At 40.8% G+C, this 72,089-nt stretch overlaps 3 protein-coding genes and 4 long non-coding RNA genes across 11 annotated transcripts in view; 5 read left to right on the top strand and 2 right to left on the bottom strand.

The window, feature by feature from the left end:
• The window catches only part of LOC143516647 (thioredoxin-interacting protein-like), a 2,821-nt gene extending 2,226 nt beyond the window's left edge, over positions 1-595 (top strand). The window contains exon 4 of the mRNA XM_077008379.1: positions 1-595. This exon is cut by the window's left edge and continues 706 nt beyond it. The gene's annotated coding sequence lies outside the window, so the exon portion shown is untranslated.
• A 9,852-nt stretch (positions 596-10,447) lies between these two features.
• On the top strand, positions 10,448-12,838 carry LOC143516648 (G2/M phase-specific E3 ubiquitin-protein ligase-like). Its single transcript, XM_077008381.1, has 6 exons — positions 10,448-10,462; positions 10,713-10,791; positions 10,899-11,113; positions 11,763-12,030; positions 12,241-12,393; positions 12,600-12,838. The coding sequence occupies exons 2-5, from the start codon at positions 10,753-10,755 to the stop codon at positions 12,328-12,330; spliced, it is 612 nt and encodes a 203-aa protein (XP_076864496.1). The 5' UTR covers positions 10,448-10,462; positions 10,713-10,752; the 3' UTR covers positions 12,331-12,393; positions 12,600-12,838.
• A 9,782-nt stretch (positions 12,839-22,620) lies between these two features.
• LOC143516193 (uncharacterized) lies at positions 22,621-31,931 on the top strand. Of its 4 annotated transcripts, none has more exons than XR_013131594.1 (8): positions 22,621-23,018; positions 23,458-23,694; positions 28,622-28,708; positions 28,792-29,045; positions 29,121-29,249; positions 29,347-29,481; positions 29,593-29,716; positions 31,667-31,931. It is a non-coding gene; the product is annotated as an uncharacterized LOC143516193 (long non-coding RNA). The 4 variants fall into 4 exon arrangements; XR_013131597.1 differs by having other exon boundaries at positions 29,121-29,218; XR_013131595.1 differs by lacking the exons at positions 22,621-23,018; positions 23,458-23,694 and adding an exon at positions 24,463-24,483.
• Positions 26,040-28,572, top strand: LOC143516192 (uncharacterized). 2 transcript variants are annotated; one of them, XR_013131592.1, is made up of 5 exons: positions 26,040-26,452; positions 26,746-26,819; positions 27,020-27,090; positions 27,277-27,474; positions 27,988-28,572. It is a non-coding gene; the product is annotated as an uncharacterized LOC143516192 (long non-coding RNA). The 2 variants fall into 2 exon arrangements; XR_013131593.1 differs by having other exon boundaries at positions 26,040-26,245.
• Positions 31,932-39,023: 7,092 nt separating the features above from the next.
• LOC143516649 (thioredoxin-interacting protein-like) lies at positions 39,024-41,901 on the bottom strand. Its single transcript, XM_077008383.1, has 5 exons — positions 41,768-41,901; positions 41,501-41,648; positions 40,912-41,271; positions 40,485-40,793; positions 39,024-40,323 (listed from the first exon to the last, which is right to left on the bottom strand). Exons 1-5 carry the CDS (start codon positions 41,878-41,880, stop codon positions 40,177-40,179), a joined length of 1,077 nt encoding a protein of 358 aa, XP_076864498.1. The 5' UTR covers positions 41,881-41,901; the 3' UTR covers positions 39,024-40,176.
• Positions 41,902-49,513: 7,612 nt separating this feature from the next.
• Positions 49,514-56,191, bottom strand: LOC143516195 (uncharacterized). Its single transcript, XR_013131599.1, has 5 exons — positions 56,017-56,191; positions 55,848-55,976; positions 55,616-55,750; positions 55,378-55,504; positions 49,514-49,974 (listed from the first exon to the last, which is right to left on the bottom strand). It is a non-coding gene; the product is annotated as an uncharacterized LOC143516195 (long non-coding RNA).
• Positions 50,456-53,339, top strand: LOC143516194 (uncharacterized). The gene is made up of 3 exons (XR_013131598.1): positions 50,456-50,994; positions 52,317-52,463; positions 53,034-53,339. It is a non-coding gene; the product is annotated as an uncharacterized LOC143516194 (long non-coding RNA).
• Positions 56,192-72,089: the final 15,898 nt, after the last annotated feature.

Raw genomic sequence — 72,089 nt, forward strand, 5'->3', positions numbered from 1 at the left:
TATCAGGACAGTTGTGCTGCGTTCATTCTTCTTTGGTCAGTGTTTTATTTTGAAGCAGTTTCTTCTTTGATGCACTTTTTTGCGGATGCAGTTTGCTCTGTAATTGTCTACAGGGACTAGATTTCTGTATAAAAATTATTGTTGAGGTTTGTTTTTACGCTTGTCTTCCAGGTTGTGCTTTTGTTTCTTTCCTGTGATGATTATGCAGTAATGTCTCGTGCTGGGGTGGCAGTGATCTAAGACCCTTCCACACCCATCACTTTTTAAACCTCAAATTTGTCAAGGGCTCTACCGATGCACCTGATGGTGTCTGATTGAATGTGGCCTTTATGAGTGGACTAAAGGACGGCCCTGATGCAGAGTGCCAAATGTTGCTGTAGGAGAGCACAGCTGCACGATGCCCTGGCTTAGTTCTGCAAAAATCTGGAGCCTACACTGTGTGGATCAATATTATTGCTGTGTCCAACTCCAACGAATGCATTTCGACACCATAAGAGTTTTTATGGTGCTTTCTGTTCTTGTATTTTGATTTGAATGCAAGAATGACCTGTGACTTTTGCATCTTTTAACAAGTAAGAATTGTGTGTGTATATATAAGGATGTTTTTTGTATCTGCAACCCTATGGGTTATTTTTCAATAAAAGTAAAAAAAAAAAAAATTGTTAGGTTAATTTGAAAAATTTATTATCCTATGTAATAAGTATTCATAGATAAAACATTGCACATTATTGCTGTATTGATCATGCAATGTAAAAAAGCTTGAATGAGGCTACTGTGGAGGAGTGAAATATTTACATTTAATGAACTCAACTGGATAATGAAGCTGAACTGGTTCTAGACCATTTATATTGTCACTGTTACCCATAGCATTATATAAATTGCAGCACTCTTGGACAAGTGGCAAGCAGTTTTTAATATATATATATATATATTGAATTAATATTGCATACACAGTAATCATTACTGGGTTCTGGTTCACTGCAGTACATTGTATTTGCAGAGTAAATTGAATTGATTGAAATTGATGAAAATTGTTTTGCTTTTCAATTGGGTGGCATCTTGTAGTGTATTATCATACATTTGCTAATAATGTTTCAGAATTAAGATGCTACTGTGTGCATACTACTGATGGAGAAATGGATGACAGTAAACTCATATTGTGCATAGCAATGACTATAGTGTATACTTGTGAGGTGTTTCTAATAAATATATAGTATATATATAGCAACTCAAAGAAAACAAATATTTGCTTTAAACAAGAATATTTTTGCTAATGCAATTCATTATTGTTTTAATGCAATATTACTCTGTTAAAAGTCAGTTATTCAAAATGTACTGAATATTAAAGTAGGCCTACATAAAGGTACATAAAATGTACTTCTGAATCAAATGCAGAATCTTACTGTGACGGGCAGGGTGAGCAACAAAAAGGAAGCGATCACGCCAAGTCTCAGGGAAAAAGGATGGTTTAATAGAAAGTGTGCAAACCTAAAACCCGTACTATATCTCCAAATTAAGGATATAATGACCAGCGGTCAACTGGTACAAAGACAAGACATATATAGGCAAACAAACGACCCTCGGGTGAGACGGATCACGGGCTCCGCCCACCTGAGGGACGCACATGACGTCACCAAACAACAACAACAACAGCCGCTGTGGACAGAGGCGGCCGGTAGGGGGCCGCCTCACCGTGACAGACCCCCCCACCAAGCCGCACTCCCCTCCACTGGGTGTGTGGCACACAGCGGCTGCACACAAAACACGAAGGGGCAGGAAGGCAGGGACAGGCATGGACACCTCCTGAGTCCGGGAGCTGAAACACAAAAACATACATTACTCAGCTCGCCTCCCCGGGCGGGACCCTGGACCGACCGGGCCGTTAACAACACAAAACCACGCCCCAGTCGGTCACAGGGCCCTCACGCCCTAACCGGCATTCAGCCGGTAAGCCCACGGGTGTGAGGACGAGGGTCTACGGTTCCTCTCGTCTCTCGTGTGTGTGTGGGTGTGCAGGCTACCTCTCCAAGGCGTAGCTACTTCACCTCCTGGACCTACCTCCTCCCAGAGCTGACCCCTGCCTTCTGCTAGGGGTCACCCCAGCCTCCTGGGGAGCCAACCCCTCTCGAGGCCTCTCATCTCAAGGTGGACTCCTCCACCCAACCCAGGAGCGCCAGAGACCGAGGCCCAGAGCACCCCCGACGCGGGCTAGGGAGCAGCCCCAAGGGCCTCCTGGTCACCCCGGGCAGGAGGGAGGATCTCCATCCCCAGCAGGAGCTTCTCAGACCGGAGCCCCATGGTCCCCAAACATCCGGGGGCCCCAGCCCTCTAGGGAGGGGCTCTTCATGACCGGGCTCCGGTCACCCCACAACACAAGGGGGCTTCTGCCAGGTGGAGACCCTGGTGGAGACAAGGTCCAGGAACACTGCCAAGGAGAAGCACCTGCACAAAGAACACAACCTCACACACACACACACACACACACACACACACACACACACACACACACACACATATACAAACACAAAACACAAACGCGCCTTACCCTATTCAGGGCCTCCCTTGGGAGAGACGCCCTCCGTGCCACACCCCATGGCACGGGACCACAGCCGGTCCCCCCCCAAACACACATTCCGGGGGAGGAGCATGCGTGGAATTACACGCAAACAGTTGACAACACGCTAGGACAAAACGCACACGCAAAGACTAGACAAGCAAACAAAAACGGTGCACAGACAGACAGACGGAACCCATCACATGCGCGCTCGACATAAACACACAGTGACGCGCGCCGCTCAGAGCCGCAGTCGCTCCCCACATTAAACACAAGACACACGGGGAGCGAGGCGACGGTGACGAGCGGCGACCGCGTCACACACAAAACATGTAACATTAAACATAACGAGCACGCACACTGATCCACACATCCGTCGACATGAACACACGTTTTACCCAACACAAAACATGAAGAGCCTTTCCAGGGAAGACGCCCTGGTCCTCGCCGTGCCACAAACACAGACACGGCGGAGCTCTTCAAACAAGCAAACAAACAACAGACACAAAGAGTTTTCCCAGGGCAGACAGCCCTGGTCCACGCCGTGCCACAAACACAACACAAAAGCACGGCGGAACTCTTCACAAAACACCACGCAGACAAACACTTACCACGAGACATGACCACGAACGAAGGAGAAAGAAAAAGAGACTCGGCGGCTTCCGAAGGGTGGCTGGTCATTCTGTGACGGGCAGGGTGAGCAACAAAAAGGAAGCGATCACGCCAAGTCTCAGGGAAAAAGGATGGTTTAATAGAAAGTGTGCAAACCTAAAACCCGTGCTATATCTCCAAATTAAGGATATAATGACCAGCGGTCAACTGGTACATAGACAAGACATATATAGGCAAACAAACGACCCTCAGGTGAGACGGATCACGGGCTCCGCCCACCTGAGGGACGCACATGACGTCACCAAACAACAACAACAGCAGCCGCTGTGGACAGAGGCGGCCGGTAGGGGGCCGCCTCACCGTGACACTTACATTACATGTTCTCGCAGGTTTGTGTGTAAATCTGCTTGTAATAGACATTATACATGCTTGTCAACTTAGACACCAAAAATAAATATAGTGCTCTCTCTGTTAAGTCAAACTGTAACTGTAATCAAGTAATATTATTTTAAAATAATGTATAGGTATTTCTTGTGACTCTCTACCCCTAGTGTTACTCCCTACCCCTAGTGTTACTCTCTACCCCTAGTGTTACTCTCTACCCCTAGTGGTGAGTGTAAATCTGTTTTACTCAGCTCAGTGACAGCTGAGCATTCTATAGAAAAACCTTTAAATTGTCCCTTTGTGAGGAAAAGACATCTTGCTTTGTTTTGTATCATGATAATTCACTTAAAAAGGGGCCATTTATCTAGTTTATTTGATCTAATCCTTAATAGAGTGCAGTATTGAGGTCTTCATTATTAACCAGGAGTGTCAGATAGTATCAGATGTGAGAAATCTGACCAAGCTTAAAACCTAATGACAGCTTACTCAGTTTCACGCAGCCAAGCACATCATTACTGACCGTTTCAAAGACGACATACTCTCATTATCCAAACACCAGTACACAGTACGCCAGTTGTCTACAAACAATTAGGAGAGTAATCATACTGCAGTAAATTATACAGGAGATATATGACTATACTTCTAAGACTGATCTGGTATGTAGTCATAGCTAACTAACCACCTGCCTCACTCACTCTAAGCAAGATGGAGACTCTCCCCAGTGGAGAGCTATTCAAACTCAAACAGGCCTCTGAACTCCAACAACACTGCACTTCTTTTAAGGGTGCCGATATCGTGGACACTTATCTTTGTTCAAACAGTAAATATAACCGCTGACAAAAGCCTTCACGTGTTCAAAGGAAACTGGGATAAAACAAACAGCCATTACACTGAAGACACTGTAATCAGTAGGGACTGAGCCCAAAGGCTTTCAGTAAAGTACAGTGGTACCTCGAGATACGAATTTAATCCGTTCCAGACCCGTGCTCGTATCTCGAACTGCTCGGTTCTGGAAGCAATTTAACAATGAAAAGTATTGTAACTGGTTCCGGTCCTTAAAAAAGTCACAAAACTAGCGTAAATGTGGAAAAAAAGACATGTTCTTTATTAATAAAGGCATGAACCGGTATGGCAGGCCGTTTTAACATATAATGGGCTTCGTCTGATTATCTGTAATTACATTCTGGATATCTAAATATCAGTTTTGACTAGTAACAATTACAATTTGACTATCCGGAATAACAATTCAAGATATCTACATTTGCATTCTACCTAGTAAGAAGAACAATTCAAGATATCTGCAATTTCATAGGATTATGGCAAGCCGTTTTAGCTTTTATTCCTTTTTTCTTGATATCAGGAATTAAATTAATACATGTGAAAATACAATTTCCACTAGTACAAATTTAATTATTGATATCATAAATTAAATTCATTCAAGTAAGAATTCATTTTTCACTAGTAAAAATGTTATTTCTGCAAGTAAATATTTAATTTCTACTAGTAAGAATTTAATTATTACATGTACAAATTATATTTTTGATATCAACAATATAAATTTTACTAGTGAAAATTATATTTTTGATATCAAGAATAGATACACAACCGATGAATTTTCCACAACCGATGAATTTACACACATGGTTTTTCCCCTGTAGTTTCTTCAGCACAGCTACCTCCATCTTGAGGACCTGTTTGGGAAGTAAAAATTTTATTCCTACATGTAAAAATGTAATTTCTACTAGTAAAAATTTAATTATTACATGTTCTAATGTTAATTAGCTTGATTTGCATGTGGATACAAAGGCGGAGCTAGTTAACGTTGCACTTTTCTTAAAGAGACCACATCAAGTATTGTCTAGTTTTCAAAAAAAAAAAAAGTAGAGCTTGCTCCTTTCTTCATGGTGTCATACACACAAGATTACTCCTTACTTTAAGTGTGGGCTTAAACTCTTGTAAATTCAGCCAATTTAGGTTTATCACAGATTATGAGGAGAGTCAGGCTACTTCATAGGGAAATGTAATGGGGGCTTGCGCGCGTGGAGGTTGCCAGACAACTTGCTACAAGTAGAAAAATCAAAAGCTCTGTTATCTTAAGCGTCAAAATGACCCGCCACCACATTTAACTGAAGAGACTGCATATAACCCCTTATTGATCTTTTTTCAGCATGAAGTTTGATTACTTTTCCTACAGTGTCTCAAAGATTGGACAAAGTGAAGAAAACCTTTGTTAATATTTTCATGAAAGCTGTACAACTCCAGGGTACAAAGATTTTTGTAAGGTCATTTTTGACCCACCAGTCTCATATTCAAGTACACACACACACACACACAGTCTTGTGCCAGTTCACATGAGTTCAAAGTTCAGTTCATACTAAGGGCGTACTCACACTAGGCTCTGTGATCCGGGCCCGGGCACGGTTGCCTGCCGAAGCACGGTTCGTTTGGCTAGTGTGAGCGCTCCAACCGTGCCCGGGCCCGGATCAGTTAACCGTGCTCGGGCCCGCTTTGAAGAGGTGGGCCAGGGCACGATTCATGTGGACTCGGGCACGGTTCGCTTCTAGTGTGAGCGCTATCCGTGCCCGGGCCCGCTTGGTGCCTCGTGTGATTGGTTCATTTCGCTGGAACTCAAACATGACATCAGTGATGCGACGCTCACGTTAAACAGTCATAGCGGCAAAGCGATTAGCAGACAATCGTTGTGTTAAATTATCGATAAATCTGTGCTTGCACCGTGTTTCTGCACTCCCAAAACGACTCCAAAAATACAATAAAAAGAGAATCGTGAACTCTATAGTGTTGTGCGAGCGCGCTTTTTTCCAAATAAAGCGGCGTTGTGATGACGTAAGTGTGCTCGGGCCGGGTTGCTGAAGCGAGTGTGAGTGCAGGCCAGCGGGGGAGTGGGGAGGGGGGATAACCGGGCCCCAGCACGGAACGAGCAAACCGTGCCTAGTGTGAGTACGCCCTAATGAAAACGAGCTACAGTGAGTCCCCACATAACGATGGGGTTAGAGACTGAAAAGTCCGTCGTAAAGCAGTTTTCATTGTTAAGCGTGGCCCTAGATTTAGATATACTTTGATCGTAAATACAGTATAGAAAAAACTAACAATGTTCTTGTGCGTGCGTACAGCGTGAGCGTATCATACACAACACTCCGCAACACTCCACTGTGCTACCACTGCTCCTCCACGCACCGCGCAAAATAAAAAAAAGTCATCGTAACTCCGGTCCGTCGTTAACCAGACATGTTGTTAAGCTGGGACTCACTGTAGTTCAGGGGTCGGCAACCTTTGAGACATGGCGTGCCAACTATAACATGTCTAGTCAATGAGTGTGCCACTATGGCGGCGAGTGTAAATTGTTAGCGGAGGGGGGGGGTGTAAATGGACACAAATTAAGTATTATATTATTATATCGCGATCGATCGCCAAGTACGCCAAGTATAAACACCTCTGCCGCTCGCGCACGAGTTGTGCGGAGTCACGCGCTACGGTCACTCGCGAAAGTATAATCCATTAATATAATAATTTATATTAATTTATCATTTTTTTGCTGATGCTGGTCCAGCGTGCTGCGTGCCAGTGATTATGCCTCGGCATGCCAACGGTGGCACGCGTGCCATAGGTTGCCGACCCCTGCTGTAGTTCATATTCATAGTTCATTTTTTAAAGCACTGCAGATCACCCACAATGTAAACCAGTACAAGCCTGTCCACGTCTTGGGAAACAGGCAGCAGATACTTTACAAAATGCTCGGATGAATGGACTTTTGCAGTTGTTGCATCATACTTCTTAATTTCTTGTACTCAAGTCGTGTGTATTCCACAAGACGCCTATAATGCTTCCAAAAAAATGTCATTTTAAATTTTATGCCGATGTGGCCGATGTCCTGACTTGTTTTTTCAGACCAGGTGAGCACATTTTGCATGAAAACATGCACAACACTGCACACTGCAAAATGTAGGATTTGCATTGAACAGGACTGCTCGGCCTGGATATTGAACAATAAAAATGAACTGCTACTAACTGGACTGCCCAATGGAGCATGGGTTCTAATCCATCCCTGGAGTTTTTCCTTGCAACGGTAATTTTTGCTCTTACGACAGGATGTGTGTACATTATTTTAAGACAACATGAGGGCTAAAAAAAAGTATGCTATCATAAATGCATACAATTTTGTAAACATGGAAAGCTTCTATTAAGATACTGAATCCATTGCCATTTTGTCATGAACCACTCATATTAAAGATGGCTGCATACTTGGCAACCTTAGATCTTTGGAGCCACTCCCACAGATCGTGACAATGGGCCACTATTGGATAAGTTTATACACATGCTTCATTAGCTCATTTGTATAGATTTATACTAGTAAAAATGTTATTCTTACATGTATGAATTTAATTCTTGATATCAATGTTATTTTTACATGTAAGATTTCAATTCTTGATATCAAGAAATAAATTCTTACATGTAAAAATAACATTTTTGATATCAAGATAAGAATTCTCACATGTAAAAATTAAATTTTTGATATCAAGAATTACATTGTTGATATCAGAAATAACATTTTTGATATCAACAATGTAATTCTTGATATCAAAAATTTAATTTTTACATGTAAGAATTTAATTTTTACATGTAAGAATTAAATTCATGATATCAAAAATTTTATTCTTGATATCACGAATTGCATTCTTACTAGTAAAAATTCTATTCTGATTTTTCACTAGTAAAAATTAAATTCTTACATGTAAGAATTGCATTCTTACTAGTAGAAATTGAATTCTTACATGTGAAAATTATTTTTGTACATGTAAGAATACAATTCTTACATGTAAGAATTTAATTTATACTAGTAAAAATGATATTCTTACATGTAAAAATGTTTCCCCCATTCAAAATGATTTGGAAAAGTCATGAATTATCACATGTAAAAATTTAATTTTTGATATCAAGAATGTAATTCTTACATGTAAGAATTCAATTTTTACTAGTAAGAATTTAATTTTTACATGTAAGAATTACATTCTTGATATCAAAAATTAAATTTTTACATGTATTAATTTAATTCTTGATATCAAGAAAAATAGGAATAAAAGCTAAAACGGCTTGCCATATTTATTCGTATTTTTCTTGATATCAAGAATGTAATTCTTACATGTAAAAATTTTATTTTTGATATCAGGAAAGGAATTCTTACATGTAAAAATTAAATTCTTACTAGTAAATATTGAATTCTTACATGTAAGAATTACATTCTTGATATCAAAAATAAATTTTTTACATGTGATAATTCATGACTTTTCCAATTCATTTTGAATGGGGGAAACATTTTTACATGTAAGAATAACATTTTTACTAGTATAAATTAAATTCTTACATGTTAAAATTGTATTTTTACATGTACAAAAATAATTTTCACATGTAAGAATTCAATTTCTACTAGTAAGAATGCAATTCTTACATGTAAGAATTAAATTTTTACTAGTGAAAAATCAGAATAGATTTTTTACTAGTAAGAATGTAATTCGTGATATCAAGAATTATATTTTTGATATCATTAATTAAATTCTTACATGTGGGAATTAAATTCTTACATGTAAAAATGTATTTTTTGATATCAGGAATTACATTTCCGATATAAAAATTTTTATTTCTGATATCAACAATGTAATTCTTGATATCAAAAATTGAATTTTTACATGTGAGAATTCTTATCTTGATATCAAAAATGTTATTTTTACATGTGGGAATTTTATTTTTGATATCAAGTATTGAATTCTTACATGTAAGAATAAAATTTTTACTAGTACACGTTTATGCAAATGAGTAAATGAAGCGTCTGTTTTAAACCTATCCAATTGTGGCCTGTTGTCACTGTCTGTGGGAGTGCCTCCAAAGATGCAAGGTTGCCAAGTCTGCATCAATCAATCAATCATCAGTTATTTATATAGCGCCTTACACAACCTGAGTTGACCAAAGCGCTGTACACAATAGAAATCAATAATCAATTTGTATGATCTTAAAGATAACATCTGTGTGCAGTTGGTAATGATACAACTTGCAAATAATTAGATGTTGAAAGCCATCCTAAATACGTGTGTTTTAAGTTTGGCTTTAATTATTGGCAGATCAGTGATGGAACGTAGAACAGTAGGCAAGGCATTCCACACAATAGGACCTGCTACCGCGAAAGACCGATCACCCCACTGCTTACACCTAAAAGCTGTCTTTGATATTTGAATCGTTTATAATAAAAGGGTAATGGTTTCTATATATTAATAAAAGCTTTTCATGTTTATAATATTATATGCATTTATGATAGCGTGTATTCTTTTAGCCTTTTGTCTTAAAGAACTTTTAATTTTTCCACTCAGAGCAGGTTGTCTGGCAACCATGCTCCCACTGCGCTAATGATGGGATGTCGGTAATTAGCCATTTTGCAATATGTCAGGTGGAGGTGAGAATCATTCCAACACAGAGCACTCTACTGATTTTACAAGAGTATATAGAGCTGTTGCGGCAGCAAGAAGACAACTTTCCTCTGGCAGAAACACGGAATCAAATCTGTTGTCTAATGTACGGAGCTCATTTTCCCGACGCCGTCGCAACAGTTCTATGAATCTAGGTAGGTTTGCTAGCTAGTCAGCACAAATCCAGTTATGGCAGCTTACATTAGTTAGCTTTGACAAATCCAGGGGTGGGTTTCCCGAAACGTTCGTAGCGCTAAGTACTTCTTTACCTCGTACGTTTCATACGAGGTTATATTTATAACCCTGAGACCGTTTTACTCACTTCCATTGGAGCTATAAAGGCTATCATTGTTCTTTGTGAACTGACACAAAAACATTGAAATTCCATATAATTGAAAGAGCACTAGGTGTAGTGTTATAACATTCCCACTAAATATCAGTAACTTAATTTCACCTATCTTTGTTTAGAGAGCTCACTGTTTCTAAAGAATTGGGAGAATAGTGGTCATTCACAGATCAGTGTGAGATTTGTCTTCAGCTTATACAGAAGTCCATGTCTTGCTGAATCAAAGTTTAAATGTTTCTGCAAAACTGAAGGTAATGTTTTTTGACGCACCATGTGTGTAAATGGATGTAGAGCTACATATAGCAATATGGGTTTTTGTTTTGTTTCTTTTTTGTACATGCAGTGAGATATTACAAGACAGTGAACCTGATGAGGACACCCAAATGCTGTCGTCTCCAAAACGTCCATATAGTCCATCTAACGTGAGTTGAAAAATGTCGCTGTATCCACAGTGCATGATTGCATGCTAGAAGAAGTTAAACTGAAATTTAAGGTTGCTTCTGTTATGGTTATTTTTTCTTGTTTAAAGGAAGTGGAAAACCTTGCTGATATCATTGGAGAATTCAGGAAGGAAAACATCAGTGAGCATTCTACACTGATAGTTGTGGCAAGAAGGAGGCGAATTCTACACAGTGCCATCACAGCTCTGAACAAGGGCTATTTTGATTGGCACAAATGTCCACGGATTGAATTTGTGGGTGAGATGGCTGATGATTTTGGAGGGCCCACAAGAGAATTCTTCAGGTTGGAGTTACATTACCATTAATTAAGTCTTCTTTTTGTTTTGCACGCGTCATACTGGAAAACTATCATTTAAAAAAGTTATGAATTATCATTTTTAACCATCTAATGTACAGTGACCACCTTTTCATTTATTTCATTCACGGTTATAGTGGCATTAGGAACAAGCAGATAATTTTTCTGGACATATTGCTGAGAAGATTAGATGGAAATGATATCATATGCAAACCCATATGAGCTTGAGAAAAGCTCTGATATATAAAGTGGGGTTAAAAATAAATTAAAAGATGTAAAAAAAAAACAAAGCATCCACCAAAATTGCCCCATCAGAAGGGCAATTGGAAGATTAAACTCTGACCTTTGCCAAAATGAATGCACTTTACGTGCAAGTGTAAGGAAGAAATACATGCAAAACCAGAGAAACTGGTGAATTAGCAATGGTTTATTTTATCATTGTGGAGCATCAGTAGTATTTTAAACATGCCCTCCTAAATGGTGGGGCCAATATTTAGGACCATTAGATAGAAATAATATTCTTTGCCATGTTCTTATTGTTTTACTGGAGATGACCCAGTTGTATGTTTTATTGAGTTAATTTTATGCTGTATTTGAAAAAAATTTTATGCTGTAATTTCCTCTTGTTTCTTGGTAGGCTTTTAATGAAGGACGTGCAGTCTACTTTGGGCATTTTCGAGGGACAGCCAGGCAACCTTTTTTTTTCTTATGATCAGGCAGCCCTAGAAAAGGGAAAGTATTATACTGGTGGGAAGTTGATTGCCTGGTCCCTGTTGCATGGGGGACCAAGCATTAAGGCATTACATCCCAGCCTTTATCAGTTAATGTGTGGTCAGGCTCCAGATCTTGAAGGATTTGATATTGCCAGCTTGCCAGACAAGTCTGTGCAGGACAAGCTTCAACAGGTATTCTGACACTATGCAGTTTTTTTTTTTTTTTGCTTTGTTGTAATTTTTTTAAAGAGGAGATTTTTAACATGTTTTAACAGGGGAGAAAAATAACTATTACTTTAAATATTACTAATTGTTATTCTCATCAAAATATTACAGTATATAGAAATGTAAAGATATAGACAGGAGTTTGTTTCTCTTGTTTGTCTTGTGTTGTCTTCTTAGATTGAAAAATGTAAAACTGAGGAGGACTGGAAAGATCTGCAGGAGAGTCTGGGTGATTGGATTGCAGACTGGAGTGCCAGGGGTATATGAAGCCAAGGTTCTTAATATTCCACAGATCATCTCACAAATTGTGAAACATTTTATCTTTCACAGGTATTATTCCTAGAGCTGTCCCGGATTCAATGTGTTGTGTCTTCTATTTCCATATAATCTGTGCTTTAATAGTAAATAAGATTTGTTGACTAACATCATTGCTTATTGATAACAATGGACAGATCCTTACTAACTGGTGACATCCTTCCATCTAATTATCACTATGCATGATTTTATTTTAATCATTTATTTCATTTATGTTTCAGAACTGCAAACATGGTGGAGCAGTTTAAACAAGGGATCAACTCTTGTGGTAAACTTTGGGAAACTGTGGAGAGATACTGGAAAGCATTTCAGTGCCTGTTTACACATACAGAGGAGCAACTGACAAGAGCAGCCTTCCGATGTCTTTTTGATATCTTTTGGAGTGATGAGGGGGCAAACAACAAGGAAGCGGAAGAGGACACTATATTTGCATGGGAGTGTCTTCTCAACAGTGTGCAAGGTCAAAATCAATTGTCACACAATTGTCATTATGAAATTGATTATGCAGTTATGTACTTTGTCTTAACCTGTAACGTTAATATAATAGATGTGTACTGCTATGTTAAAATAATAAATCAACATGAATCTTATTGTGGAGCCACCTTTAAAACACAGTGCTTACGCCATTAAATCTGAGTCATGGCATTAAAAACATATTCCTGTTTTGGCATTTATGCAATTGTGTGTGTATTTTAACAGAAAAAGAAACTCCCTTCACCTGTGAGGACCTATTGGTGTTTGTCACGGGAGCAGATGCAATACCACCTCTTGGTTTTCCGCAGCGACTTCAAATCCAGTTTTATGACCAGGAGGAAAGAGGAAGTCGTTTTCTTTGTGCTTCAACTTGCTCTATGACACTGTTCCTTCCCCGTGGTGTACAGAATGAAGGGGAGCTACTTGATCTGATGACCAATGCTGTACTTGGATCATTTGGATTTGGAAAGGTTTAGATTATATCTCAAACATGCTTCAGCCGGCTAGAAAAAGAGAGACTGAAATATTTCCATATCAAGTTTCACAGAAATTTCATGTTTGCCATTTTGCAAAAAAAAAAAGTGCTGTCTAAGGATTCAGTATTGAGCCTGTTTTAGATATTTAGGCATTGGATTACTGACACAAGTTGTTGATATAAAGAATATTGGTCTTTTTTTCTTTTATTTTTCACATTTTATTTGACATTTGTTTAGCTTTGGAAGAGTTTCTGTATTGGCATTACAGTTTTTACATTTTTGTCACAATGTACATGTCAGAAGAACAAGAGTTAAGTAAATCTTTATTGTAATTAACATGGCTTCTCTATGTAGTATGATTGAGTTTTCCATTTTTCTTCAATCTGCTTATTGTTTGCTTCCCAACCAGGACTACACATTGTTGCTGTATACACAATATTCTTGTATATGTATAAAAAATTTATATTTTTTATACAGTATTCACATTCTTCAATCAAACTTTTAGTTAAGAGGTCAGAAAGCATTAGGCTGAAAGCATAGTGGTGATCTCTCTACAGCAAGCTACGTATTTGTCTTTTAGGTCTGTAATTCCTGTGAGAACATCCTGAAGAGTCCGTTGTTGTTCTTGATTAAGACCGATGTGTGGTCGACTCACTACTACTGCCTGGTCGAAGACTTCCTCTTCGGCTTCTAACTGCTCCAGCTGCACACCATGATGTGCCAACAGTATTTCCAAGCTGTCCTCACTGTAAGGATTCTCACCAAAGACATTGTTGATTGCAGTGCTGTCTGCTTGCTGGCTGCCAATCATGCCCTCCAGCCACATTTGGTTAGGGGTGTGAGAATGTTCACTGCGCATGTTGTTCCATGCCTTCCTGAAAGTTTCCAATCTCTCTGTAATTTCTGGAAGATACACTATTTGGAGTGAGTATTTATGTATTTCATTGTCTGGTTCCAAAAGGCCTTCATCTTCATAAGAGTAAAACAAGTTGTAATAGTAATGGATGACTTGTGTGAACACATCCCTCCAGAGGCGTTCAATTCGCTGATTGTGAACTGATAGCCCAGTAATGTGGCTCCCTCGTCCTTCCCCATTCAAAAGGTTCATTAACAGTGCTACCATTGTATTTTCACCCCCATGGTCTGATCTGACCCTTGATGGAAGTCCATACCGGCAACTTGCCCTTACAAAGTGAGCTAGAACTGTCAGGGCAGTGTTGTCAGTACTGGCATTCAGGTAGGTGATGACCCGTGAATATCCATCTATACCACCATGTATCACAATACCCCAGCTGTAAAAAAAAAAAGACAGGACCATTTTAATACTAACTCAGATTTATTGTTGGGTTATCAGATGATTAAACCAAATTAATTACTCAGTTATATAAAATGTTACCGTATGAGGCGCATGTATCCATCAATGTGCCATAGACTGTTGGGAAATGGTACATGATAAGTGTGCCTTGCAATAACGTTGCTCCACCTTTGTACGGCTGCTGCTGGATCAATTCTGTTCAGTGTCTCCCGCACTCGATGTCGAGGTACATGTATACTCGCAGCAGAAAGATAGCCCCTCATCATCTACCAAGACGGTTCTCATTAGATCACAGACAAACATTGACTCCTCTGGGGTCGGCAACCTATGGCACGCGTGCCACCGTTGACACGCTGGACCAGCAAAAATATATATAAATGAATATAAATTATTATATTAATGGATTATACTTTCGCGAGTGACAGTAGCACGTGACTCTGCACAACTTGCGCGAACCTGCGCGAGCGGCGGAGGCGTTTATACTTGGCGATCGATCGCGATATAATACTTAATTTGTGTCCATTTACAATTTAAACTCACCGCCATAGTGGCACACTCATTGACTAGACATGTTAAAGTTGGCACTCCATGTTTCAAAGGTTGCCGACCCCTGGTCTAATAGCTCAGTTCCAAAAAAGTACAGCCTACCTCACAACCTGCCCTTGGATGTTGCTGATGGAGCATTCGTACATGCTGTTCAAGATCATTGTCACTGTAAATCTTTGCCTTATCGAAATGCCCAAAGATCTGAGTTTTCTGTAAATGAAAGACGATGAGCAGCCAAGAAGCCGTGCCATTGCTTTTGCCCTAAATCCTTGGTTGAATAAGAGTTCCAGCTGTTCTCTTGACACATCAATTCTAGGTCTACCCCGGGAGCCTGGAATAGCCAGTGCAAACAACACTGAACAAATGGAATGTGCAAAACATAATTACAGAACTAGCTTATAGTTCAAAGATTAAATTTAAACGTAATATTGTAGGCCTACATTGTGCTTAACTGCTGCTTACCAGTGCTGCTACGCTGTGCAGAGTACGAAGCAGTTGGCACATCAGCAGTTATGGAAGACTGTAATGTAGTCAGACTCTCAAACAATTCTGCAAACGTTTCCCCACTCAAATGATTTTCAATACGACGTAGATTAGCAATGAGAGAATCAATAATAGCAACATCGCGCAAGCCTCCATTACTGCCTTGCTGGACGTTTCTATGAATAAGTCTGACTCTCCTCATAATACGTGACAGAACCAAGTCGGCCATTGGCAGAGTTTAACATTAGCCCACACTTAAACTATGAAGTATGAAGCTATAAAAAATAAGCACTGTGCAAGTTGTATAAAAAAAAGAAAGACAATACTTCATGTGGTCTCTTTAAGAAGAGCGCAATGTAAATTAGCTCCGCCTTTGTATCCGCATGCAAATCAAGCTAATTTATATTAGAACATGTAATAATTAAATTTTTACTAGTAGAAATTGAATTTTCACATGTAAAAATTGAATTTTTACTAGTAAGAATAAAATTTTTACTAGTAAGAATTCTATTCTTGATATCAAAAATATAATTTGTACATGTAATAATTAAATTCTTACTAGTAGAAATTAAATTTTTACTAGTAGAAATTTAATTTTTACTAGTGAAAAATGAATTCTTACGTGAAATAATTTAATTTATGATATCAATAATTAAATTTGTACTAGTGGAAATTGTATTTCCACATGTATTAATTTAATTCCCGATATCAAGAAAAAAGGAATAAAAGCTAAAACGGCTTGCCATAAATAAAAGCTAAAACGGCTTTCCATAGTCTAGTCATTACTTACTTTCAAGATATCTGATATTTAATTTGCACTAGTCAAATCTTAGTTTCAGATATCTAAAAATATTTTTAAGATATCTTAAATAATGAGTATGTTTAAGATATCTTTAATTAGAATAATGACTAGTCAGAACAAAAAACGAGATATCTGTAATTGACTTTTTGACTAGTCATAATTTAATTGTAGATATCTTAAATGTACATTTCAGATAGTCAGTAATTATTTGCAGATATCTTGAACTTGAGCCTCCATACAAATCAATGGTGAATATGACGTAATTTATACTAGTCAGAATGTAATTGGAGATATCTCAAATTGACATTTTGCCTAGTTAAAATATAATTAGAGATATCTTAAATTAAATATACAGATATCTGTAATGTAGTTACAGATATCTGGAATGTAAGTGGGGTGAAGCCCATTTTATGATAAAACGGCCTGCCATAGAACCGGTGTCCGAAGTTGGGACATATCGTCAAGCCTTTCGCCGTGTTTGCACTTTTAAAGTTGCCCTTCTGCTTCAGGATAGTGCTAATGGTGGAAGTACTCCGGCCGAACAGACCAGCGAGTTCGGCTACACGAGTGCCTTTCTCATGCAGGTGAATAATCTCCTGCTTAGTTTCTATAGTTATCATTCTCTTCTCACTGGACTTTCCACTACTAGAGCCTTTCTTTGGAGCCATAATGCAAAAAAAAAAAACGTTTGTAGTATTGAAATACTGTACTGTATACACCGTACGTACTGTTACTCGTTGCAAAGCACACGTGCGAATGGCTGTGATGACCGGTTCATGCTCGTATCTCGAGCGTGCACTCGGGTGTCGAACAGAAATTTTGCTCGTCTCGGTGCTCGTATCTTGGATCGCTCGTATATAGAGCAGCTCGTATCTCGAGGTACCACTGTATAAAGGGAATATTTGGTTAAAAGGAAGGCCTTGTGCCCACAGAAACAGACAGAAGAGTCCCTTTAGGACCCTGGCAGGATAGGGCGCCAGGCTGGCTAAGCAGGACAGTCAGAGCAGCAGCACCTGGTCTCTGCACCGGGGAGACATTTAGAGCTTCCTTCCAACAAGGCAGCCGACTGATTGAAAGCCAACACACTGTAAAAAGTGTATTTGAGCAGTAGTTCAAGTAATGTAAATTTTTGAGTGAGTTTTATTCAGTTTCCTAGTGATGGGACATCTGAAGCTAGGCTTCGAAGCGTGTACCGAGTAAAAAGGGGCGTGTCCGATGAAGCCCCGCTTCGGAGCTTGTGTCATATTGAGCAAAATCACGTGATCAGCAACAAACGAGGCCTCGCATTACATCGGCCACGTCATTGCTTCATTTTGCGTATCGCTTTTCTAAATAAAAGCGCTATGAACCCTGTTGCTTCGTGTTGTAGTAGGTGGTTAAATTTAAAATCTGGAACGTTCTAAATTCTTTTTGTTTGATCACGATGTACATCAGATTCACACATCAAAAACAGGCTAAAAACCATTGGAAGAGGCAAACCTTATTTGTAATGTTAAAAACATTTTACATTTGGCAGACGCCCTTATCCAGAGCGACTTACATTTTATCTCATTTTTATATAAGTGAACAATTGAGGGTTAAGGGGCACCTCAGTCATGGCCTCAGGCCTGGGGATCGAACCCACAACCCTCCGATTACAAGCTCAGTTCCCTAACCACTTCCCTTCCCTAACCACCAGGTCATGACTGCCAAACCCGATCTAGAAGCCCCAAGAAGCAATTATTTTTAACACATTCTGTTTTTAAAAAAAATCAGTTTCTAACTCCAAATATTCAGTCACTCAACAATCACTAAATTCCCAACAGTAAAGTACAACATATCTTCATTGTCAAATACGTTCATGACATACAAGAAAACCCAACACAACCACTAATGGTCAAGGATTAGATTGGCTACAAATCATTTTAATAATTAAAACATGACAAATAAGTATGATTTAAATGATTCTCCTGTTACTAAACATGAGTTTGATGGAAACTTTGTGACAATATTGCATTTACACATTTTTGAAAGTATGATCCAACTGAATGACGAGGCTGTTACAGTTTCACCAGCAGATGTCACTAGTGAGTGATGAATGAAGCCTCGAGTAATGAACCTTTTTGCAAAGCAAAGGGTTGGAAAGCTTCATTGCTTCAAGAGGCTTCATTTGCCCATCACTACAGTTTCCTTCTTTAGTGATGGTAGTCTAATTTTGTGGATTGTATCAACTTAAAAATGACACCATGTTACCGCAAACTGCAATTCTCATTTCAGTGGTTGTCGATTAAGTTTCTTTTGTGCGTCTGACATCATAACGTTAACGCCATGACGTCCATGTCATTTCTAGATTTTACCCCCGCCATTTTCTCTACCGTGACTCGAAAAGAAGGTACGTCTAATACAAGACAAAAACTATATTTTTGGATTAATATGTAAAATGATGCACGCCGATTTTTGTTTACATTGTATTGCTTGCGTTTGCGTGAAAACTTGCTCAACCAAACCAGATATCGTTAAGTTAGATGTCGTTAGCCATTTTAAAATTAGCGTAGCTAGCGAAACTGTTTCGAACCATTTAGCTGGTGTTGTGGTGAAAAAATCCTATAGCTTTATATTATATCTATTGATGTATGAACCTTGTAGTAACAATAGTAGGCAAGTAATATTTTATCTGATAAGTAGCTTTTAAATTGCTGTAGTGCTGAGGCATTGCTAACGCAGCCAGTTTTTTTCTATCAAGATCGGCCCACGAACGAGCTAGCTAGTGCGTTATATCTCGACCAGTTTGTAATTAAGCTCAGCAACGGTAGGTTGGTGATAAACGGGTATGTTTACTGCCGTAGCTGAAAGTTGTGTTTTGTAGTTGTGTGGCTGCTTATTAGCACATTGACAGCATTACTGAGCTGGTTAACGCTAAAAGTTTAGCTTGCCACCAGGGTTATGTGGGTGCGCGCGGGTCTCTTCTTCCCGCCCCGGGAAGTGTAGGTTCACAAGTTTGTCGGCCCGCGCAGCTACAACTTGTCTTCTACACCCAGAACACCGCGGCCATAGTTTAGTTATGAAATCAACCGACAACTCCAGGGAAATTAGTTGCATGTCGCTCTCTTGAACGAGCGAAGGAGAGTCTGAATACCAAAGCAAATCAAACGCTGACTCGCACGGCGGTTATTGCTAAGCGTTATCCAGCTCAGTGATGCTGCGCCAGTGTGGTCTGTGTCAACTTAAGTCAGTAGAGACTCTTCTAATAAGAGGTTACCATGTGGGGTAATTAGCTGTGACAGCCGTGAGTAATACTATTTAACTGTACACATGTTAAGCTCAATACTGAATAGACATTTCTCATTCATTTGATATTAATTTTAATGTAATTTAATTTTCTTAAATTAAAAGTCTTCTCATGATCCCCCCCCCAGACGAATCGTGGTTTCAAACAGTGATTCAGTCCTCATTGTTTCACCTAAGGTAAGCTAGGTTATACTCCTATAATAGAGTGCTACACTGCTACAAGGTTGTAATGTGACTGTATATACAAGACGATGTGTTATCAAATGAACAAAATGGTTGGATATACTAATAGAACTAAAAGTGATAAAAGTGCCTGAGCTGAGCAATGAAACGCTGGAAAAACAATTAATTTTATTAACTCAGACTGCTGTAATTCTGTTGGAAATTTACCTGAACTTTTAAATTCAGGTTTACACAGGACATGCATATTGTGCCAACCTGGTTTATATTGAAATCTTTCATAAAGCATGGAGAGAAGAAACTTGTAATGACCAGCAGGCATTTGGGCATATGTCTATTGCTTTAAAAGTATGAACTTGTCCATTTAATGTCTTTTCTGAGAGGGCTAGCTACACTTTGATAAGATGGAACTTTGTTTAAACGACTAAATCTACTTTTCCCTTAAATTATTTATTATAAGATATGCCATAGTACAGCCCAGCTCTTTTTTTTTCCAGCGTTGTGCTGAATGTGGAGATGCAAAACCTGTGGGAGGACGTTTAAAAGACGATATGAGCTGCTCAAGCACTACAGACTGATTCATGGGCATTATAGACGGGGCCATTCCTATCCATGCACATATTTGAATTGTTCATGTACATTCAAGACCTGGAACGCCTTATTGAGCCATTTGACAAGAAATCATCCTGCCCAAAGTACAGCCACCAAAGCCACATTCAAATGTTATGTTTGTGGACATAATGAACTCTCCACAGAAAGGGAATATTTTCAACACATCTTTCAGCATCTTAAAAATAAGGAGACTGTAACATGTGTATTCCAAAACTGTGAATATAAAACCAACATCTATGAGAACTTCAAAAGTCATAAATACAGAAAACACTCTGGCACAGAGAATGTCTTTAAATCTGGAATAAATTCTGTTGTAGAATCTTGTGCCAGTTTTGTCGATGATATTTTAGGTGGGGAAAGTGTAGAGAGCAATGTTGGTTTAGATTCTGCTTTTGATGATGGGGATTCTGAAAACTTGGAGGACATTGAACTTAAAATTGCTTCAGTCCTCCTCAAGTTAGAAAATATATATCTTGTGTCTAATGCAGCTGTAGATGAACTTTTGCAGGAGTTAAACTTTTTGATAGGTCCTCTTACTCTGCCAGCTACTAAAAAGACTATTAGCCAAGTATTACAAGATTGTGGATGCCAGTTTGATCAGTCAGTTGTTGAAAGGCTAGCCAGTGCCCTCTGTGAGACAAACTCTCTTAAAAAGGCAATTGGAGATAAAGGTCCACTTTCCAGTGCATGGAGGAGAAAGGCTTACTATAAGAGGCACTTTAATGTAGTGCAACCAGTGGAATATATACTTGGCGGAAAAAATAATAAGTTGTTCCAATATATTTCAGTTTTGAAGACTTTGCAGCAAGTGCTTGATTGCCAATCAATCTTGGATCAGGCTGTTAATTTGAATACTGCAGATAAACAGCCACAGGGAACTTGTGTGCACACATACAAGTCTTTTTTTGATGGTTCCTTCTTCAAAGAAAATGAACTATTGTCTAAGCAGAAAAGTATTTCATTGATATTATACATTGATGAATTTGAAATATGCAATCCCCTTTGAACATCTAAGAAGAAGCATAAAATTTGTGGTTTGTACTGGATTCTGGGTAATTTGCCACCAGGTTGTAACTCTGCTTTGTCCTCTATCTATTTGGCTGCTTTAATCAAAAGTAATGATCTGAAGATCTATGGGTATGAGAAAGTATTAGAACCTGTAATTAATGATCTTGTTATTTTGGAGCAGTGTGGGATATTTGTAACAAAGTTGGGCAGATCAGTAAAAGGTACGGTTCAGTGTGTGGTCGCTGACAACCTTGGTGCCCACAGTATTGCTGGATATGTTGAGAATTTTACAGGGTCATATGTATGTAGATTTTGCACTGCAAAAAGATCTGAGTTCCAGACAAAAGAAGTCAGAAGTGGAGTCTTTACTTTTGAGAACCAAGCAAATTCATGCAGATCTTTTAAGAAACCTTGAGCAAAATGAATTGCCCAGTTATTATGGTGTGAAATCAAATTGTATTTTGTCAAAGCACCTCTTATATTTTGATGTTACCACTGGATTTCCTCCAGATATAGTACATGATCTTTTTGAAGGAATTGTTCCTTTTGAACTTGCACTTTGTCTCAGTGTATTCATCAAAAAAATATATTTGACGTTATTCACACTGAATGAAGCAGTATCATCTTTCAACTTTAAATGGGCTGACAAATCGAATCGACCTCATCCTGTGGCTCTCAATTTTGCATCCAAAAAAACAGTTGGAGGAAATGCACATGAGAACTGGAGTCTAATCAGGTTTTTGCCTTTGTTGATTGGGCAGAGAATTCCTTGTGAGGAGCCAGCTTGGCAGATCTTAACAGACCTGAAGGACATTGTTGATCTTGTTGTCTGTCCCATTCATACAGAGGACTCCATTGCATATCTTGATTTTAAGATTTCTGAGCACAGAATTCAATTTCAAGAGGTTTTCCCAGACTGTGAGCTTAAACCAAAACACCATTTCTTGGAGCATTATCCGTACTTGATCCGTCAGTTTGGTCCATTAGTTGCCCTATGGACTATGCGTTTTGAAGCAAAGCATAGCTTTTTTAAAAGGGTAGCAAGGAATTTTAGGTGCTTCAAAAATGTGCTCCTCTCTCTTTCACTCTTCACATTGATGTTCTTAACAAGGAAGTCTCAAATGCTCTGAGACAGAAGTATTCAAGTATAGAAACGGTGTGCTTGGCCAAATGCGTGACGTACAATGGACTAAACTACAAATGTGGGATGATCTTGGTCCATGGCTCACTGGGAGGACTTCCAGAGTTTAGTGAAATCATTCAAATGGTGATTTTGCAAGAAAAGTTGATCTTCATTGTGAAGAAGCTTAGTGGATGGTATATTGAACACTACAGAGCTAACGATTTGAAAATATCTCCAGGAAAAGAAGTCAAACTGCTTGAGCCACAAGAACTACTTGATTCATACCCTCTGGCAGACTACAAACTTGGAAGGCTTCGTCTTGTTACACTGAAGAGATATATCCACGTTTAAAGGGTGAGGCCTCCGTTTAGTTAATGGGATTCTAGGGTAAGGCATTATGTCAGGGTGTTATTATTGTTTGTTTGTTTATTTAGTATGTAGGCTGCTGGAATGCAGTCAGCAGAAGCTAATGGAGCAGGAATGTACACTCAGTTGCTATTTTGTTAAGTCTATTTACTAAAGTAAAATGGTAAATTAACCATGTGAATATTAATCTTTTAAATTAAATTAATTGTTGCTACAGTTGCTTAACCCTACAAAGTAATTTGTCTACTCAGTTGCCAGTTTATTAGGTCCACCTAGCTAAAACTAATGTAGTCTATTACCACAGTCCTACATAAATTCTTTCTTAAATTCTTATTCCAGGGCAGTTATAAATTTGACAGTGGTACTTCCAGAGAGGATTTGCCTCACATGTTGAACCTTACTAACTATGCTTCTGCTTTCTTTTCAGACTGTCATGGTTAGTTTGATACCTGCAAGACTGAAGGTGATTTTGGGGGAGGGCAACATAGAAAAATGGACTCTTCCAAATGGCATACCAGAATCATTAGATGACCTTCTCAGCAACATAAAGAATACTTTTGGGTTAAAGATCAATATCAGATTGCAATACATGGACAGAGATTTTGGCAATGACTTCTTCAATCTGAATTCTACTGCTGAACTTCAGGATTTGGGAACAATCAAGGTGATTCACCACCAAACACCTTTGCTCGTTGCTACTGAGAGCACATCATCCAATTCTCTTTCGCTTGAGTCTGATGACTGTGATTCATTGACATCAAATGACACAATTATTCTCTCTTCACCTGAGTCTATATCATCTCGAAAACAACAGTGGCCAAAGTATTTTCCAATTCCCAAATTTTCATATGACACAGAGTTGCAACTAGAGAAGGGAAATTCTGAGTGCCATTTGAGCCACAAAATGTTGACTCTCAGCTCCAGAATCAAGTCTGATATCCTGAATAAACTAGCAGAACAAATTTACCAGTACAAGGCGTACCCAGAAGATGCACATTTCTGCTTAGTTGCAGAAGTATGGAGCTAAAATGCTGCCATAAGTATTTGAATCTGAATTTTGTATATTTGTATTATGTTTACATTACATTTAATAAACTTGAAATATTTAATGGCGTAATTCATACATTTGAATTTTAACAATGCTTTTTTATGTTTTGAACTTGCGAGATGGTGAAATTTGCTGTTGGAAAAAAATACATTTCAATATTACACCTTGCATTTTTCACATGAAAAAAATTCAGATCCTTAAATTCAAATCGCTATAATTCAAAACTCAGAAATACAGATTCAGACCCGCAATGAAACATCCGGGCTTCTCAGGAAAAGTAAACCTTTTAGAGCAATCGAACGCATTGAACCAATCACAGCGCGGCCTCACTCTCGTTCATGTCTGTGGCGGTGAAGTGTTGATCAGTCGCATTTGTGGCAGAGACAACTAATGGAGCACAACGAGGTAAGTGCATCCAAACTTCTTCAGATTCACGTATTCGGCTAATTATTTATAGTTATGGGAAATAATCAACGTGCTACACGGCAAATTTGATGTGTTGCGTTACGTAATGATAAGTCGCTCTGGATAAGAGCGTCTGCTAAATTCCATAAATGTAAATGTAATGCTGGTTGCGTTATAACGGGGGAACTTTAGCTAGTTAGCTAGCTTGTTAGTAGTGGTGAACTAAGAGCTTTGGTTGGTATGAGCTGCTCTCATATCAAGAGTTTGAAGTGTACTGATTAACATTATCGTTTAAGTTTGTGTTTCCCTGACGTAGTAACGTTCATTTGTCAGAATGGTTGTAGCATGGTTGCAGCATGGCGGGAATGCGTAGGATGCAAGAAAGGGTACAAATAATAGTCGTGTTTTCTTTGTGCTTGTAGGGAAATGCAGATGTTATCAGGTCCGCAAGGCACCTGTTGTCCTTGTTGACCTCGCAGTCAGGAAGTGCAGCTGGCCCTAGTCAAGATAATGGCAGGTCTCTTATATATTTAATGTAGTGAGCTAAATATTTTGTACTATGTGCTACAATACAAATAATGTGTTGTGGTCAATTTTGTGAACATCGATGCTTTTTAATGGTTTTATGTCCTTTAGGCAGCAGTTCAGTTCAGGGTGAGAGAGCAGCTGTTCAAACGGAGATGGCCAGGTTTTACTACCTATTTTGATCATGTTCTATTAAGCAAATATGTACTCAATAACAAATTTACCTTTTCATACAGTAATTGTAATTTCCTTACAGGTCCTTCCCTGGGTTTTTTACCAAAGGACGGGGGAAAAAACAATTTTCTGCTGCTACAACTGTCCTCTGCAAACCACCTAAAGTAATGCCATTCATCTTTTACCTCCTACCTCGCCAATATGATCGGACACCTAAGGAACAAGATCAGTTGTTGCACACGCAAGCTGGGTTGGGGCGTAGGACTGCATATATTGATGAAAATGCTACATACAATGAGGTATGTATGTTTGATGTCATTAAAAAAAACAACATAGTCTGTTGAGAATAGTAAGACTGTTTGATACGGTGCCCATCAAAACCCAACACCTAAAATGAATCCTGAAGTAAAATTAATTGTTTTAGTTCTGTTAAGAAAAGTAAATCAGTATAGAGGATAACATTTTCTGCATTTTTGGTGTTTTTTTCTCCTCTACATATCATTTTTAGATATCTGCACAACTAAAGGAACTGTATCCAAAATTAAAGGGACTGACAGGTGGTTGGCTTATCTACAAAGCCTCAGGTACAGGGATGTCTCTGATTATGCTTTACAGCAGGTTTCTTGCAAAATTATACAATTTGGGGAAGTCTGGGTATTCTCTAATGACAAAGTTAATAACAGAGAAAGTGGGGCGGTGGCAGGGGAGGCTGTCGACGGGTTTAAAAAAACTGAGTGTAGGGCGAACGAACCTGGAGCAAACATTTGCTGAATTTGATAAAAAGTGAATTAAATTGAAATAATGTAAAGTTTGGATTTGGCATAGCTTTCTTAAGTTTTTGCTTTGCAGTTGGGTCATGTAAATTTAGTACATTTCACAAGCTTTATTTGTGGGAAGAAACTGTAAGATGTATGGTATATGATAAAAGAGCAGTAACCCATTAAATTGCCAGCAAACACTGCGATCATTACTGTTGTTTTTGTTTTAAAGAGGGTGGGGTACCCGAAAGCTCTCTCTTGTAACACCTGATGATGGTGGATACTGCAGCAAGCTTTTGAAAACTGTAAGTCAGAGTGGTAAAGGAGTTCTGTATATAGCTCCTCTTCAGATGGAACTTGATACCACTCCTCTGCCACCAAACTCAGAAAGCTTCAGTGGCATGTCAAAAAAGAAGTGCCAGAAATGTGGTGTCTTTTACCCGCTTGTCATCCTACCTGCCCATATACAGTCCTGTGAGGTCATCAATCTAGAGGATGAACAGAGTGAAGAAGTAAATGACTTCTTATTCAAACACTGAAAAGTTACATTGATTGTATGGTATTTTGTGGAATAGTTACTTAAATGGGGATGAAAATGTATAAATAAATAAAATTCAGTGGTTGCTTTCTAGACGACATAATATTGAATCTTGCTGTCTCTGCATCATTTTAAAATTAGTGTCTAAATTAAAAGTTATTATTCAATAAATCTGATGTAAATGTAATAACTTAAATGTGTATTTAATAGATGTTGTGCATATACTGTCATGTTGCACTGGAACAATTTGTGTTTTATTTATTTTAGGCAAACTGTCCCATATGTCAGGAGGAAATGCCATTTGATATTCTGGAAATACACGCAAGTTCATGCAAAGAAAGGTAAGAGCCTGTGAAACATTCGTAATCACAGACACTCCGCACTGTTTAGTGACTCTGAAATTTATTTGGGGTTTATATTGATTGGCCCTTTGTGTAAGTTCACAACTATTGGATTTTATGTTGAGTGTGTCGTTGGTGCTGACTTGGCTCCTAAAATGTGACCATAAATTTCACCTGTTATTCATATGTTTGTGTTTAAGGACACCACCTGTAGACAAGGAAGGACCATCTACATCCCACACTTCTTCAGGAACCGTCACCCCACTTGCATGTAATGCTGAACCTTCAAATGCAGCTCAAGAAACACGCATAAATGATTTTGGCATGTGGTATTGTCTACAGATTTCAATATATTACATTTTAAAATTGAGCTGTTCAGAAGCATCATGTATGAGTTACAGTACTGATATTTGATCACAGTTCCAAAAAAAATATCAAAATTTTGTTTGTATATCAGACTGGAAAACTCATCCAGATCCTGAAAGAGCAGCAACCCTTTATAGTAAGGGGATTCTTCACTTACATGAGACTGGGAAGCCTCTTTTCATGAACATGGATTTGAGAATGAGCAAGGAGGATCAAGACAGACAACTCATTGCATTGTACAAGCAGTCAAGTGTGGAATGGGCATGTCCAGTGACATGTAATCTTCAAGGTAACTGTATATACCAGTATAAATTGTGAATGTTCACACAGTGGAGATTTCTAGTCTGACATTGCTGTTTAACAGATTTCTTCTTGAATTGGATACCAACCATATACATTTATTTCTGTTTCACTTATTGGCATCTAGACTAAATAATGCTCAACTGACTCTGAACTCTGTAGAGAAAACATATTTTCCTTCCTTAAAGTGCTTTCAGTGCACCTTCCTGATCATGTTTCAACAGTTATACAGAAATAATTTCTGGTTCATTTGCAGCAAGTGTAGCCATTATCAGTAAATATTCATATCAGTAATTTTTTCATCACCACCTAAATAATTAGCCCATTGTCACGGTGAGTCGGCCCGGACGCCACCAGAGGGCGTCCCAAGCGACCCGCACAAGCACCACCACGCCCCCCATCTCACAACACACACCCTCACATCGCAGGACACTCCCACGCTCCCAATCACCTGTGTTCTAACACCTGTTCCATGTTAGGCTCTCCCTTTATATTCCCACAGGTCGATCCTTCCAGCGCTGCTCATTCTCCTGCCTCAGCGCCTCGCTACATGGGAGAGTTCTGCCACTACTACCCAAGAGCTTTACTTCGGTGTTCACATTTCTGTTGTTACTATTTTTGCCTTTGAGCCTGAGTCTTTTTGTTGTTATTTGATATGGATAATAAACCCGAGCATCCTTTACCTCTGCCTCCCGCTGCCTCTGTCCCAGCGTCACACCCATAGTTAGTTCATTGATCTGATCTAAGAAGTACCATGCTCAGTTATTTATCAATTGAATCTTCAAAATCATGTCTAGCTTGCAAGATTTAGGCTGCAGGTGTTGGGCTAGACGTTTCTGTACCTTTTCAAGTCAAAAATTGTAAAGCATTGTAAAGCCTTTTGTATGAATTCAATGAACAATAGGAAATGTCTAGTCAATGCAGCAAAAATATAGTCTGTAGTATAAGTAATGGTTAATAATTTTAACCCCAATAATTTGAGCCAAGATCTTTATTGTGGATGATATAGAATGACCCTAATTCAATTTCTGATATTGGAGTCCAGCACACCACCTTCAACTTGTTAATTGTTAATTCATTTACACAACTTGTTAATTTCTGTGTTTTTATCTTTTAATTGGTATTTACCATATTAGGAGATGTTGCTGTTGGTGAAGGAGTGACAAGATACTTCTTTTCAGCAATTATTCAAAGGCTTAAAGCTGGCTTCAGTATTAATCTAGGTATAATGATCATTGTTACATATGTGTATTACTTTTTCTTGGAATTAGAAATGTTGACATTCGTGTCCATCTTTCAATTACAGGAAATACCGAAAGGACATGCCTATTTGAAGGTGAACCTGATCATCTGGTCCCTTCATCATCCCAGTTCCTCATTGAGGGTGACATGTTTCTGGTAGCTGGACGGATGCTGGGACACTCGTTCTTACATGGGGGGCCTCTGCTGCCTGGACTCAGCAGAGCAATAGTCCATGTACTCCGAGGAGATTCACCTGAGACAGCAACAGTGCAAATAGAAGATTGTCCTGACCATGATATACGAGAAATCATCAAATTGGTATGTACATCATGTGTTAAATTTTTTTTTCTTTCTATTTTTATTGAAAAAGTTGTTACAGCCATTTATGTCCAGGTTGATGGAGATGATGAACTCAGTGAAGATGAACGCCAGGCTGTCCTTGACCTGTGTCTTTCTTGGGATCTACCTGGCCCAACCAATACAAACAGAAGGTGGCTCTTTAAACGCCTTTTGTCACATGCGGTAACATGCCCTATCTACACATTCCATTTCACTGCAAATTTTAATACATTACATGAAGTTAAGCAGTATTGTATTGTGATTTTTGCCAAATCTGCAGGTAATTGGTAGACGATTACGTCAGTTGAAACAAATTCGGAAAGGACTAAAGGAAACCAAGGTGTGATCACTGTTGATTGAAAGGAAAGATGTGCAGGTTTTTCCAAAGGAAAGTGAATATTCACTTACACCACAGGTATGTTTATGTACATATTTTTAAAGAAAACAATTTTCGATAACACATTTGTGGTGTACATGACCTAGACATATACAAACAGCAGGAATCTTGAGTGCTTTTGTTTTTAAGATATTGCTCCCATACATCCGCTGGCCCACTGAAAGCAGTGCAAATGAAGATGATGATGATGATGACTGTCCACTGGAAAACAAGTGTCGCGTCTCAGGATATTTTCGGCAGTTCATTGAGACTGGTATGTGTTTCTTTCAGTTATTATGGTGATTGCATTACATTTTGCTATTGCCCTGAATGTACTGTATTTCTGCCATTGTCAACATTTTGTACCTTTTGGACTAGGAATAAGCCATGTCTAAATAGAAAATGATATACACAGCGATATACCTGATGATTCTCTATCCATGTTGCTGAAGTTCAGCTTAATGAAAACACACTGGACTGCCTCTGCTAAAAATAAATCTGCCGTAAAAGTAACATTGCCTACATATCAGTGAGTGGCAGTGGTGGACGAAGTACACCAATTATGTACTTGAGTAAAAGTACAGTTACCTTGCATTGAATATTACTCAAGTAAAAGTAAAAGTATTCACCTCAATTTTTTACTTGAGTAGAAGTACAAAAGTATCTGCCTTCAAAAATACTTAAGTACTAAAAGTAAAAGTAAAAATCTTTTTTATCTTAGCGTCACATCAAAACCCCTAGGCCTACTCGATCACCAGGTGAACAGGAAACAGTGCCTTACATTTGCCTAGCAAACACAAAATACACAAAACTAGCCTATATTATCTTCACGACATTAATTTCCAAACTTTATCCATATTAATAATTCACACTAGAAAGGTAGACAAGTGGACAAACTGTTTAATATGAAAACTAAATTCACCACCAAACAGAACAATAATTTCGAACCGGCCACTTCAGTCCTAGCTTGGGGGACTTTTTCTGAGGTTCTACGTTGTCCACCACATGGTGGGACAGGGAAGCTAGAAGCTACTGAACTCATAATATTAAACTTGGCCGATTAATTAATATAATAATAATAATCAGGGTTTCCAACTCTCACACAATGAGCGTGAGACACACGCATTGACTGTCTTTACCAGAGACCGTCTTCACTCGCTCACACGACATACATCCGATTTCTCACACTGAAAAAAAATCTAGTTTATTCATCTCCGATCTACATATATGATTCAATGAGTTACTAGTTCGCTCTGGCGATCGATCGCGATATAATACTTAATTTGTGTTCAGCAATTTACACTCGCCGCCACCCCACCAACATTTTACACACATGCCGCCGCCCCGCCCCCCAACCCTGATAATAATAAATTTTATAATTTTGCTTCGCTCATATTTGCTTGCCTTCGCCTCCCTCATAGGAATGAATTGCGAAGTTCGCTTCGCTTGGCCAAATTCGCGTGTATGTGTCCCCGACTTTAACGTTTGATGTGGGAGTCTCCTGTGTTAAACTGGCGTTTAGCATCTCCACAGATTGCAATTTGGGTACTAGCACACTGCTTTGGATAAAAGCATATATTAAATGTAGTGTATTTCAATGTGATATAATTAACCGGGGTATATAAACCTACTCATCTAATGGCGAACTTACTTCGATGTGTTTTTTCAAGTTTGACGGCGAGTTCATAAATGATGACAGCGATGTGTTCTTCGGAATGCAGAGGAGGAACACGAATCATTTTTCTTTTCGAGGAATTCAAACAATTGAATTGGCTAAATAAGGCCAGGGGTGTTGGGGGAAGACATCTGTTGCAGCCATGTCAGATCCTCAGCCATTTAGCGTACAAATCTTAATCTCTTACTGAGCGCTGATTGGTTATAGTCTGTGACACGGTACACTTTGACCTGTCGGTATTTTATTAAGCGTTGATTTAAAAATGAAAAAGGAACGAGATGTTTCTGTAAATGTAACGAAGTGAAAAGTAAAAATTTTCGCTTTGAAATGTAGTGAAGTAAAAGTATAAAGTCTTACCAAATAAAAGTACTTGAGTAAAGTACAGATACATGGAAATGTTACTTAAGTACAGTAACGAATTACATTTACTTAGTTACTGTCCACCACTGGTGAGTGGCTTGTTTCTTGACTTCACATGAGTTTTATACACTTGCTGACATAAATGCACTCTTTATTATTGTCAATTTGTTGTATGTGTCCCATTTTTAGCATCCAGCTCTCACCTTAAGGAGTTGGTGAAGTTTTGGATAGGATGGGAAGTGCCAGGCGGACACATGGTAGTGGAAATCATCAACGGGCTTCTGCCAAAGTCTTCCACCTGCTTCTGCACATTACGCTTACCAGGTCACTACACCAGTTACAGCCACTTCCAGGAAGACCTGTTGAGCTGTATTTGCACCTCTGATTTTGGTTTTGGAATTATTTAGCTACGTGCAGTAGTTTAGCATAGGCAAGCCTCTTACTGTGTGCTAAGGCTGGGGGGGGGGGGGGGGCAAGTTTGGTGAAATGTATACACCGTGTTTTGAATAATTAAGTTGGTTATACTAAGTACAATTTATTTACTGATAATGGAGACCCCTGTCCCCCAGTATGTTCAATTCAGTAAATATACACTTGCATTAAAATCCTCTAGAAGATGTGTTGATTTTCTAAGTGGAAAAAATGTTCTTTGACCATGGTTACATTTTATCATATATGTAACAGGAAGACTCCGTTACAGAGTGTGCCTGAAAATACAGCCCGGTTTAATTAAGGGCACCGCCCATAGTGAATTAGTGCACATCACGAAGGGTATTTAAACTCTCGTGTGTTCTCGTTAGCTCGGAAGCTGATTGACGGGACGAGAGACGCGCTCGGGTCTGGGTGGCAAGAGTTATTACCCATTCTCACGGAGTTTCTGGGTGGCAAGAGTTATTACCCATCCTCACGGAGTTTCTGGGTGGCAAGAGTTATTACCCATTCTCACGGAGTTGTTGAGTGGCCAGAGCTTTTACCCATTCTCGGAGTTTGAGATTGTTCGGGGCTTTTTAGAAGCTGACTGGGTGTGTTGTGAGCTGCATACGAGCGGTAAGTAGGCTGATGATAATGAAATATATTCCATGTTGTTGGAATCAATTAATTTGATGCATTTGTGCGCGTGCTGTAGGTCGCAGAGGTGGCCAAGTCACGGGCGATCTGAGTCATTCCAGCTATTGCACGGTAGGGCCGAGCTTGAGCGCAGGCAATGTTTTTAAATGATGTTCGTCTTAGTTAAAGTGTGTTCCTTCCTACAGGAGCCATCAGAGTGCGCGTGAGAGCTAGACCACTGTTTTCTCCCCTTTAATTCTCTTTTTAGGAATTGGAGTTTTTTAGTGGCAGACGTGTTTTGTGGAACGTGATTTACTGTTGTGTTTTTATTTTTAGCCCGGCGGTACGGTTGGGGAAAGGTGGGAGCAGAGCGAGTGAGGTGTTGGCGGCACCTACATATTTGGGTTTATTTGCAGTGAATTTGAGTTTATTTGGAGCGTTTTCACGCGAACGTGTGGTGTGGGTTATTTGTGTATTGAGTGGTTTGTTTGCTTTATTCTTTTAGGTGCGCGCCAACCCCCGCTGGTGGAAGTGAGGTAACCTGTGTTAGGTAGCTGCTCCGGAAAGTCTGTGGCTGTACCGCACGGTGCTTCTTTTTAAGAATGTCCGGTGTTTTATATTTTGTATAATAAATGATCTGCATCTCAGTCTCTGCAGTCCAACAATTTTATTTTCGCTGGCAGTAATCTAGCGCGGGTGAAACGTTACTGATTAGTTTCCCTCTAGTTGAGGGTGGCGTAGTCCAAACTATCATAATTGGCGCTGTGTGACGCGGTGAGCGTTACATATATATCCTATATAGACATACAGTTGTGATCAAATTTATTCAACCCCCAATGCTGCGAAGGGTTTTATGAAATTCAGTGCACATTTGTAATTGTGTTCATAATGAAATCTTACAAGGACTTGTTAAAGAACTAAATGCAACTAAGATAGCATCAATTTTTTTTGTCATAAAGTATTAAATGGCCTTTTTGTGATTTCTTCATTGACATAATTATTCAACCCCTTTACGACTACCACTCCTAAGAACAGAGGTTCATTCCAGTGTTTTCCATCAGGTATTGAAAACATCTGTGGATGTCAACGAGCAGCAGTCAAGCATGATAAGCACCAATTAGGCAGATTTAAAAGGACTGTGATACTCAGCTCCTTCTAGACATCTACTGGTGTGTTTCCAAGCATGGTGAAGGCAAGAGAATGGTCCCAGAAGACAAGAGAAGAGGTTATTGCTCTTCACAAGAATGGCAATGGATATAAAAAGATTGCGAAGTTGTTAAATATTCCAAGAGACACTATCGGAAGTATCATTCGCAAGTTCAAGTTAAAGGGCACAGTGGAAACGTTACCTGGTCGTGGCAGAAAGAAGATCCTGACCGCGACTGCTGTGCGCTACCTGAAGCGTAATGTGGAGAAAAATCCCCGCGTGACTGCTAAGGAACTGAAAAAAGACCTGTCAGATGTGGGCACTGAAGTTTCAGCTCAGACAATAAGGCGCGCACTGCATAACGAAGACCTCCATGCCAGAATGCCCAGACGCACCCCCTTGCTGACTCCAAAGAACAAGAAAAGTCGACTGCAGTATGCCAAAAGTCATGTGGACAAGCCACAAAGGTTTTGGAACAGGTTTTGGAAACTAAATTAGAACTGTTTGGGACAATGGACCAGCGCTATGTTTGGAGAAGGAAGAACCAGGCTTATGAACAAAAGAACACCTTGCCTACTGTGAAGCATGGCGGGGGGTCAATTATGCTTTGGGGCTGTTTTGCTTCTAATGGTACAGGAAAGCTTCAACGTGTGCAGGGTACCATGAATTCCCTTCAGTACCAGGAGATCTTGGAGGAAAATGTGATGGAGTCAGTCACAAACCTGCGGCTTGGGAGACGTTGGACCTTCCAACAGGACAATGATCCGAAGCACACATCCAAGTCCACTAGAGCATGGTTGAACATGAAAGGCTGGAACATTCTAGAGTGGCCATCGCAATCACCAGACTTAAATCCAATTGAGAACCTCTGGTGGGACCTAAAGAAGGCAGTTGCAGTGCGCAAGCCTAAGAATGTGACTGAACTGGAGGCTTTTGCCCATGAAGAATGGGCTAAGATACCCATAGGTCGCTGCAAGACACTTGTGTCAAGCTATGCTTCACGCTTGAAAGCTGTCATAACTGGAAAAGGATGTTGTACTAAGTACTAAAAAATAATGTCACTAGGGGGTTGAATAAAACTGATAATGATGTGAGCACAGTAAAGACATTTGTGGTTATTCCATCATAAATATTATGTTATGTTTGTCTAATTTATAAGTGCCTCTTTGATATAATTGTAAATAAGATGACTGAAATGATCAAAATCAATGTCAAACTGGCCAAAACACTTTATTTCAGTGGGGGTTGAATAAATTTGATCACAACTGTACCTAGACATAAAAATATATATATATAACGGCCCACCACTAATTTTTATACTTTTATTAACATGCTGACTGTGCAAACATTGTTACAATTGTGCATGTCTCTGAATGTCTGTTTACATTCTGCAGAGAAGTGTTTCTCTATACTGTAATGCATAAACCCTTTTTTGTAACCATACACCACCTTTCATTTAACAAAATATTGGACACAAGTGACAATTCTAGAAGTACATAAAACCTTTTATTTGTGTTCTATTTGACATTGTGAATTACAAATAAAATTAATGAATACATTTAAGCTTTTATGGGATATCTTTATACTTCCTATAAGGAAACTACTAGTTTTAACAGACATTGATGAAAACTTAAATGTTTAAGGCAATAGTGTCTAACATTTCCAGTCTTTTCCATTTGAAAACAATCCACTGCAGCAGTTTTCTTGCCATCATCCTCCAAAACACATTCATAAACCTCTCACTCAAAGAGTCTGGTAGAACTGCACAGCAGCCATGTAGATGTCAGCACCACGTGACTGTGATGTTGCTCTGGGGTCAATGAGGTCTCTGAGTGCTGTAAACTGCTCTGCTGTAAGTGGACAGCCTGTTGCAGCAACATGAATTCCAGCATTCCTAATGTGAGGTAACCCACTGCTCTCCCAGTCAATGTCCAACGCCTAGATAAAAAAATTAAAAAGCAAAAATCAAGGAAGTGCATTGTATCAACCATAAAAGTTTGAGATTTCTTATGGTACTTGTGGCTTAAACCAGGGGTTCTAAACCCTGGTCCTGGAGTACCTCATGCCCTACATGTTACTGTTTACCCTGCACCCATACCACCAAATACGTTCATTAACAAACCCTCCATTAGGTTAAGGAGGTGTGTTAGAGGAAGAAATACACAAAAATATGCAGGACCGGGTAATCCAGGGTCAGTGTTGAATCAAAAAACTTCCAAGTGGATTAGAGTAAATACAGACATGTGATGGGTAACAACATACCCACCTCCTCATTTTGGGTCTCCTGAACTGGCTGATAAACGTGTCCTATTGCCCACAGTTGGTTTGGAGTCCTGTTGGCTTCTGTTCTTAAGGGGTGATTGTCCCAGCCATCTCGAAAAATGTCTAGGTCATCTTGAAGTCTTGGTACAAAGGTATAATGGCAACAGAAAATGTGTGTTTGGTCTGCCATGTCAAGATGGTTGCCTTCCTCAAGATAGTGGAGGACATCATAGTACACGCTGGTCACTGCAGTCCACACATCTCTCCATAATCTCTCGATACTAAAAAGTAAAAGAACTGCACCTCAGACTTTATCAGAAGACAGTAAGTACCTGCTGTAGTAGCCTCCATTTACAATATGTAATGGTCCTGTTTTGAAATAATTACTTAAAGAAAGCATGTTAGAATTCCTGAATAACATAAAAATTTGGGTTAAGGCAAAAACAGGTAAAAGCATGTAATTTTTAATCAACTAAAAGCATTAATCATGACATTAAGAGCAGGAAAATTATCAAAGCCTACTATGTTACTTGAAAACAAGACTACAGTTTGTGTATCCTTAATCTCAGAGATCTTCACAGGATTAAAGAGAATGTGAGAATGTCTGATACATATTTTGGTTTAAACGCACCGCTGGTTGTGGACACTTTTTCCAGAAATGAAACTGCTCCTCCCAGTACCACAGACTGAACATGAAGCGTGCTATCTGGACATTCTCAACTCCCTGATCCCCCCTTACTCTAGAATGTTGCAGAATATATAAAAATAAAAAATATGTGAATGGCACAATTATTAACTTAATGGTACATATTTGCTACTAAGCAAAGCACTAGCAATGGCAAGGTCATGGCTGAAACAATTCTGAAAAAAATGTAATTAAAAGAGCATTTAAAAAATATGTAAAATATTACAATATGCTCAACATTTATTGAAACAGTGTAATTGAGTCATTATGTAGACATTTTATAGAGTACTGTAACATACCTAAGAGGGAAGCCAAATCTGTCCACTGACTCCTGGAAGAAGGTCAGTGCAGTAGAGGCCAGATTGTTTGTGGCAGCTCCCAGGTACATTATCTATGCCATATAAAGAAATAGTCCAGGTTTAACACTATGATATAGCAAACCAAACAAGTGCAATAAAATAATATAAAACATTATACAAAAACGTCATAGACAGAAAATAATAACAGTTTTCACATTGACAAGAAGTTAATGCTGGTAATGTAAGAGAAAGAAATAAAAACCTGCAAAATTTAAAAAGGTACTGCAATTCAAGAAACAACTATTAATAAAATCACCTTTCTTGAGAAGCCATCCACTCCACCAAAAATGACAATGTTGAACCTAATAGGAGATAGAAACTGTTTAATAGGTAACATGAAAGCTGACCATACTCTATACCATAGGCTGGGGTAGCTGTCCACAGCTGAACCCACAGGATATTATAAATGACAACCAACACAAGGAATAAGACCTTCAGATACTTTTAATAGCTTTAGGAACATAGAATGACACATACCTAATTAGTTTATGATTAGTATCAATGCGCATCAGTGACTTGGGGCCAGGAACCGAATATCTTCTTCGGACAACACAACCCATCTCAGTCATCCTGGACAGGACTCCAAGTGTGTCAACATGATGAAGCGATGCTCTAACACGGTCATACTGTACTCTGTGCCCTTCAGCCGCCAAGATGCCCTTCACCATCCTATAGCCAGAGTGTGGCATTCTGGACACAACACCAGACACCAGTCTGTCCAGCTCTTCATCCGAGAGAATACTGTAGCGTGCCCTAACTGAGAGATTGTACTCAGTCATACGCCTATGAACAGTCCTTTCTGAGACTCCTAACAGACCAGCAATGCATGAAATAGGCAAATTCATGTCAAGTAAACTGGTCAGGTGTTCTTGACTGATCACTATTTTTGGTCGTCCAAGGCTATGGAGTCAAATTAGGGTCTTTAATGGTGACCAAAAAATAATAATATCGCAAATATAAGATTAGCATTTTGCATTTTACGTTCCTAATTTGTTTCTGCAATACTTTCCCTCTTTTGCGTTTCTTTCTTGTCTTTGCGTTTCACATTTTATGTTGCTGCTTTTTTTTTGCAATACTTTCTCCCTTTTGCGTTTCTTTCTTTTCTTTGCGCGTCACTGCTTTTCTTTGCGTCTCGCATTTTACGTTCATAATTTTTTTTTGCGCTTCTCTTTTTTCTTTGCTCCGGTTTTACCCTCTGTGTGGGGGCCGGGAAAGAGGCGTGGCCAAGAGCGAAAGGCGTGCTGTGAACGTTCAGCGTCAGTTCAGCTTCCTTCCACTCACTGAACTGAACTGCTGCTGCAGCGCATCTGGTGTTAAAGTAAGAGAGAAAGAAAAGTAAAAAAGAAACTAAAAGGTTTTGCTTCTTTTACAATGTCACAACATAAAATGTCACCATGGTGTAACCCAGGGGTGGAGCACGTATAGGCCGGAGTTCAACAGCAGATAAACGGTGATATCAGTGGGCACGCTACTGCAGCAAGGGGCGTCACAAGGAAGGCACTTACGCAAAACGAAACGAACGTATATGTGTTGTCTGTGTCAGCAGCAGTGGGTCACGCATATCATGTCAAATGCTGATTGTGAAGAGCACCTATGCAGTCCACCTTTAACAACATAGTTGTGTGAGTATATGGATAGTGCAAGAAACCTGGAGGCCAGTGAGGTTTCACTACAAGATGCCACCCAATTGAAAAGCAAAACAATTTTCATCAATTTCATTTCAATCAATTCAATTTACTCTGCAAATACAATGTACTGCAGTGAACCAGAACCCAGTAATGATTACTGTGTATGCAATAAATCAATATATATATATTAAAAACTGCTTGCCACTTGTCCAAGAGTGCTGCAATTTAGATAATGCTATGGGTAACAGTGACAATATAAATGCTCTAGAACCAGTTCAGCTTCATTATCCAGTTGAGTTCATTAAATGTAAATATTTCACTCCTCCACAGTAGCCTCATTCAAGCTTTTTTACATTGCATGATCAATACAGCAATAATGTGCAATACACACACAATTCTTATAATGTGCAATACACACACAATTCTTACTTGTTAAAAGATGCAAAAGTCACAGGTCATTCTTGCATTCAAATCAAAATACAAGAACAGAAAGCACCATAAAAACTCTTATGGTGTCGAAATGCATTTGTTGGAGTTGGACACAGCAATAATATTGATCCACACAGTGTAGGCTCCAGATTTTTGCAGAACTAAGCCAGGGCATCGTGCAGCGCTGTGCTCTCCTACAGCAACATTTGGCACTCTGCATCAGGGCCGTCCTTTAGTCCACTCATAAAGGCCACATTCAATCAGACACCATCAGGTGCATCGGTAGAGCCCTTGACAAATTTGAGGTTTAAAAAGTGATGGGTGTGGAAGGGTCTTAGATCACTGCCACCCCAGCACGAGACATTACTGCATAATCATCACAGGAAAGAAACAAAAGCACAACCTGGAAGACACGAGTAAAAACAAACCTCAACAATAATTTTTATACAGAAATCTAGTCCCTGTAGACAATTACAGAGCAAACTGCATCCGCAAAAAAGTGCATCAAAGAAGAAACGGCTTCAAAATAAAACACTGACCAAAGAAGAATGAAAGCAGCACAACTGTCCTGATACAGAGAACAGTGAAATCACGCTGTATCTCACACGGACATACATCTCCATCTCTACCCCCCGACTAAACCAACTGCACTAATTTATGATCAACGAAATGAAAGAATTCAATTTGTCCTCAACAAAATCCCCATAATGGGTTTAGAATGGAATGATTGGTAATCATTGAGAAATGGGCAATCGTAAGGCTTAAAAAAAAAAAAAAATCAGAGGAGCTGGAAAACTTTCAAAACATGTTTGGACCTCTTTGGGCCAAGTGCTGGAGTGACTGTACAGCAACGATACACCATGTGTCGTCATGTCTCAGCTGGGATCATAAGGAAAAGCAGCTTATATAATCAAAAAGACCACCACACTGTTTTGTGCTTATTGAGGTCCTGAAACAACCAGTCCAAGCATGCACTCAACGACATGGTTTGTGTCACTTTTCTGCGACACAAAATGGCCGCCAACAGCACAGGCATGGAAGACTCTAGTCTGAAGACTCTTCTTCCTCCGAATATTGCTTCTTCGGTCCTGCTTGGCCGTTACTGGCCGCGGACGGCGGGCCTGAGGAGGATTCCTCACAGCTCACATGTCCCCTTTCCTGAATGGTGAAATATTTAAGAGGCTGGAGTGATAATTGGGTCTTTGACACTGAGCATCAGATCTGGGCGTGCTGAGCTGTTCAATACCTACCGGAAGCATGCGAGCGTTGCCGTTGTATTCCTCCTCGACCTGCAAACAGAGACAGGGCCTCGAGTTAGGTCTCCGTCTCCAACCTTGAGAAACTTTAACACATTATCTACATTATTCAGTCAGCGTTCTCGGTATTTCAACACCAACATTAGCCTTAGACTGACCGAGTACAACGGCAGAAGTGTGTGCTTCAGACTCACCTCAGAGTAGGTAGGCAGCGGGGGGAACGGGAAAGAGCTCATGAAGATGGGGCTGTCTCCACCGTCGTAGTCATCCAGCAGGGGCGTGAGCGGCTGGTCCAGACGACAGTCGCGCGTCACGTCGCAGTAGCTGGGCGGGGCGGAGGACGGCATGCTCATGGAGGACCAGCTGGCCGAGGCTGTGCTGGCCGTCCCTTTCTGGCTGCTCATGCTGTTGGTGCGGCTGCCGAAGCCGCTGTAGGGCACGGTGCCGATGACCAGGGGCAGCTCCAGGACCAGCTTCTCGCTGCCCGGGATGTGCACATAGATCTGGGGAAAAGAGTGGGACACGGTTACACACTTCAGACAAAGGCAGATACAAATACGTGGACCGGCATATGTGGATTGGAGCAATTGCCACATCAACGTAATGAACACAAGCGCTCACCATGAGGGCGTATTCGACCCGGATGATGTTGCAACCCAAGATGGAGGGCTTGAGCTTGGGTACACGGATGGTCTTCCCCTGCCAGGCGTCGCACATGCCAGAGATGATGTGGTTTCCCCGGACAGAAGAGAGCTTCTGCCTGAAGAGCTTGGTGCGTCCGTTGGCCTGGTACATGTGCTTGGCCACTATGGCAGCCTTGGGCACCACGATGCGGGAGCAGGTGTTCTCAAACTTCGCGTCGATGGAAATCTCCTCGCCTTCACAAAAGCCGCGGCGGTCGATCTTGGCATTGAGAGACACCTGCCCGTCAGGGATGAACATGCAGGTCACCTTCTTCTCCTTCATACCTCCAGTCGGAGACTGAAGGACAGAGAACCAGAGAGAAAAAAACAGAAGAGGGGATGAGTGCAAATTAAGCAAACAAACCAACTTTGATTCATTTATAGTAGTCAAAGGCTTTTAGTGCACTGTAAAAGGACAGACTATCACTTTCAGCTCAGTAACCATCAGTCAACCTGATACATGCAGTGAACAAAAAATAAATTATAGCTGTTGCCACTAAAAATTTGTTTAAACACCTGTTTCTTACCAGAAGGTCTGGAGTGTTCACGTCGAGTGGCTCTTCGACCTCAAAGTGTCTCCTGCACTCTAGGACGTCCTGAGAGGGCCTCTCCATCAGAGCCTTCACAAAGTACTGCACACAGCCGAACTTGCCCTTGTACGAGGACACCAGCTGCCTGTAGGGACACAGAACGGATAAGGTCCCACTCTCACTACATGTTTTTATCCACATCTGTGGAACACCCACAACAGTGGGGAAAGTAAAACTCTGTAGTCCACGAATAAGGACGCTTACCCGTGCTGTGGAAGTTCGAAGCCAAACGTATATTCGTATTTGTTACCAGGGCGAAGGACCACTGAACCATTGGTATCTGTCAAAGAAAACACATTCCAGACACTTTTTAGCATGCTTTAACTTCACAAGGTGCATGGCAAAATCCTGGTGAGGACTTTTAATCTATGAACCTGGAATTTACACCTCTAATTTAAACATATTTCCTCTGTGATTATCATCACAGTGTCAGCAGATCAAAAGAGAGTTAAACAATCTAGGAGTTCACCATTAAAGGGAAAACAGCTTGTTTCATACCATACAAATACCACATTAAAGGTTATATTAAAAGGGCATGTAAAACCACATCTGGGCATTAATCACCTGAACCTTCTATGTAGACATCAGAGAACACTTGAAATTGCTGTATAAATGCATTCTATGGCAAATTTAATGTATAAGTGCACAGCTAAACTCTAAGCTTCCTTTGATACAGATCTACCTTGTCCAAATTCTCCATGATGTCAGCAGTATTTTGACGTGTTGCTCCTCCTTTGGCACGGATGATTTTGATCAGCTCACTTGAGAACATGTCTAACTGGGCCATGAACTTCTCCTCTAGATGAATGGCCATGAGCCTCTGGAACTCAGCATTAATCTAACACACACACACACAAAAAAATAACACAAATGACAGTAAATATGGTATGTTGAGTGAAAAGGCAGAGTAAAGCACTTAAGCATGCCTGCACAATGGCTAAAATATCAATCCACCAAAAGATAAATATGGAAACCATAAGACGGTTTATAAGCACAGTTAATTTCTACACAAAAACTGATAAAAAGCACTGTTGTCAAACTGTTTACCTGGTGTGCCATATAGCACATGAGAGTTCAGTCTTTACCTCAACTGACACACCTGGTTCTACTCATCAGGGGTGGGTTTCCCAAAACTTTCTTATCGTTAAGTACTTCATAACCTCGTAGGCTATGTTAGAACGAGTTTATGAAGTACTTGGCCCTAACAACGTTTTGGGAAACTCACCCCTGGTCAGTTGGGGTTGACACTCATCTCTTCAGAGCTAGGGTCTGCTTGGAACGATTTAAATGTAAGATTTTACTGTCAAGAGTTGACTGTTAGGAATTAGTGTTTTTAAAGACACGGTAATTTAAAAAAATTTGTTCTTGTTTTCTGTTTAGCAACTAACCTTACTCTTAAATCATATTTGGGAGAGGCTTCGCTCGCGTCTGGAGCATGTCCTTGACAGGATGCCTTTGGATTTAGACTACATGGAGTTTATCTGTGCTCAAGAACTAGTTTTCCTCACTGCCATCTCCCCTCGGATCAACATACCACATAAAATATCGGAAGCTTTAATGGAGCTAAATACTGCAATTAACATGGCAAAGCAACAGAATGAGACACACGTGGTGGTTGCACAGCTGGAACAAGAGTGCCTTGGACGACCAAAAATAGTGATCAGTCAAGAACACCTGACCAGTTTACTTGACATGAATTTGCCTATTTCATGCATTGCTGGTCTGTTAGGAGTCTCAGAAAGGACTGTTCATAGGCGTATGACTGAGTACAATCTCTCAGTTAGGGCACGCTACAGTATTCTCTCGGATGAAGAGCTGGACAGACTGGTGTCTGGTGTTGTGTCCAGAATGCCACACTCTGGCTATAGGATGGTGAAGGGCATCTTGGCGGCTGAAGGGCACAGAGTACAGTATGACCGTGTTAGAGCATCGCTTCATCATGTTGACACACTTGGAGTCCTGTCCAGGATGACTGAGATGGGTTGTGTTGTCCGAAGAAGATATTCGGTTCCTGGCCCCAAGTCACTGATGCGCATTGATACTAATCATAAACTAATTAGGTATGTGTCATTCTATGTTCCTAAAGCTATTAAAAGTATCTGAAGGTCTTATTCCTTGTGTTGGTTGTCATTTATAATATCCTGTGGGTTCAGCTGTGGACAGCTACCCCAGCCTATGGTATAGAGTATGGTCAGCTTTCATGTTACCTATTAAACAGTTTCTATCTCCTATTAGGTTCAACATTGTCATTTTTGGTGGAGTGGATGGCTTCTCAAGAAAGGTGATTTTATTAATAGTTGTTTCTTGAATTGCAGTACCTTTTTAAATTTTGCAGGTTTTTATTTCTTTCTCTTACATTACCAGCATTAACTTCTTGTCAATGTGAAAACTGTTATTATTTTCTGTCTATGACGTTTTTGTATAATGTTTTATATTATTTTATTGCACTTGTTTGGTTTGCTATATCATAGTGTTAAACCTGGACTATTTCTTTATATGGCATAGATAATGTACCTGGGAGCTGCCACAAACAATCTGGCCTCTACTGCACTGACCTTCTTCCAGGAGTCAGTGGACAGATTTGGCTTCCCTCTTAGGTATGTTACAGTACTCTATAAAATGTCTACATAATGACTCAATTACACTGTTTCAATAAATGTTGAGCATATTGTAATATTTTACATATTTTTTAAATGCTCTTTTAATTACATTTTTTTCAGAATTGTTTCAGCCATGACCTTGCCATTGCTAGTGCTTTGCTTAGTAGCAAATATGTACCATTAAGTTAATAATTGTGCCATTCACATATTTTTTATTTTTATATATTCTGCAACATTCTAGAGTAAGGGGGGATCAGGGAGTTGAGAGTGTCCAGATAGCACGCTTCATGTTCAGTCTGTGGTACTGGGAGGAGCAGTTTCATTTCTGGAAAAAGTGTCCACAACCAGCGGTGCGTTTAAACCAAAATATGTATCAGACATTCTCACATTCTCTTTAATCCTGTGAAGATCTCTGAGATTAAGGATACACAAACTGTAGTCTTGTTCAGAATATCTTTATTGTCATTATACCAGGTATAACGAAAATTAAGGTGCCTTACTTGTGGTGTAGAGTGTACAAAAGAATATATATATATATATATATATATATATATATATATATATATATATATATATATATATATATATATATTTTTTTTTTAAAGACTAGGTTTAGAAATTACAGAATTTACAAGAACGTCTTTAACAAAAGACAAATAGCTTTAGAAGCAAATGTCTCTACAAGACCAACTGGTAACATCAAGATGCAAATGTGAATGATCAGCAGTTACAAGTGATTTAGTGTCCGAATAGCAGTGGGGTAGAAGCTGTTTCTCAGTCGATTTGTCCTTGTTTTAATTGCTCTGTACCTTCTACCTGATGGTAGCAGCTCTAAGAGATAATGACCGGGGTGAGAATTGTCCCTGATGATTTTATGGATTTTTTGTAGACAACGAGAGCTGTGTAGATCCTCCAGGGTGGGTAAGGAGCGCCCAATGATTTTCTCTGCAGACCTCACAATCCTCTGTAGTTCTTTTCTGCATGCTGCAGTGCAACTGGAGAACCACACACAAGAGTCCGTGAGTGAGGATGCTCTCTATGGTGGAACGGTAGAAGGACACCAACAGCCTCTGATTAATGTTGTTCTTCCTGAGGATCCTCAGAAAGTAGAGTCTCTGTTGTGCCTTCTTTGTAAGCTCCTTGGTGTTCACACCCCAGGATAGGTCCTCTTGAATGCGAATGCCCAGGAAGCGAAAGTCTGTGACCCTTTCTACACAATCCCCGTTGATGGTGATGGGTTGAATGATTCCTTTTGTCTTCCTAAAATCAATGACGAGCTCCTTTGTCTTTGATGTATTCAGACGTAGATTGTTGTCTGTGCACCACAATGACAGTCGTTCTACCTCATCCCGATATGCTGTCTCGTCGTCTCCGGTGATAAGCCCCAGAATGGTGGTATCATCGGCAAACTTTACCATGGTGTTGCTGTTGTGAACAGTGGTGCAGTCATGGGTGTAGAGGGTGTAGAGCAAGGGACTGAGCACACAGCCTTGGGGGGCACCTGTACTGAGGCTAATGGCTGAAGAGGTGTGAGGTCCCACTCTGACCCTTTGTTTGCGCTCCGTCAGGAAGTCTTTGATCCACAGACAGGTGTGAGAGGGAAGACCCAGATCCAGCAGTTTGCTCATCAGTCTGTGGGGACAATGGTGTTAAAAGCGGAGCTATAGTCCACAAAAAGGAGCCGGGCGTAGGTTCCCTGCTGTTCCAGGTGGTTTAACACTGCATGAAGGGCAGTAACTACTGCATCCTCTGTAGACCTGCCAGTCCTGTATGCAAACTGATGTGGGTCAAAGTTGGATGGAAGGAATGAAAGGATGTGATTTTTAACCAGTTTCTCAAAGCACTTCATAACCACCGGGGTTAGAGCAACTGGCCGGTAGTCATTAAGGCTGGTGATTTGAGATGTCTTTGGTATCGGTACTATGGTTGAAGATTTTAAGCAGGTTGGAATGATTGACTGTGAAAGTGACCTATTAAAGATCTTTGTGAGAATACCAGCCAGTTGATCAGCGCAGTCCTTCAGCACACGCCCAGTGATACCATCAGGGCCTGCAGCCTTTTTTGGGTTTATGGACTTCAGTGAGCGCCTTACCTCTTCCTCCTCCACAACAAGGGTAGAAACAATGTTACTACTACCCGTTGAGTGCAGTGAGACGCAATCTAGTGGCTCCTCAAAACGTGCAAAGAAGACATTAAGTTCCTCCGCCAGTGTAGAGTCGCCCTCAGTGATCCCACGACTGTTCTTAAAGTTTGTGAGGTGCTGTACTGCTTGCCACACTTGCTTTGTATTATTACTTTCTAGATGGTTGTCAATCATTATTTTGTAGTCAGCTTTTGCCTTCTTGATTCCTCGTTGCAGGTTTGAACGCGCTGAACAGTATAGGGCCCTGTTACCAGATTTGAAAGCAATGTTCCTTTCTTTGAGTAGCAGTTGGACCTCTTTGGTCATCCAGGGCTTCTGGTTGGGATATACTCGGATGTGTTTGTCCACTGTGACTGTGTCAGTGCAGTTTTTTATATAGCATAAGACACTATCTGTGAACATGTCCAGATCCTGATCTTCAAAAACATCCCAGTTTGTGGTGTTGAAACAGTCCTGCAGTTGTTGTGAAGCTCCTTCCGGCCAGGTTTTAATAGTCCTGGTAGTTATATGAGCCCTTTTCTTGAGGGGGGTGTAGGATGGAATTAAAAACAAGGACAGATGGTCAGACTGACCCAGATGTGGAAGAGGTGTAGCCTTATAACCCATTTTGATATTTGTATACACCTTGTCCAATGTATTTGCTCCTCTGGTAGCACACTTTACATGCTGATAGAGTTTAGGAAGCACTGTTTTTAAATCCACGTGATTAAAGTCCCCAGCAATGATATGTACTGCGTCAGGATACTGGTTTTGTTGTAGATTAATGCTGTCATGCAGGCATGCCAGTGCTGAGTTTGCATTGGCATCCGGTGGGATATAAACAGCAGTTAGTAGAACCACAGTAACCTCCCTCGGCAAGTAAAAGGGTCTGCATTTAACAGTCAGAAATTCCACATCTGGGGAACAATGACTGACAACAGTAACTGTGTTTGTACACCATTTGTTGTGAATGTACACGCAGAGTCCCCCTCCTTTAGACTTACCGGAGGCGCTGTTTCTATCCTGACGCTGTACTGTATGGTCCGTTAACTCAATAGCGGAGTCCGGAATAGCTGGATGTAGCTAGGTTTCGGTGATGAGTAGAATGCAGCTATCCCTGGTGATGCTATCTGTTACCATATGGAGTTGCAGTTCATCCATCTTGTTGGCTAGCGATCTTGCATTGGTGAGAAAAATGCTTGGAAGCGGTGGTTTGTGCGGTTGTTTACGCAGCTTTGCTAACGCTCCAGCCCGGCAGCCTCGCTTTTGTTTTCTCTCACTTCGCCGTCGCCGACTTCTACCCACGGGGATAGTAATCCACGGTGCTCCTGGACTCCTTGCTATGTCTGCAGGTATGTTGCGCGAGTATAAAAACTCTGCTGTTAAACTTAATTTGCACTGAGCTCCTACTTTTAGGAGATCAAGCCGACTGTAGGTAATGTTTGCTTCCATTATTTCCAAGGGAAAACAATGACAAAAAAGAAAGAGAGAAACAAAAGAAGACAACAAAAAGTACAAAAAAGCAAGAAACTACACAAGAATAGTAAAAACGTATGCTAAAAAGCATTTAAAAAGTGTAAAAAGTACACCAAAAGTAAGAGCACTGTGCCGCTGCGTCTGTGCGCGCCGCCATCTCACTCCTAACTTGTTTTCAAGTAACATAATAGGCTTTGATAATTTTCCTGCTCTTAATGTAATGATTAATGCTTTTAGTTGATTAAAAATTACATGCTTTTACCTGTGTTTTTGCCTTAACCCAAATTTTTATGTTATTCAGGAATTCTAACATGCTTTCTTTAAGTAATTATTTCAAAACAGGACCATTCCATATTGTAAATGGAGGCTACTACAGCAGGTACTTACTGTCTTCTGATAAAGTCTGAGGTGCAGTTCTTTTACTTTTTAGTATCGAGAGATTATGGAGAGATGTGTGGACTGCAGTGACCAGCGTGTACTATGATGTCCTCCACTATCTTGAGGAAGGCAACTATCTTGACATGGCAGACCAAACACACATTTTCTGTTGCCATTATACCTTTGTACCAAGACTTCAAGATGACCTAGACATTTTTCGAGATGGCTGGGACAATCACCCCTTAAGAACAGAAGCCAACAGGACTCCAAACCAGCTGTGGGCAATAGGGCATGTTTATCAGCCAGTTCAGGAGACCCAAAATGAGGAGGTGGGTATGTTGTTACCCATCACATGTCTGTATTTACTCTAATCCACTTGGAAGTTTTTTGATTCAACACTGACCCTGGATTACCCGGTCCTGCATATTTTTGTGTATTTCTTCCTCTAACACACCTCCTTAACCTAATGGAGGGTTTGTTAATGAACGTATTTGGTGGTATGGGTGCAGGGTAAACAGTAACATGTAGGGCATGAGGTACTCCAGGACCAGGGTTTAGAACCCCTGGTTTAAGCCACAAGTACCATAAGAAATCTCAAACTTATATGGTTGATACAATGCACTTCCTTGATTTTTGCTTTTTAATTTTTTTATCTAGGCGTTGGACATCCCAGAGATTGACTGGGAGAGCAGTGGGTTACCTCACATTAGGAATGCTGGAATTCATGTTGCTGCAACAGGCTGTCCACTTACAGCAGAGCAGTTTACAGCACTCAGAGACCTCATTGACCCCAGAGCAACATCACAGTCACGTGGTGCTGACATCTACATGGCTGCTGTGCAGTTCTACCAGACTCTTTGAGTGAGAGGTTTATGAATGTGTTTTGGAGGATGATGGCAAGAAAACTGCTGCAGTGGATTGTTTTCAAATGGAAAAGACTGGAAATGTTAGACACTATTGCCTTAAACATTTAAGTTTTCATCAATGTCTGTTAAAACTAGTAGTTTCCTTATAGGAAGTATAAAGATATCCCATAAAAGCTTAAATGTATTCATTAATTTTATTTGTAATTCACAATGTCAAATAGAACACAAATAAAAGGTTTTATGTACTTCTAGAATTGTCACTTGTGTCCAATATTTTGTTAAATGAAAGGTGGTGTATGGTTACAAAAAAGGGTTTATGCATTACAGTATAGAGAAACACTTCTCTGCAGAATGTAAACAGACATTCAGAGAAATGCACAATTGTAACAATGTTTGCACAGTCAGCATGTTAATAAAAGTATAAAAATTAGTGGTGGGCCGTTATATATATATATTTTTATGTCTAGGTATGTCTATATAGGATATATATGATAAAATGTAACCATGGTCAAAGAACATTTTTTCCACTTAGAAAATCAACACATCCTCTAGAGAATTTTAATGCAAGTGTATATTTACTGAATTGAACATACTGGGGGACAGGGGTCTCCATTATCAGTAAATAAATTGTACTTAGTATAACCAACTTAATTATTCAAAACACGGTGTATACATTTCACCAAACTTGCCCCCCCCCCCCCAGCCTTAGCACACAGTAAGAGGCTTGCCTATGCTAAACTACTGCACGTAGCTAAATAATTCCAAAACCAAAATCAGAGGTGCAAATACAGCTCAACAGGTCTTCCTGGAAGTGGCTGTAACTGGTGTAGTGACCTGGTAAGCGTAATGTGCAGAAGCAGGTGGAAGACTTTGGCAGAAGCCCGTTGATGATTTCCACTACCATGTGTCCGCCTGGCACTTCCCATCCTATCCAAAACTTCACCAACTCCTTAAGGTGAGAGCTGGATGCTAAAAATGGGACACATACAACAAATTGACAATAATAAAGAGTGCATTTATGTCAGCAAGTGTATAAAACTCATGTGAAGTCAAAAAACAAGCCACTCACCAGTGGTGGACAGTAACTAAGTAAATGTAATTCGTTACTGTACTTAAGTAACATTTCCATGTATCTGTACTTTACTCAAGTACTTTTATTTGGTAAGACTTTATACTTTTACTTCACTACATTTCAAAGCGAAAATTTTTACTTTTCACTTCGTTACATTTACAGAAACATCTCGTTCCTTTTTCATTTTTAAATCAACGCTTAATAAAATACCGACAGGTCAAAGTGTACCGTGTCACAGACTATAACCAATCAGCGCTCAGTAAGAGATTAAGATTTGTACGCTAAATGGCTGAGGATCTGACATGGCTGCAACAGATGGCTTCCCCCAATACCCCTGGCCTTATTTAGCCAATTCAATTGTTTGAATCCCAGCCAACATGTCCACATGGGCCCCACATGGGATTTAACTGGGCAGTATGGGTTTTATCTGGGCATGGGCTTAGAGTGGGCTTTTTTAAGGGTTCTATTCGGGCCCCAGTTGAGTTACATTTGTGGGCCCCATTGGGGTTATAAATCCCGGCCCCAGTTGGGTTATAGTTGGGACCCACGTGGGCCTGATTTTTAAAACAGCCTAATATTTTAAAAACGGACTTTTAAATACCATTTACAAAACAGACATTTTTACATAGTACATGATTTTATACCTCAGCTCAAGCAAATGATGGTAGAACTGGATATTTCTCTGGCACACAAACAAATAAATTGCATGTTGATATAGTTTAATTTGTGAAGCAGTTATAATAACTAAATTCATTCAAAATATTAACAAAGTTAATGAACCTGCTTCAGATGTATGGAATAAACCATTGCCTCGCCTCCTCTCGTGCGCGCCCGCCCCCAACGAAAGACTAAACGGTCTCCCGCCTGGCCTGACTGAAAGTGAATTTTTATATCCGTTGGAGATATCATTCACTGAGGTAAGAAATTAACTTTTTATCCGGTTTCTCTAATTTGGTTATCAATGTGTAAAAGAACAAATATACAATGAAAGAAAGAAAAATATCTGAGGATATAATGCCTGACGTTATATTTAATTCAAACCTAGCTATGTTAATTTGCTAGCTTGATAGCTAAAACAACCGTTAGTGTTGAAAGGTAGAACGCAAGCCGTTCATTTGTTATGGCTAAGAGGAATAATCTGTGGGGGGAAATATAGTGTTTAAATGTCTATGTTTACACATTTTCGACGTAACCCACCTAGATTTAGTTAATTAATTTTCCTAGATCAGCTAAGACATAAGTGCAGATTTCGATGTTGCTGGGCTAGCTAACCTAAGATAGTGAGTTAACCTATCTTAGCAAACACTAGAACTAAGTGGTCACCTTGGTTAACTAGCTAGCTAGTTATGTTTAGAGAATGTTTGCTTAACGTTTTGGTAGAAAAGATAATTGTCCTGTTAGTTATTAATTAAGTGATAAACCTTTACAGTTAATAGTAAGTCGTGTCCTGGCATTAAATATACCAAATACAGTGGTACCTCGAGATACGAGCTGCTCTATATACGAGCGATCCAAGATACGAGCACCGAGACGAGCAAAATTTCTGTTCGACACCCGAGTGCACGTTCGAGATACGAGCATGAACCGGTCATCACAGCCATTCGCACGTGTGCTTTGCAACGAGTAACACTACGTACGGTGTATACAGTACAGCATTTCAATACTACAAACGTTTGTTTTGCATTATGGCTCCAAAAAAGGCTCTAGTAGTGGAAAGTCCAGTGAGAAGAGAATGATAACTATAGAAACTAAACAGGAGATTATTCACCTGCATGAGAAAGGCACTCGTGTAGCCGAACTCGCTCGTCTGTTCGGCCGGAGTACATGTCTTTTTTCCACATTTACGCTAGTTTTGTGACTTTTTTAAGGACCGGAACCAATTACAATATTTTACATTGTTAAATTGCTTCCAGAACCGAGCAGTTCGAGATACGAGCACGGGTCTGGAACGGATTAAACTCGTATCTCGAGGTACCACTGTACAAATGACTGCATTTCTAAGGTAGAGCTGTGTAGTATTAATCCCAGTATGAGGGGGAAAAACAAATGATCGTAGTCCTAACCTACCATAGACAATCTTGTGTATAGCAGAAAAGAGTATTGTCTTACGGATAAACAGCTACTAATCATTCTTGTAATGGGTCCAAGTTAGATAGCGGTTTTCTCGTTTTACAAGTAACATGTGGTGGTTGTTTTTGCCTCAGTTTATTCTATCTGAATTTTAAATTTTGTTTTGTAGGTGCCCTAAAACAAAATGCTTATCTTCAGAATTAACTAAAGATGTTGAGAGAGCTGTCTCAAAGTGGTTTACCAATGCTCGTGACCATGATGGAAACCGTGCACTGAGAGCGCAGAGAGACTTTCAAAAAAGGAACGCAGAACAGATGTAAGTAATCAATAGTGAGTTACACGTTTGTGATAATGTGACTATGAAGGCATGTGAAAATCAGTCATTTTTACTTTCCAAAACCCTGACAGCTCCTATATTGGAGTTTTTAAATGTTTTATGTACACCTAACTTGTAAACACATCACTTGGCCTTTGTAAAATCTCCCCCAAGAGGTGATTAAAGTGTTAGACATCAGTGTCTTTGGAAATTTTGAGTAACTGCAGCAGCTCAAATTAGTGAATTGTATAGTATATTTGAAGGAGTACTGGTCAGGATTTTATTATACTGTGCAAACTAGAAGCTGGCAAGAGCCTTCATAGAGTTCTGTACAGTGTATTATGGTCAGGACCCAGGTGGTGCAGAAAATGCATGCCCATTAAACAGGCCTAGTGTGCTAATTCAATAGTACAAACAGGATTTTTATGCTTTACCATGTTTTAGATTCACAGAGAAGGATGTTTATCATTGCTAAAAGTGGTTTAGATAATCTGCAGTGTTACTGTTGTGTGCTTTAATTAATACTGTTGTCTGTCTCTCCCTCCCCTCTTCTCTCTCTCTCTCTACAAGATGTGAAACTACACAACTCAGCAACACACAGTAAAGGATTCTAAAGACTCTTAACATATGTTTTATGGACATTGGTTAAAATTGTTAATGAGTTGTCGTTTTCAATAAAACATTTTTATTAGGATTGATCAAGCATTTGTCGTCATTTAAATGTAAGTATTATTATAAACAGCTCATCTCTGATTGAAATTACTTATGATAATACAGTCTTTAGTGCTGTGCTCTTATACAACAGTTTTGCAAAGTAAGAAAAGCAACTGAATATTGCATTAGGTATGTACAGCAGAGACCTCACCTGAAGCCCTCCATGACTCCACAGGGACCCACATTGGATGACACAAGTTAGCATTATAGTAATTGTGCTCCAAATGTGTGATGCAAGCTGACATTCTAGTGAGTGATGGGCTGATATTTGGGCCCCCTTTGCATAACCCATATGGGGCCTATAAAGATTTGCCCATGGGCCCCTAATGGGGCTGAAGCGGGTGTCTGCAGTTAACCATAAGGGCCCTACTTGTTGCCCACACTGGCCCCATCATTATCCCACACAAACAAGGGGCCCATGTAGGGCCAGCGAATCATTGCTCATACGGGGCCCACCTGAGGCCCACATTGACCCCAATATTGGCCCACATGGGCTAACACACATGGGGCCCATGTAGGGCCAGTGAATCAATGCTCATACGGGGCCCACCTGAGGCCCACATTGACCCCAATATTGGCCCACATGGGCTAACACACATGGGGCCCATGTGGAGCCAATGGACAAATCTTTGTGGGCCCCAGCTGGGTTGCCCAAAAAGGGCCCATGTGCCAGCCCATTTCAAACCCATGTGGGGCCCGCATGGACATGTTGACTGGGATTCCTCGAAAAGAAAAATGATTCGTGTTCCTCCTCTGCATTCCGAAGAACACATCGCTGTCATCATTTATGAACTCGCCGTCAAACTTGAAAAAACACATCGAAGTAAGTTCGCCATTAGATGAGTAGGTTTATATACCCCGGTTAATTATATCACATTGAAATACACTACATTTAATATATGCTTTTATCCAAAGCAGTGTGCTAGTACCCAAATTGCAATCTGTGGAGATGCTAAATGCCAGTTTAACACAGGAGACTCCCACATCAAACGTTAAAGTCGGGGACACATACACGCGAATTTGGCCAAGCGAAGCGAACTTCGCAATTCATTCCTATGAGGGAGGCGAAGGCAAGCAAATATGAGCGAAGCAAAATTATAAAAATTATTATTATCAGGGTTGGGGGGCGGGGCGGCGGCATGTGTGTAAAATGTTGGTGGGGTGGCGGCGAGTGTAAATTGTTGAACACAAATTAAGTATTATATCGCGATCGATCGCCAGAGCGAACTAGTAACTCATTGAATCATATATGTAGATCGGAGATGAATAAACTAGATTTTTTTTCAGTGTGAGAAATCGGATGTATGTCGTGTGAGCGAGTGAAGACGGTCTCTGGTAAAGACAGTCAATGCGTGTGTCTCACGCTCATTGTGTGAGAGTTGGAAACCCTGATTATTATTATTATATTAATTAATCGGCCAAGTTTAATATTATGAGTTCAGTAGCTTCTAGCTTCCCTGTCCCACCATGTGGTGGACAACGTAGAACCTCAGAAAAAGTCCCCCAAGCTAGGACTGAAGTGGCCGATTCGAAATTATTGTTCTGTTTGGTGGTGAATTTAGTTTTCATATTAAACGGTTTGTCCACTTGTCTACCTTTCTAGTGTGAATTATTAATATGGATAGTTTGGAAATTAATGTCGTGAAGATAATATAGGCTAGTTTTGTGTATTTTGTGTTTGCTAGGCAAATGTAAGGCACTGTTTCCTGTTCACCTGTTGATCGAGTAGGCCTAGGGGTTTTGATGTGACGCTAAGATAAAAAAAAGATTTTTACTTTTACTTTTAGTACTTAAGTATTTTTGAAGGCAGATACTTTTGTACTTCTACTCAAGTAAAAAATTGAGGTGAATACTTTTACTTTTACTTGAGTAAAAGTACAGTTACCTTGCATTGAATATTACTCAAGTACATAATTGGTGTACTTCGTCCACCACTGCCACTCACCGATATGTAGGCAATGTTACTTTTACGGCAGATTTATTTTTAGCAGAGGCAGTCCAGTGTGTTTTCATTAAGCTGAACTTCAGCAACATGGATAGAGAATCATCAGGTCTATCGCTGTGTATATCATTTTCTATTTAGACATGGCTTATTCCTAGTCCAAAAGGTACAAAATGTTGACAATGGCAGAAATACAGTACATTCAGGGCAATAGCAAAATGTAATGCAATCACCATAATAACTGAAAGAAACACATACCAGTCTCAATGAACTGCCGAAAATATCCCGAGACGCGACACTTGTTTTCCAGTGGACAGTCATCATCATCATCATCATCTTCATTTGCACTGCTTTCAGTGGGCCAGCGGATGTATGGGAGCAATATCTTAAAAACAAAAGCACTCAAGATTCCTGCTGTTTGTATATGTCTAGGTCATGTACACCACAAATGTGTTATCGAAAATTGTTTTCTTTAAAAATATGTACATAAACATACCTGTGGTGTAAGTGAATATTCACTTTCCTTTGGAAAAACCTGCACATCTTTCCTTTCAATCAACAGTGATCACACCTTGGTTTCCTTTAGTGCTTTCCGAATTTGTTTCAACTGACGTAATCGTCTACCAATTACCTGCAGATTTGGCAAAAATCACAATACAATACTGCTTAACTTCATGTAATGTATTAAAATTTGCAGTGAAATGGAATGTGTAGATAGGGCATGTTACCGCATGTGACAAAAGGCGTTCAAAGAGCCACCTTCTGTTTGTATTGGTTGGGCCAGGTAGATCCCAAGAAAGACACAGGTCAAGGACAGCCTGGCGTTCATCTTCACTGAGTTCATCATCTCCATCAACCTGGACATAAAAAAAAAAATTTAACACATGATGTACATACCAATTTGATGATTTCTCGTATATCATGGTCAGGACAATCTTCTATTTGCACTGTTGCTGTCTCAGGTGAATCTCCTCGGATTACATGGACTATTGCTCTGCTGAGTCCAGGCAGCCGAGGCCCCCCATGTAAGAACGAGTGTCCCAGCATCCGTCCAGCTACCAGAAACATGTCACCCTCAATGAGGAACTGGGATGATGAAGGGACCAGATGATCAGGTTCACCTTCAAATAGGCATGTCCTTTCGGTATTTCCTGTAATTGAAAGATGGACACGAATGTCAACATTTCTAATTCCAAGAAAAAGTAATACACATATGTAACAATGATCTTTATACCTAGATTAATACTGAAGCCAGCTTTAAGACTTTGAATAATTGCTGAAAAGAAGTATCTTGTCACTCCTTCACCAACAGCAACATCTCCTAATATGGTAAATACCAATTAAAAGATAAAAACACAGAAATTAACAAGTTGAAGGTGGTGTGCTGGACTCCAATATCAGAAATTGAATTAGGGTCATTCTATATCATCCACAATAAAGATCTTGGCTCAAATTATTGGGGTTAAAATTATTAACCATTACTTATACTACAGACTATATTTTTGCTGCATTGACTAGACATTTCCTATTGTTCTTTGAATTCATACAAAAGGCTTTACAATGCTTTACAATTTTTGACTTGAAAAGGTACAGAAACGTCTAGCCCAACACCTGCAGCCTAAATCTTGCAAGCTAGACATGATTTTGAAGATTCAATTGATAAATAACTGAGCATGGTACTTCTTAGATCAGATCAATGAACTAACTATGGGCTAATTATTTAGGTGGTGATGAAAAAATTACTGATATGAATATTTACTGATAATGGCTACACTTGCTGCAAATGAACCAGAAATTTAGGGTTGTCCCGATCCGATATTTGGATCGGATCAGCCGCCGATATTAGCAAAAAATGCGTATCGGTTCGGCAGGCACGAGAAAATGCCGATCCAGACTCCCGATCCAGTTTTTTTTAAGTCCGATCCGGGTTTTCCAGCGCACCCATTTAGATAATCCATTCCAGTTTTTGCTGTGGTTTTGCCAGTGAAAGTAAAATCCGGTCCGCATTTTCCAGCACACCTTCAGCACACGAGCATAGCGTCTCCCCAATTTAGCTCCGCGGCATCTCCTAACCTAGGACCGCCGTGTAAATTTGAAGTTATCGGTAAAAATGTCAGTTGTGTGGGATTATTTTACCTTAAAGGATGACAAAGACGAAGAGGTAGAGTGCAACATATGCCACAGTAAAGTCAAGCGTGGTGGTAAAGCTGTAAGAACATTTAATACAACCAATCTAATCAAGCATTTAGCGAAATACCACCATAAACAACATGACGAGTTTCTAAAGAAAACCGAAGACAAAAAGAAAGGTCCTACACAACTAACACTGGCAGAAACGTTTGAATTGAAGGGAGTGTATAGATGGGGATGGAGCAGCAAAGTGTGGAGTAGAAGGCATTTTGCTTTTAATTAGTTTACGATATGTGCACGGATTTTTTTAAGCTTTGGTTTACACTTGTTCAAGAGCACTGATGGATGTTAATGTTAATAGACTATTTGTTAATAGACTATTTTCCACTCAGGTTGTGTGTTGTGCTTTTTTAATATAATTTACAATATTATTTGCACTTGTGGCTTTTTAATCCTTGGTTTACTGATGCTATTTCTGTTTGTTATTTAATATTTTGTCTATTTTGAGTTTTAATTGCTAAATAAACAGGTCAGTTTCTCCTTACCAACCATTGTGTATTATTCAAACACACCTAATTCAGCTGGTTACTTATCAAGAGTAAAACGCTTTTCAACATGAGTTTGACAACAAAGTAAGTTGGCTAAATAACTTTAAACTTTAATACATGCTCGGATAGGCCGGTATTGGTATCGGCCGATATCGGTATCGGATCGGAAGTGCAAATGAATATCGGTATCGGATCGGAAGTTCAAAAAGCTGGATCGGGACATCCCTACAGAAATTATTTCTGTATAACTGTTGAAACATGATCAGGAAGGTGCACTGAAAGCACTTTAAGGAAGGAAAATATGTTTTCTCTACAGAGTTCAGATTCAGTTGAGCATTATTTAGTCTAGATGCCAATAAGTGAAACAGAAATAACTGTCTATGGTTGGTATCCAATTCAAGAAGAAATCTGTTAAACAGCAATGTCAGACTAGAAATCTCCACTGTGTGAACATTCACAATTTATACTGGTATATACAGTTACCTTGAAGATTACATGTCACTGGACATGCCCATTCCACACTTGACTGCTTGTACAATGCAATGAGTTGTCTGTCTTGATCCTCCTTGCTCATTCTCAAATCCATGTTCATGAAAAGAGGCTTCCCAGTCTCATGTAAGTGAAGAATCCCCTTACTATAAAGGGTTGCTGCTCTTTCAGGATCTGGATGAGTTTTCCAGTCTGATATACAAACAAAATTTTAATATTTTTTTTGGAACTGTGATCAAATATCAGTACTGTAACTCATACATGATGCTTCTGAACAGCTCAATTTTAAAATGTAATATATTGAAAGACAATACCACATGCCAAAATCATTTATGCGTGTTTCTTGAGCTGCATTTGAAGGTTCAGCATTACATGCAAGTGGGGTGACGGTTCCTGAAGAAGTGTGGGGTGTAGATGGTCCTTCCTTGTCTACAGGTGGTGTCCTTAAACACAAACATATGAATAACAGGTGAAATTTATGGTCACATATTAGGAGCCAAGTCAGCACCAACGACACACTCTCAACATAAAATCCAATAGTTGTGAACTTACACAAAGGGCCAATCAATATAAACCCCAAATAAATTTCAGAGTCACTAAACAGTGCGGAGTGTCTGTGATTACGAATGTTTCACAGGCTCTTACCTTTCTTTGCATGAACTTGCGTGTATTTCCAGAATATCAAATGGCATTTCCTCCTGACATAAGGGACAGTTTGCCTAAAATAAATAAAACACAAATTGTTCCAGTGCAACATGACAGTATATGCACAACATCTATTAAATACACATTTAAGTTATTACATTTACATCAGATTTATTGAATAATAACTTTTAATTTAGACACTAATTTTAAAATGATGCAGACAGCAAGATTCAATATTATGTCGTTTAGAAAGCAACCACTGAATTTTATTTATACATTTTCATTCCCATTTAAGTAACTATTCCACAAAATACCATACAATCAATGTAACTTTTCAGTGTTTGAATAAGAAGTCATTTACTTCTTCACTCTGTTCATCCTCTAGATTGATGACCTCACAGGACTGTATATGGGCAGGTAGGATGACAAGCGGGTAAAAGACGCCACATTTCTGGCACTTCTCTTTTGGCATGCCACTGAAGCTTTCTGAGTTTGGTGGCAGAGGAGTGGTATCAAGTTCCATCTGAAGAGGAGCTATATACAGAACTCCTTTACCACTCTGACTTACAGTTTTCAAAAGCTTGCTGCAGTATCCACCATCATCAGGTGTTACAAGAGAGAACTTTTGGGTACCCCACCCTCCTTAAAACAAAAACAACAGTAATGATCGCAGTGTTTGCTGGCAATTTAATGGGTTACTGCTCTTTTATCATATACCATACATCTTACAGTTTCTTCCCACAAATAAAGCTTGTGAAATGTACTAAATTTACATGACCCAACTGCAAAGCAAAAACTTAAGAAAGCTATGCCAAATCCAAACTTTACATTATTTCAATTTAATTCACTTTTTATCAAATTCAGCAAATGTTTGCTCCAGGTTCGTTCGCCCTACAGTTGTGGCTTTCACACTACATGACTGATCGGTGACGTGGGCTCACGAATTAAACGACTGGGGAATCGCCGACTCATCTGGCTGCCGTCCAAAAACACGAGAACACGAAAATGAAACACTCGCGAGAACCAGCAACACCACGAAGAAAATAAAAACAACGTACATGTACTCCACATTTTCGTTATTATTATTATTTTTTTTACCGTTTAACCACTCCATAGTCTCAACATAGATATAGTCAATCGCACTATTTCTCCAGTGCTGTCACAATAACTTAAACACAGTCTTGTAGTAAAGTTGTATGAAGCTAGACGCTGCTGTTGACTCTCAGTCGGCGACTGGGCTAGATATGAAACATGCTAGATATTAAACATGCTAGATATTAAACATGCTAGATATCTGCCGGTCGTCTGCGATGAGTTGGCGACCACTCGGCGACGGCTCGGCGAGCGTCTTTCAGCAGTTCACACTACACGACTGAGCGAGCGCCGAATGATCCCCGATTTGCGTCCGACCACAGTTTCTGTCGGCGATCTACAAAAACAGTCGGCGACTGAAAAACCAGCCTAAAATCTTGTAGTGTGAACCTGAACTTATTTCTCGCATATTAATGTTGATGGGCCCCCTTGCTAAATTCGCCTTGAGCCTCCAAATTGCTAAGTCCGCCACTGGGTGTAAAATTGACTAAATTTAAGTATTATTATTATATCGTGATCGATCGATCCCCTGTGGTTGGCGCCAGAGCGAACTACTAATTTTTTAGTCTAAGACGCTCAATGCGTGAGTTGCCAACCCTGCAGGTATAGCAACTTGGCTAAAATATGTGCGTGAGGGCGTTTGGTAGCGCATATCCAGTGTGTTTAACAAAGCCATGAAGCCGGTGTTCTGAAAATCTGTGCTACCCCTCGAGCTGTCCTACCTTGGGCTACTGCGCATGCGCATGCTAAGATTACGTCACTCTCAGCGCACATGGCGCACACCCGTAGCGCAAAATTATAGACATATCTATCGATTCTTGCTACCATGTCAAAATGTAGTACCACAGCAGTAGCTGTACGTACGATCATGTTATAGGCTATATTACCTTATCCGAACGTGCTTCTAGCATTGATACTGTATGTACGATCATTTAATAGGCTATATTACCTTATATGAACGTGCTTGTACCATTAATACTGTAGGTACTGTGATGAACGTAGAGAAAGAGGGTGGGTTAATTAGGGGGAGGGGTTTAGTGGGATTTAAAACGGAAGAGAGATGCGGTGGGGGGAGGATGGTGCATGACGACGCTTTGTTTGGGACTGGACTGTTCTGTGAATCCGGATTGTGTGGGTGCACTCTGAGGGACTTTGTCGAGATTAAAGAGAACGCGAACACGACTTGGAGGCTTTGGAGGTGTTCGCGACATACCAGAGGAATCTGAGAGACTGCTGAGTGTTGCGCGATGTGTGTTGGTTAACGTGCTGAACGAAGACATCCGACTCCACAGCTACACGGGGGGGTCTTGACAGCCACCCGAACGAGGGAAGTTTGTTATTTTAAAACTAAACTCATGTGTATATGTGTCCGTTGAGATCTGGGGATAGGGTGGGAGATAAACTGTTTGATGAATTAGTATAGGTCTCCCAGCATTACTGAATTAAGTGTGATTATTGGGGGTGTGTGTGTGTGTGTGTGTGTGTGTGTGAAGTGGTAGTAGGTGACGTGCCTTAATTAATGTGTGTTGTGATGTGATTTTTGGGTTTTATACAGTAGCACGTGGTTGTGTGATCAGAAATGCTGGTAGAGACGGCTATTCTAAACATTGTATGAGTTGGGGTAGGTAGTTGGGGGAAGAGAGTGCCTACTGGTGTATTCTGTGAGGATAGCCGACGATCCTGTCTTAAATAGCCCGTGGGGGTGTGCGGTGATACACAGTGTCTTTTAAGAGTGTTTTGACGAAGGGTTTTCCCCGTGATATTTTAATGAGGTATTACTTAATAGCCGGTGGGGGAGTGTGTGTGTGTGCAGTGATGTCATGGGCCTATTAGAGGGGATGTCAGTCGTGCTGTGTGTAATTAAATGGTGATTATTAATAAATATTAGTATATGGCTTAAACCCGTGTTGATTGTGTAGTTCGGACAGGGGGGAAGGGGTATCAGGCTCGTCCGGACCATACCGGAGAAAAAAAAGGTGGTGGCAGCTATTTAAATGATCCAGTGGCTTAGAGCCCTCTAGTGGCAGTAAGCGGGAATATTACGTAACTAGCTACATAGAGAGAAGGATAAAGGGGGTTCATTACACTGGTGGCAGCGGTGGGATGTTTATATTTTCGTTGATAGTTGTCATTTTTTTGTGTGTGTAAAGATGTCTGAGCCTGATCAAATCATCCAGCCCCTTAGTAGCACTAGCCCAGCTGTCCAGCCTCCATCACCGCCAGTGAGACAAATGTCGCGTCCAGTATTTATGCCAGAGACCTTTACGGGTTCCGGACGTGAGTGGGTAGACTGGTCGGAACAATTTGAAATGGCCGCGGAGGTAAATGGCTGGGACGATGTGTTTAAATTAAAATTTATGTCTCTGCTTTTGACCGGTAGGGCTAGGGATATATATAGTGGACTTACAATGGAGGAGAAGGGTAGTTATCAAAGTTTGAAAACAGCCTTAACAAAATGTTTCCAACCCTGTGATAGTGCTGAGTGGAATAGAGTGAATTTTTTAAGTAGGAAACGGTTGCCTCAGGAGACTGCAAGAGAGTATGGGAATGCTCTTAGACGTTTAGTTGTTAAAGCCTACCCTTCTGTTGGTACAGCAACACAGGATCTCCTTGCTCAGGACCAGTTTATTGCTAATGTTGGGCCAGCAGATATACGTATCCAGTTACGCACGGCCAAACGGCAAACATTAGAGGAGCTTATTAATATCGCCTCGGAATTAGAACTTATACGGGAGTTAGAGCAGTGCCCTACTAGACAGCCCACACAAGTACTGGCTAATACAACAACTGTCGTAGACTCTCAAATGCACACACTTTTAGGGGTGGTGGAGGGCCTTAGACAGGAAGTGAGAGCATTGCAAGACACCGTTAAAGGTCTTCCATTGAGTAATAATGGGGGTTTTGGGGGCCCCCGAGGATCTGAGGGTCGTGGTCAGGGGCTTACCATGGCAGATAAATCACCAGAACGAGGCGGTTGTTGGGAATGTGGGTGCAACCGACATATTAGAAGGGATTGCCCTTATGTGAAGGGAAACTAGAGGGGGCTGGTTTAGTAGGCCCAATGCCCGCCCCCTCTGACTTACCCAATCAGGGCCTGCTTTTGGTTACCCCCCCAGGAGATCAGGGTTTAGGGGTATATGTTTCAGCTACGGTTGGGGGTTATGAGAAACATCTTTTAGTAGATACTGGGGCGCAGGTGTCTATTATTTCCAAACGGATGTGGTTAGAGATTACGGGGGGTGAGTCTGATCTTCAAAATTATGAGGGTCGAGTAGCTGTAGCCAATGGGGGGGAGATGGAAATTTTGGGAAAATGGCAGGCAGTGTGTCAGTTTGGGGCCCTTGCTTTAGTGGTAGAATTTCTGGTTGCTGATGTACCTTTGGGAATTCTGTTGGGGATTGACTTCCTTCAAAAATATAGTGTTGTCATTGATCTGAAGGGGAAACAGTGTACAGTTATGGATAAGAAGTTGCCCTTATTGTTGAGACAAGGGGGAACCCATCTTTTCTCTGTTTCCGTCCATAACGATGTTGTGGTCCCTCCTCGAAGTGAGATAATAATTTCTGGGATCGCGGAGGGTTTGTTTGGGGACTATGGGGAGTGTATGTTTGAGCCATCACCTTCGGCACAGGGAGCCCTCATGGTTGCCAGGGTAGTTTGTCAAACTCGGCAGGGTTTTTTGCCAGTTAGGGTACTTAATGTGGCAGATAGTGCCCAGGTGCTGAAGCAGGGCATGACCCTGGGTACCCTGGATACTGCCATTAGAGTAGAAGGGGCCAAGAGGATACCGGGGGTAGACCCAGAGACCCGTAGTGATGGCTGGACGGTAGATAACTTGGTTAGACAGTTAAAGTTGGAGGAGAGGGGTTTTACAGGGAGTCAGATGCTTGCAATAAGGGAGCTGCTGGGGAATAATTTCTCTGTATTCAGTCGAAATGAGGTGGATTTGGGGAGAACTCATTTAACGCTGCATGAGATTGATACTGGGGTAGCTAAGCCCATTAAGTTAGCACCTCGAAGGGTGCCATTACATCTGCAGCAGGAGGTAGGAGATCATATTAAGGGAATGCAGAAAGAAGGTATTATCCAACCCTCTTGTAGTCCATGGGCAGCACCTGTGGTCCCGGTGCGAAAAAAGGATGGGGGTCTCCGCTTTTGCGTTGATTATCGAAAATTGAATGGGGTCACCCGGAAGGATGCGTACCCCCTACCCCGGATCGATGATGCTTTGGACAGTTTGGCTAGTGCTCAATGGTTTAGTACACTTGACTTGGTAAGTGGTTACTGGCAGGTGGAAGTAGCACCAAAAGATAAAGCGAAGACAGCATTTATTACCAAGCATGGACTGTTTGAGTTCAATGTGTTACCATTTGGGTTAACAAATGCACCGAGCACGTTTCAACGATTAATGGACCTAGTATTGGCTGATCTGCAGTGGACTACCTGCCTGGTTTACTTAGATGACATCATAGTGTTTGGTAGGAACTTTGGGGAACATCTGAGTAGGTTGGGGGAGGTTTTGTCAAAGCTAAAATCTGCTAATTTGAAAGTGAAGCCTGCCAAATGTGATTTGTTTTCTACCAAGGTACAGTACTTGGGTCATGTCATCTCTATGGAGGGAGTGATGGCTGATCCTAAGAAGGTGGAGGTAGTGAGAACCTGGCCAGAGCCAACTAGCCAGACAGAAGTGCGGAGTTTTTTAGGACTGGCTTCCTATTACCGTCGGTTTGTCCGGGGGTTTGCAGAGGTGGCTCGGCCTCTACACCAATTAACTGAAAAGGGCAAGAAATTTCATTGGGATGAGGCTTGTCAACAGTCCTTTGAACAGTTGAAGGTCTGTCTTGTAACTGCCCCTATTTTGGCTTACCCCGATCCTAAGAAGACCTTTATCCTGGATACTGATGCCAGTGATTTTGGGATTGGGGCGGTGTTATCGCAGGAAGAAGATGGGGTGGAGAGGGTCATAGCATATGGTAGCCGAGCACTCTCTAAAGCCGAACGGAGATACGCAACTACGAAGAAAGAGCTACTGAGTATGGTGGTGTTTACAAATTATTTTAAGCATTACCTCTTGGGAAGGGAGTTTGTTTTGAGGACAGACCATAATTCATTACGTTGGCTTCATAATTTCCAGGGTTTAGAAGGGCAGTTAGCTAGATGGGTGGAGCAGTTGGCAAATTTTCAGTATCAGATTGTCCATCGGCCGGGACGTCAGCATGTGAATGCTGATGCCCTCTCCCGAGTGCCATCCTTACTGGCAACTGTTGAACCTGAGTTGAAAGACCAAGGAATGCCGGTTCATAGTGTGATTAGAACAGGTGGAGGTGGTAAAGAGGTCCCAAAGGTACAGGTGGTACAACAGTTTAATGGGGGGGAGGCTATTGAACCAGAATTGGGTGATATAATTTTGGCCCAACAGGCTGATCCAGAGCTGGGTCTCCTGTTACGGTTGATTGGGACGGCTCAGGGAGTGGAAGTTGTTCAGCAAAATCCCTCACTGCAGAAATATGTTCCGGTATGGAATCAGCTACATGTGCGAGGGGGACAACTGGTACGAGTGGCTCCATCATGGCAGTTGTTGCCTGCGGTAACGCAGTTGGTTCTCCCGAAAAGTAGGGTTTCTATGGCTTTAACTATGTTACATAATGACCCCATGGGTGGACATTTGGGGATGCAGAAGTTAAAGGAAAAAGTGAGAGCCAGGTTTTACTGGCCGGGATGGGGGGGGGATGTAAAAAGGTGGTGTAGGGAGTGTAGTGATTGTGCATCGCGTAAAGATGCTGGCTCAGCCCCTTGTGCCCCCCTCATACCTTCTGTTACTTCTAGGCCATATGAAAGGATTGCTTTGGACATTCTTGGCCCCCTTCCAGAAACTATGCAGAAGAAACGTTATATTTTAGTTATTGGGGACTATTTTTCTAAATGGACGGAAGCGTTTCCCATACCCAATCAGGAGGCTAAAACAGTGGCCAAAGTGTTTACTGAAGAATGGGTCTGCAGGTATGGGGCTGCGCGGAGTATACACACAGATCAGGGGAGGAATTTTGAGTCCCGTCTGTTTAGAGAACTGTGTCGGTTATTGAATATGCACAAGTCACGCACATCACCGTATCACCCACAGTCAGATGGGATGATTGAACGCTTTAATCGTACTCTTTTGTCAATGTTGTCCCTATTTGTAGAGGCGAATCAACAAAATTGGGATACACTTTTGCCGTTTGTGATGATGGCTTATAGGAGTAGTGTGCACGCCAGTACGGGGTTTAGTCCCTATAAAGTAATTTTTGGAAATGAAATTGTGTTGCCGGTTGATGTCCTCATGAATTCGGGGCTACAAGAAAAGTTTATGACGACGGAGGAGTATGTTGCTAGGATGGAGGGTATTTTATCTACTGTTTGTGAGGCCGTTAGGAAGCATCAAGCTAGGGCGTCGGAGGGGCAAAAGAAGAATTTTGACATGAAAGTTAATTTTCAATATTATTCGGAAGGGGAGCTGGTTTGGGTGAGGAACGAGGCTAGGAAGAGGGGGGTTAGTCCGAAACTGCAAAGACGGTATCGGGGGCCTTATAGAGTTTTGGAGAGGGTTTCCGATGTGTTGTATCGGCTTCAGAGTGAGGAATTGGGTTCGGAAATGGTGGTCCATTTTAATCGCCTAAAACCCTATGTTGCACGGTCATGTCCAGCTACCGTAGACCACTGGGATGGTGGGGGAGAGAGATCCCCCATAGCGGTGCCTAACCTGCAACAACCATCTAGGAGGACCAGAGTGCACCCCACATGTAAATATGGGAATATATGGACATTTAGGAGGTCTGAGCAGCCATCTGCATCCAGCGCCCCGGCCGCCTGCCCTGCGTCCGGCTCTGCGTCCAGCGCCCCGTCCGCCAGCCCTGCGTCCAGCGCCCCGGCCGCCAGCCCTGCGTCCAGCGCCCCGGCCGCCAGCCCTGCGTCCAGCGCCCCGGCCGCCAGCCCTGCGTCCAGCGCCCCGGCCGCCAGCCCTGCGTCCGGCTCTGCGTCCGGCGCCCCGGCCGCCAGCCCAGCGTCCGGCTCTGCGTGCAGCGTCCCGGCCGCCAGCCCTGCGTCCAGCGTCCCGGCCGCCAGCCCTGCGTCCAGCGCCCCGGCCGCCAGCCCTGCGTCCAGCGCCCCGGCCGCCAGCCCTGCGTCCAGCGCCCCGGCCGCCAGCCCTGCGTCCGGCTCTGCGTCCAGCGCCCCGCCCGGCAGCCCTGCGTCCGGCGCCCCGGCCGCCAGCCCTGCGTCCGGCTCTGCGTCCGGCGCCCCGGCCGCCAGCCCAGCGTCCGGCTCTGCGTGCAGCGTCCCGGCCGCTTGCCAGGCGTCCAGCTCTCCGGTTCCTGTTTCAGTGACCGGTATTTCAGGTCATTTGGATGTGCCAGCTCCAGGTCCGGCGATATCACCGGACCCTTTGATGTTGCCCCCTAGACATGAAACTAGCGACTTGGAGGATAGTACAATCTCTTTACGCCCAGGGGCTTTGGGGTGGGCTCAGGACCCTCGACCCAAGCGAATTTGTAGGCGCCCAAGATGGGCCAGTGATTTTGTGTTTCAGTGACTCGGGGACGAGTCTTTTGAGAGAGGGGGGAATAGTGTGATGAACGTAGAGAAAGAGGGTGGGTTAATTAGGGGGAGGGGTTTAGTGGGATTTAAAACGGAAGAGAGATGCGGTGGGGGGAGGATGGTGCATGACGACGCTTTGTTTGGGACTGGACTGTTCTGTGAATCCGGATTGTGTGGGTGCACTCTGAGGGACTTTGTCGAGATTAAAGAGAACGCGAACACGACTTGGAGGCTTTGGAGGTGTTCGCGACATACCAGAGGAATCTGAGAGACTGCTGAGTGTTGCGCGATGTGTGTTGGTTAACGTGCTGAACGAAGACATCCGACTCCACAGCTACACGGGGGGGTCTTGACAGCCACCCGAACGAGGGAAGTTTGTTATTTTAAAACTAAACTCATGTGTATATGTGTCCGTTGAGATCTGGGGATAGGGTGGGAGATAAACTGTTTGATGAATTAGTATAGGTCTCCCAGCATTACTGAATTAAGTGTGATTATTGGGGGTGTGTGTGTGTGTGTGTGTGTGTGTGTGAAGTGGTAGTAGGTGACGTGCCTTAATTAATGTGTGTTGTGATGTGATTTTTGGGTTTTATACAGTAGCACGTGGTTGTGTGATCAGAAATGCTGGTAGAGACGGCTATTCTAAACATTGTATGAGTTGGGGTAGGTAGTTGGGGGAAGAGAGTGCCTACTGGTGTATTCTGTGAGGATAGCCGACGATCCTGTCTTAAATAGCCCGTGGGGGTGTGCGGTGATACACAGTGTCTTTTAAGAGTGTTTTGACGAAGGGTTTTCCCCGTGATATTTTAATGAGGTATTACTTAATAGCCGGTGGGGGAGTGTGTGTGTGTGCAGTGATGTCATGGGCCTATTAGAGGGGATGTCAGTCGTGCTGTGTGTAATTAAATGGTGATTATTAATAAATATTAGTATATGGCTTAAACCCGTGTTGATTGTGTAGTTCGGACAGGGGGGAAGGGGTATCAGGCTCGTCCGGACCATACCGGAGAAAAAAAAGGTGGTGGCAGCTATTTAAATGATCCAGTGGCTTAGAGCCCTCTAGTGGCAGTAAGCGGGAATATTACGTAACTAGCTACATAGAGAGAAGGATAAAGGGGGTTCATTACAGTACGATCATTTTATAGGCTATATTACCTTATCCGAACGTGCTTCTACCATTGATACTGTATGTACGATCATTTAATAGGCTATATTAACCTTATATGAACGTGCTTGTACCATTAATACTGTAGGTACGATCATTTTATAGGCTATATTACCTTATCCGAACGTGCTTCTACCATTGATACTGTATGTACGATCATTTAATAGGCTACATTACCTTATATGAACGTGCTTCTGCCATTAATACTGTAGGTACGATCATATTATAGGCTATATTTACCTTATCAGAACGGGTGTACAGCATTAATACTGTAGGTACGATCATATTATAGGCTATATTTACCTTATCAGAACGTGTGTACAGCATTAATACTGTAGGTACGATCATTTTATAGGCCACATTACCTTATCAGAACGTGCATCCAGCATTAAAACAGTAGGTACGATCATTTTATAGGCTACATTACCTTATCAGAACGTGTGTACAGCATTAATACTGTAGGTAGGTATGATCATTTTATAGGCTATATTACCTTATCCGAACGTGCTTCTACCATTAATAAAATCACAAGTCATTATTGAAACAATGCACTGGAGCAAAACAAATTTTAATTATACATTATGATACAGTTATTGCAAATTATTCTAGAATAAAACTGTGAACATTAAAAATACTACAAAAATAACACTGCAGTTTTGGTCTCAGCGTTGGTCTGTTAAAATTTCTGTACTGCATCGGTAGTTGTACCATTTCTGTTATGTTCTTGTCGTCAGCATCACCTTCTAACATGGAGAAATGACAGCGCAAACGTCATGAACGTTACATGGTTATTTACTTGTATTTAAGAAAATTGCTTCAGAAATATAAAATAGCCAAACTGAACGAATGTTAAGCGTTAAGAAGTGCTCGTTTTGAGGTGAATCAACTAAAACCAGTTAGTGTAGGACACTAGAATGAACAGATGGATAAAATCGAGTACGGCGAGGCTAAAAAAGACATTTGAAACCTCCACTTGTTGGAAACACTCGAGCAAATAGTAATATTTACGAGGTCTTTCCTAGGATAATCACAAAAATATTTAACAATTGTCGAAAAAACACAATAAAATGCAAAAAGATTTACATTGCAATATGATTAAATACGATAAATGGGCAAAACTCACCGTTATTCCAAGACAAAAAACAGCTGGTAGCGCAAAATTCTGGGCTACGCTGACAGTGACGTAATCTTAGCATGCGCATGCGCAGTAGCCCAAGGTAGGACAGCTCGAGGGGTAGCACAGATTTTCAGAACACCGGGCTTGTTCACTATATTAACGGGCATCATGTCTTTCACTATGAACTTCGTTACTGCCCGAGTTATTTCAGCGTGCCGCTTCGAATTACATCCATAAGGAGTTACACTTTCAAACGGTTCGGTCAGTGAACCCTGTCTGCTGAACCCGGTCAAGCTATCTGCGCTTTCGCGATTCATCCGCGCCTTAAATCTTATTGCGCCTATATGCGTGATTTTACGGTATTTCGCTGCTCACCGCATACTAAAGCTGTATAAGCGCAGAGAAACACTTTGGCGTATTTGAAGATGCAGCACTGGTCGTTGGCATTTTAGCCTTACAAATATCATACGAGGCTTTGTGGTGTTTTTTTAATGCTGAAGGTTTGTAGTGTTACCTCGCATCGTAGCAACAGTAGCAAGGCATGTTTTGCAGGGTACCTGACGTTGAGCAGCATCTTTTTAAAAGCCAAAGTAATTTCACACAACTTATGTGCTGCCCCTCTTTGGTATTAGACTTTCAGTTGTGTCAGCTTCTGTCGAGCCTGAAGCCATTGTGCAACAAGTTAAAGTGCGCTGTGTTAACTTCACTTCTCCACCTCCCTGCCTCCTGCTCGGGTTTGCTCCGTTCGTCCTCGGCTCGCTCCCAAGTCACGTGACCAGTTTAAATCGCAGCCTGTGCGATTCGACAATCGCGTTTTAAAAAATCGCGAAATTATCGCAAATGCAATTAATCGTTCAGCCCTAATATGTAGAGTAGAAAAAAACACCAAAAATGCAGAAAATGTTATCCTCTATACTGATTTACTTTTCTTAACAGAACTAAAACAATGAATTTTACTTCAGGATTCATTTTAGGTGTTGGGTTTTGATGGGCACCGTATCAAACATAGTCTGTTGAGAATAGTAAGACTATGTTGTTTTTTTTTATGACATCAAACATACATACCTCATTGTATGTAGCATTTTCATCAATATATGCAGTCCTACGCCCCAACCCAGCTTGCGTGTGCAACAACTGATCTTGTTCCTTAGGTGTCCGATCATATTGGCGAGGTAGGAGGTAAAAGATGAATGGCATTACTTTAGGTGGTTTGCAGAGGACAGTTGTAGCAGCAGAAAATTGTTTTTTCCCCCGTCCTTTGGTAAAAAAAACCCAGGGAAGGACCTGTGAGGAAATTACAATTACTGTATGAAAAGGTAAATTTGTTATAGAGTACATTTGCTTAATAGAACATGATCAAAATAGGTAGTAAAACCTGGCCATCTCCGTTTGAACAGCTGCTCTCTCACCCTGAACTGAACTGCTGCCTAAAGGACATAAAACCATTAAAAAGCATCGATGTTCACAAAATTGACCACAACATATTATTTGTATTGTAGCACATAGTACAAAATATTTAGCTCACTACATTAAATATATAAGAGACCTGACATTATCTTGACTAGGGCCAGCTGCACTTCCTGACTGCGAGGTCAAAAAGGACAACAGGTGCCTTGCGGACCTGATAACATCTGCATTTCCCTACAAGCACAAAGAAAACACGACTATTATTTGTACCCTTTCTTGCATCCTACGCATTCCCGCCATGCTGCAACCATGCTACAACCATTCTGACAAATAAACGTTACTACGTCAGGGAAACACAAACTTAAACGATAATGTTAATCAGTACACTTCAAACTCTTGATATGAGAGCAGCTCATACCAACCAAAAGCTCTTAGTTCACCACTACTAACAAGCTAGCTAACTAGCTAAAGTTCCCCCGTTATAACGCAACCACCATTACATTTACATTTATGGCATTTAGCAGACGCTCTTATCCAGAGCGACTTATCATTACTTAACGCAACACATCAAACTTGCCGTGTAGCACGTAGATTATTTCCCATAACTATAAATAATTAGCCGAATACGTGAATCTGAAGAAGTTTGGATGCACTTACCTCGTTGTGCTCCATTAGTTGTCTCCGCCACAAACGCGACTGATCAACACTTCACCGCCACAGACATGAACGAGAGTGAGGCCGCGCTGTGATTGGTTCAATGCGTTCGATTGCTTTAAAAGGTTTACTTTTCCTGAGAAGCCCGGAT

The sequence above is a fragment of the Brachyhypopomus gauderio genome, chromosome 6 (genome assembly GCF_052324685.1).
Source record: "Brachyhypopomus gauderio isolate BG-103 chromosome 6, BGAUD_0.2, whole genome shotgun sequence".
Lineage (NCBI taxonomy): Eukaryota > Metazoa > Chordata > Actinopteri > Gymnotiformes > Hypopomidae > Brachyhypopomus > Brachyhypopomus gauderio.

Excerpts from the sequence above, each read along its gene's own strand:
- LOC143516648 (XM_077008381.1), top strand. The coding sequence starts at position 10,753 with ATGCTGTCGTCTCCAAAACGTCCATATAGTCCATCTAAC. Across the intron at positions 10,792-10,898 it reads GTCCATATAGTCCATCTAAC|GAAGTGGAAAACCTTGCTGA; the intron begins GTGAGTTGAAAA and ends TCTTGTTTAAAG. Across the intron at positions 12,031-12,240 it reads TGCAGGACAAGCTTCAACAG|ATTGAAAAATGTAAAACTGA; the intron begins GTATTCTGACAC and ends TTGTCTTCTTAG.
- LOC143516649 (XM_077008383.1), bottom strand. The coding sequence starts at position 41,880 with ATGCTAAAAAGTGTCTGGAATGTGTTTTCTTTGACAGATACCAATGGT. Across the intron at positions 41,272-41,500 it reads TGAACACTCCAGACCTTCTG|TCTCCGACTGGAGGTATGAA; the intron begins GTAAGAAACAGG and ends TCTGTCCTTCAG. Across the intron at positions 40,794-40,911 it reads GGGTCGAATACGCCCTCATG|ATCTATGTGCACATCCCGGG; the intron begins GTGAGCGCTTGT and ends TCTTTTCCCCAG.